Source organism: Musca domestica, unplaced genomic scaffold, assembly GCF_030504385.1.
Source record: "Musca domestica strain aabys unplaced genomic scaffold, Musca_domestica.polishedcontigs.V.1.1 121, whole genome shotgun sequence".
In the NCBI taxonomy this organism is placed as follows: domain Eukaryota; kingdom Metazoa; phylum Arthropoda; class Insecta; order Diptera; family Muscidae; genus Musca; species Musca domestica.
The window spans coordinates 514,139-586,227 of record NW_026712156.1 but is presented as its reverse complement, the minus strand read 5'-3'; the positions used below and the strand labels follow the sequence as shown (position 1 = coordinate 586,227).

Here is a 72,089-nt window from a genome sequence, read left to right as displayed (position 1 = left end):
GATTTTATGGACATTTTTCACCAGAATTGATTCAAATTTGATATTTGAAGTTCGTAATGGATACTACAGCCTATGACAGAAAATTGTGTGTGCAGGTCCACGTCCTCGTATAGCCCCCATATAACGATACCCCCCGATATTCGGTATTTTGATGATTTTAGCAAGATTATTTACCGGAATTATTACAAATTTGGTATTTGAAGTTCGTAATGAATACTACAGCGTATGCCAGAAAATTGTCTGTGCAGGTCCATGTCTTCGTACAGCCCCCATATAACGGTACCTCTCGTTATTAGGTATTTTGGTGATTTTAGCGACATTATTCACCGGAATTGTTTCAAATTTGGTATTTGAAATTCGTAACGGATACTACAGCCTATGACAGAAAATTGTGAGTGCAGGTCCACATCTTCGTACAGCTTCCATATAACGGTACCTCCCGATATTCGGTAATTTGATGATTTTAGCAAGATTATTTACCGGAATTATTAAAAATTTTGTATTTGAAGTTCGTAAGGTATGCTACAGCCTTTGACAGAAAATTGTCCGTACAGGTCCACGCCTTCGTATAGCCTCCATATAACGGGATCCTCCTGATATTCGGTATTTTGCTGATTTTAGCGATATTATTCATCGGAATTGTTTCAAATTTGATGTTTGAAGTTCGTAATGGTTACTACAGCCTATGACAGAAAATTGACGGTGCTGCTCCATGTTTTGGAATAGCCCCCATATGATTGTTCCTCCCTATATGCGGTCATCGATTGTTTTTCAAGTTTCGCATTTGAACATTGTAATGACTTATGACAAAACTTGCCTATGCAGGTCCACGTCGTCGTATCTCTCCAAAGACACTTAAAATATATTTTACAATATATTTCAAAATTTTTTCTAAACCCCAAAAAAGTTAAACAGCGTGATTTTCAAAGATATACCTCAAACGGACCTGACATAGGAGTTTAAAAAAAATGCTTACAGACTCCAAAAGGATCCCACAAAGTGGATTATATTTTTTCAAGACTCAAAACGGACCTAACGCCGTGGACGCTTCAAAGGGACGCTTTTATAGGATTTCACAAGTACATTTCTCAAGATTCTACAATTGATTTTTCAGTTATTTTCCTTTAAATAATCAAATATTTTTTTTTAGGTTTTTAAAATTTTGAAAGATTTCTGAAGAACCTTATGGGACGTCCTAAGATTTATTTTTCAAAAATCCTAAAAATCCCAAATTTCCTTAGTTTTCTTTAATTTTTCAAAAACCCTTCAAGGACCTTGCCAAAAAGGCTACAGCCTGATTTTTTATAGATTTTTCTCAAACCTGAAACAAGTTACAAAATGAATATTTGAAGAACTCCCAAGATCCCTACATAGCAGATTTTTTAAGCTCATTAAAAAAAATAAAATTCTATCGACCTCAACGTGGATTGTTTTTTAAGTTATACAAATATGATTTTTAAAAATGTGTTTAAGGACCATACAGAGTGGATGATTAAACATATTTTTCAGACTTTTTTACGTGGATTTTAATAGGTATTTCATAACTTTTTAAGGACTTTTTAAAATGGATTATTAAAGATATTTCCATGACGTTTCAAGGACTCTAAGCAGTGAACCATGGACATTTCAAGAACCCCTAAACGTAGACACTTAAATGTGGATTTTTTTAAAAAAAATTTCAGGACATTTCAAGGGCCTACAAAATATACATTTTTTAAAGATGTTTCTAAGATTTTCCAAGGATTCTATAACGAGAATATTTTAAGAATAGGAGTTTATTTTTAAAATAACTCATGGGGAGAATATCTCAAAAAAACAAGGGAATTGATGAGGATTGGTGGTTTTTTCCGAAACCTAGGTGTTCTCTTCCTCACCCCCTGGTAAACATTACCATCGTTCTCCACTAATAAACAAACGCTGTTTTTATAAAAAAACGTGGTTTTTTTAAAAATATTTTTTCATTCGCTATTAATGAACTTGAACATGGATTTTTTAAAAATATTTTTTCAAGGGCTATTAATGAACGTGGATTTTTTAAAAATATTTTTTTAAGGGATATTAATGAACATGGATTTTTTAAAAATATTTTTTCAAGGGCTATTAATGAACGTGGATTTTTTCAAAAATTTTTTTCAAGGGCAATTAATGAACGTGGATTTTTAAAAAATATTTTTCAAGGGCCATAATGAACGTGGATTTTTTTAAAATATTTTTTCAAAGGCTATTAATAAACGTGGATTTTTTAAAAATATTTTTTCAAGGGCTATTAATGAAAGTGGATTTTTTAAAAATATTTTTTCAAGGGCTATTAATGAAAGTGGATTTTTAAAAAATATTTTTTCAAGCGCTATTAATGAACGTGGATTTTTTAAAAATATTTTTTCAAGGGCTATTAATGAACGTGGCATTTTTTTAAAAATATTTTTTTCAAGCGCTATTAATGAACGTGGATTTTTTAAAAATATTTTTTCAAGGACTATTAATGAACATGGATTTTTTAAAAATATTTTTTCAAGGGCTATTAATGAACGTGGATTTTTTAAAAATATTTTTTCAAGGGCTATTAATGAACGTGGATTTTTTAAAAATATTTTTTCAAGTGCTATTAATGAACGTGGATTTTTTAAAAATATTTTTTCAAGGGCTATTAATGAACGTGGATTTTTTAAAAATATTTTTTCAAGTGCTATTAATGAACGTGGATTTGTTTAAAATTATTTAAGAATTTCGATTTAATTTTGAGTTGTTTAAGAAGCCATTCGTGTACCATTTGCAAGTTTGGAAAAAAACAAAAATATATTATTGTTAAAGTAACTGTGAAGACATAAACGAACCACTTTTAAGACACTCTAAGGTGCCTCTTCATGGACCCAGTTTTCAAGACTCTCCTAGAGTGGTAGGTTATTAATATTATTATTATTATTATTATTATTATTATTATTATTATTATTATTATTATTATTATTATTATTATTATTATTATTAGTATTATTATTATTATTATTATTATTTTATTATTAGTATATTATTATTATTATTATTATTATTATTATTATTATTATTATTATTATTATTATTATTATTATTATTATTATTATTATTATTATTATTATTATTATTATTATTATTATTATTATTATTATTATTATTATTATTATTATTATTATTATATTATTATTATTATTATTATTATTATTATTATTATTATTATTATTATTATTATTATTATTATATTATTATTATTATTATTATTATTATTATTATTATTATTATTATTATTATTATTATTATTATTATTATTATTATTATTATTATTATTATTATATTAGTATTATTATTATTATTATTATTATTATTATTATTATTATTATTATTATTATTATTATTATATTATTATTATTATTATTATTATTATTATTATTATTATTATTATTATATTATTATTATTATTATTATTATTATTATTATTATTAGTATTATTATTATTATTATTATTATTATTATTATTATTATTATTATTATTATTATTATTATTATTATTATTATTATTATTATTATTATTATTATTATTATTATTATTATTATTATTATTATTATTATTATTATTATTATTATATTATTATTATTATAATTATTATTAGTATTAGTATTATTATTATTATTATTATTATTATTATTATTATTATTATTATTATTATTATTATTATTATTATTATTATTATTATTATTATTATTATTATTATTATTATTATTATTATTATTATTATTATTATTATAATTATTATTAGTATTAGTATTATTATTATTATTATTATTATTATTATTATTATTATTATTATTATTATTATTATTATTATTATTATTATTATTATTATTTTCCTGAAAACTCTGAATTTTACAACTCTGATATTACAAGGTCCCTTTTCTCAAAATACGTAAATTCCTCACAACAGGATTTTTAACACTTTTCTCAAGAGTCCCAAACTCGTTTTAAACTCTTCTCAGGATTTCCTACTTCATTGTAGGAACATATTTTAAAAAGTTTTTCAATATTCGTCGAAATTTTATTTATTGAGATTGTGTTTCGACTTTAGACGTTATATTTTCCAAGGAATTGTTCAAGGATCCAAAAAGGACTTCGTGTTTAAAATGCTGTTTTTAATTCAAATCCAACTGACCCCGTTTCGATACGGGCTCATATGATGCATGTAATTTTCTGTTAAATCTTATTTCACTCATTCTGAATGTGAAGTCTGACGCAGGTCCTTATTGTTTTTCAACTGTTTAAAATCTATTGACTTTAAAGCGAACCGCTTCCACCCACAATAGTTTTTCCTAGGAATTTATTTGGGTTTTTTTTTTTTTTTTCAATTTTGCCCCCTCAAAATTACTTTTATATCCTCACAGCCAATTTCTCGTCCTTAAGGACAAAACGTTCTTAATGTTTCGTTTTACTAATTATCCGGCAATGGAAGGATTAGGCTATTACTATGGCTTGGGATTAGGAAAAAAGAAGTAACCTGTCTCTCTTTGGAACCACACCCACACCCCTACTATTTAATTATCCTTGGCACATGCTAAGAAAAGAAAGAATTCCTTTGGGAGACCACAATGGTTGGTGGTAAATGTTAGTTTCAATTAAAGTCCTTTTTCCTGCTACCATTTCTTTTTACAATTACAGAAATAGAGAAGAAGGAAAAAACAAGGACATAAGACACCTGAGTCTATTGGGTGGCAGGCACGTACTGCTCGAAAACCGAGCTCGCTGGCAAGGAAATGTGTTATGACATTTTTGACACCCTCAAAGGATACATTACACAAATGGTGCGTGTCAAAGGACCAACCACGCAATGGCATTAAAGATCCCCCAAAAATCTTAACACAAACAACAACAACGGCATTTTTGAGATTTATTTTTGTGGTAAAAAAATGCACACTCACAAACCTACTTAAGTTTCCAAAGAAACCCCACGTGTAGAGCACGAATCGGAGAGAAGCAACAACCCACCCTCCAAATTCTGGTAATGAATGCACTTTTCCCCAAAGGATAATGTAATGTACAAAAATTATGAATTAAAGACTTAAAAGTTAATCCTGGTTACAAATGGTTACAGCCCGGCAAATGGAGGGAGGATATATGTGTGTGTGTGACATGCTTGGCTGAGTATGGCTTACAGGGTTTCAGATTTCCCAACTCGTGCCAAATGGGGTAAAATCGCATTTTTTGTAATTTTTTTCACATTTATGGGATTTATGAATTTCTGTTCATTTTTTGTGAGCCTCTAAAAAATATGTTTGCCTGCCTGCATATGCTGCAAGTCCTCTAATCCTCTTTGATGCAGCAGAGGTCTTGCTCTTCATTCATTCGGTTTTTGTTTCGAATGGCCCTAAATCCATTTCACTTTCATTTTATTTCGTTTATTTTGTTGTTTGCGTTTTTGTTTTCGTTTGTTTGTTGTAGATTTCCATGAATATTTATCATTTATCTTTATTGCAGTTTATAGTGCAATTTTTCAAAAAACAACAAAAAAATATCAGATTCACATTTGCACAAAAAATGTGCTCTAAACGCCGTTTCTATTTCCTAAATGTTTTATTATTATTGATGACTTTATTGCCGCAAGCAACCCCCGGATCGCAGAACAGTGGGCTATTGAAGTTAGGAACAAGAAATATCATTTTTAAATCAAATCTCACGCAATTTAGCTCGAAAATCATAAAAAATATATATTCTTATTCCATCTAGGAGTTTTTGAAAAATTTTTTCGTAAAAATTTCATAATTTTTGAAAAATTCCATTGCTTGACTGCAATTCCTTGGAAAACTGTACTTTAAGGGTCCAACGACTTTTGATCAAAATTCGTCGAACAGTTATCCTCAAAAATTTATGTTTTTTTCTAATATTCTTAAAAATATATTTTTTCAGAATAGGAGTCAAGAAAATTCATCTTTAATAAGGATTCTCTGAAAATATTTTTTTTTCAAAAATTAATGGGTTTTCTCAACGATTCTTAAAAATCCACATTTTTGACAATACTTCATAAAAAAAAAAAAAAAAATATTCAAAAAGTGACGATATTTAAGCCCAGAATTCTTTGTAAATACAGGGTGAGATGAAAAAACTGCAACCAAATTCAGACTGCTGTCATTTCTAAGCCACTCGTCCGACAGCTGTTAAAATTAATCCATTATATTGTTTACAAGCGTACAAAAGCATTTTGGTGAGAATTTTCCAGAAAAAAAACTATTCGTGATGGAATTCGAGCGTGATAGTGTGATTTCTTTATATTTGGCTGGAAAGCCCCAAGTGGCTATCGTTAGAACACTCCAACATTAAAATGTGAATAAATCGTTTGTGTCTCGTACCATCGCTCGTTACCGATTACGTGATACTGGTAGCCCGACGTCAAGGAAATGGGCGGAAGAAAACAGCTACATCAGCAGAAAAGGTTCGAAAAGTAAAGAGCGACTTGATCGAAATCCGCGTTGCAGTGGCAATATTTGATTCGGCAAATATTGAAAAATGAGCTCAGGGTAAATCAGAGTAAATTCCGAATATTATCGCGAAAATATTCTGGAGGTTGTATTAAAGCCTTGGGCACGCAAATATTTTGGCCGCAGACCTTGGACATTTCAACAGGACTTAGCACCATCGCACTCAGCACGCGCCACCGAAGAATGGTTACAAAATGAGGTTCCTCGCTGCATTTCCAGGGCACAATGGCCACCAAAATCCCCGGATACCAATCCGTTGGACTATTGTGTCTGGAGTATTTTGGAAAGCAAAGTTGGTACTAAAAAATACCAAGGTCACTGCGATCACCTCAAACAAGCGCTTCGCCGGGAATGGGCCAAAATACCACAGAGCAACATTCGGGCAGCGTGTGACGGTATCATTGGCCGGCCCTTTGAAGGCCATAATTCGTGCCAATGGCGACTAAAAACTTATTCTAAAATTTGATGCTATTTCCGAATTTTTTTGCTTTCATTCAATGAAATAAAAAAAATTTAAAATTATGGCGTTTGACTTTGTTGGAGGTTTTGTTTATCTCACCCTGATTTTGCCTACAATCTCTGGGGACAAGGAAACTATTTCAATTCCTTGACACATATTTTTAAAAATCTTAATTCATTGAAGATCTATTCTTGAATAACAATTCTTCGAAATTCCACGATTTTTTGGCCAAGAAATCTTTGGAAAATGTTTTTTTCTTTAGAAATCTACGATCTTTAAAAATCCAATTGTTCTGACTAAGGTGTCCTTCACGATTAACGATTTTCGAAAAATATGCCTTCAAAAAATTATACGATTTTTTTTTAAAAAGGCAGGATTTTTTGGCCAACAAGTCCAAAAAAAACTAAATCCAGTTCTTTTGGTAAAGGGTCCATTGTTAAAAATTCTGAATCCTTGATTTCTTGAAAAAAATTACAACTCTTCGTCAAAGAAGGAGTCCTTAAAAAAACTTAAAATCTTAATAATTTTTAGACTTTAGAACCCTTGAAAAATACTATTGAATATTGACAGATATTTCAGCCAATGAGTCTGTAAACGTTTTTTTTTTTTTTTCAAAAATCCGCGATTTTCGACAAAAAATAGTAGTCTTACAAATATTCCGAAATATGTCCAAAAAATTAGAGGAAAACAATTTTTCGCTAAGGAGTAAAAAATCCGTTTTTTGGCCAATGAACCCTTGTTAAAGAGTCTATGATTTCTTAAAAAAAAAATTAAATTTCAGAAGGTGAACGAATTTTTGGTCAAGAGGTAATTGAAAAGATATTCTTTCGGGAAAAAATCTTAAAAATGTTCCTTAACAATCCCAGGGAGTCCTGAAAAAAATTCTTCAAATGTTTATATATCAAAAATAGTTCCATGCACAATATCTTGGCCAAGAAATCCTCTTAAAATATTTTCTACAATCATGAGTTTCTATTTTAGTCTTTATTTTCGTCGAAAGTATCCTAGAAAACATTGTTTCAAAAATTTAAAAAAAAAAAAAACTTTAAGAACATAGTTTTTTGGACAATAATTTCTTGAAAATATGGTCTCAAATTCATGATTTTTGGTCCTTGAAAAATTTGTTTAAAGATCGATCCTTTACCCAAGGATGCCTCCAACGTATATTGAACAAAAATTCACTTTTTCCGACCAAACAAATCATTGAAGTATTCCTAAAAAAATTCACGAATATTGACAGCGAAGTCTTATTCTTCAAAAATCCACAGTTCTCTGAATGTAAAATTTTTGAAAAAATGTATTTTAAGGGACCCATTTTTTTCCAATCAATCAGTCGTTAAATAATTGTCATCAAAACAAATTTAGGAATTTTTGCCCAATTTAAAAAAAATATATCGACGATATTTACCAGAAAATCTTAAAAGTATTATTTAAGGGAGCATGATTTTTGGCAATGAATTCCCTGAAAAATATACTTCCATAATTCTCGTGTTTGTACCAGAAAAATCTTAAAAATATTGTTCAATAATCAATAATTTCAGAACACAAAATCTGAAACACGAAGAGCTTAAAACATCTCTCACAAACACAAACCACAAAATCTCAAAATTATTTTTTAAAATCAAGGTCCAAAAAATTCTTGAGTTTCTATCCGCATTTTCCGATCAGCAGGTCCTTGAAATTTTTTTTATATAAAAACGACGATCTTCCAAGAGAATGTGATTGAAACAAATCCACTTTTCCGATCTGCAGGGCCTTAAACATATTTTAGAAATCCATGCTTTTATCAATTTTCCTTTAAAAAGAAAATACGAAACCAAGATTTTCAATATCAGGTCCTTGAAAAAATTCCTCAGAATATATAAATACGGCTAAAATCACCAAAATTCCTAATATTCGAAGTGCCGCCTATAGAAGACATGACCCATTACAAACTCTACATTCCGTATTTTAAACGATTCCTCCGGAAAAATGTGGCTAAAATCCTCAGATATCAAGAGACGCCGTTACATGGGGCTATGGGTGAAAGGACAGTGCTCTTTCACAGGAGGTGGAAACCGTTACAAACTATAAGTACAGATTTTTACACAATTCGGTTAGAAAATGTGGTCCCAATCGGGGACATGGGGGATACAGAAAAACGTTGAAAAAGGATATGGAAAGTTCAGAAGGTCTCTCTGAAATAAAATAACTTTTGATAGAAGATCTTCTGAAAATTTTCTATGTCCAAATGACCTTAAAATAATATTCTGTAAGTAAAAGACCACTCACGGGTGTTCAATATTAAAAAAAAGCTCCTCATCTGTATCCTACTTTGAATATCCCTCAGAGGACTTCTTTAGATGGGGAAAAGCTCATGTCTAAAATAAAGTATTCAATAGCCCTTATAGAGAACCAGACTATTGCAAAACTTCTGGATAAAAGGTCTTTCGTAGGTCATCTATGGCAACAAAATACCTATATCAGACCTTCAATTTATATGTGAGCTGTGACAGACTCTCTGTACATAGAGGAGACTTGTTATACATCTCATATGTGTAGAAAACACCATAGAAATATATCTATATTGAAACACGTATGAAGAGAATCCTGTCCATACAATAGTTACCAAATAATATTTCCTGTCCCACAGTACCCAATGGCCTTTTGGAAGGGCCAGCTTATGGCCGTATTCAAATGTTCCAAAAAAAAAAAAACAAAAAAAAACTGAGTGTTGCACATATGCACTTCTGCTTACTTAAATGTTTATCGCTTGATTTTTTTTTGTATTTGAGAGTTGTTTGCAAAAGCTTGTGTGTACTTTTTACATTTAAAAAAATATATACTGAAAATAAAAAATTAGAAAATATTTAGGAGCTCCTATAGTCGGTCGGAGTTCACCGACTAACATCTACTCTAATATTCTATGGAACTTCATCATCCTCGTTGGGCCCTTAAAAAATATTCTTTAAAAAATCCACGTTTATGGAAGGTCCTTAAAAAATATTCTATAAAAATCCTCGTTTATGGAAGGTCCTTAAAAAATATTCTTTAAAAAATCCACGTTTATGGAAGGTCCTTGAAAAAATATTCTTTAAAAAATCAACGTTTATGAAAGGCTCTTAAAATAATATTCTTTAAAAAATCCACGTTTATGGAAGGTCCTTGAAAAAATATTCTTTAAAAAATCCACGTTTATGGAAGGTCCTTAAAAAAATATTCTTTAAACAATCCATGTTTATGGAATGTCCTTAAAATATGTTGTTTAAAAAATCCTCGTTTATGGAAGCTCCTTAAAAAATATCTTTTAAAAAATCCACATTTAGTTGGTCCTTGATAAAATATTTCTTAAAAATCCACGTTTATTTGGTCCTTGAAAAAAAATCTTTAAAAAATCCACGTTTATGGAAGGTCCTTCTAAACAACATTAATTAAAAACTCCACGTTTATGAGTCCTAGAAAAAATATTCTTTAAAAAATCCACGTTTATGGAAGGACCTTGAAAAAATATTCTTTTAAGAATCCATGCCTCTGTTGATGCTGGAAAAACCATTCTTTTAAGAATCCCCGCCTCGGTTGATGTTTGAAAACATATTTTTAAAAAATCCACGCCTCTGTTGATGCTGTAAAACATATTTTTAAAAAGTCCACACCTCTGTTGATGCTGTAAAAAATATTTTTTAAAAAATCCACGCCTCTGTTAATGCTTGAAAAAATACCTTTTAAAAATCCCCGCCTCTGTTAATGCTTGAAAAAATACTTTTTAAAAATCCCCGCCACTGTTAATGTTTGAAAAAAAAAAATTTTAAAAATCCCTGCCACTGTTAATGTTTGAAAAAATATTTTTTAAAAATCCACGCCTCTGTTAAAGCTTGAAAAAATATTTTTTAAAAAATCCACGCCTCTGTTGATGCTGGAAAAAATATTTTTTAAAAAATCCACGCCTCTGTCAATGTTTAAGTAAATATTTGTTAAAAAATTCACGCCTCTGTTAATGTTTAAGAAAATATTTTTTAATAAATGCACGCCTCTATTGATGCTGGAAAAAATATTTTTTAAAAAATTCACGCCTCTGTTAATGTTTAAGAAAATATTTTTTAATAAATGCACGCCTCTGTTGATGCTGGAAAAAATATTTTTTAAAAAATTCACGCCTCTGTTAATGTTTAAGAACATATTTTTTTAATAAATGCACGCCTCTGTTGATGCTGGAAAAAATATTTTTTAAAAATCCACGCCTCTGTTGATGTTGGAAAAAATATTTTTTTAAAAATCCACGCCTCTGTTGATGTTGGAAAAAATATTTTTTAAAAAAACCCACGCCTCTGTTGATGCTGGAAAAGATAGTTTTTAAAAAATCCACGCCTCCGTTGATGATGGAAAAAATATTTTTTAAAAAATCCACACCTCAGTTGATGCTGGAAAAAATATTCTTTAAAAAAATCCACGCCCCTGTTGATGCTGGAGAAAATATTTTTTAAAAAGTCCACGCCTCTGTTGATGCTGGAAAAAATATTTTTTTAAAAATCCGCGCCCATGGACGAATTGCGTTGAATATCTTGCTAGCTACACACCTTGTGATAAGCTTAATATACTCCCCTGTTTGGTGAGGGGGGATATAAAAATAGCAATATTTTATTATTATTTGTTGCTACTTCAATATAAACAATGAGGCTGGTGGCATTGAGGCCAATGGCACTTTACCATTTAAGGGATATTCTAACTGCTGCTACAATTTGAAGTCCTTTACTCCATAAAAATAAAAAAAAAAACACCAACACACACACACAGACATATGTTTGTTGTATTTGTGTTTGTTTGTTTTCGAATCTATCCGAGAATCAGGTGCATTTCGAAAGTCATATGGTGCAATTTTGAGTTTTCAATTCGAAATTGTTTTCTATTGGCAAAATTGTTAAGGTGTGCGAAGAGGGGGATGGTTGGCTGCAATGCTTGTAAGGGATTGTGTGTTGTTATTATTGTTGTTTTTCTCTGCATCCATATCCTGCTCTGTGTTGCGGTGTCTGCCCGGTATCCTGTATTTCGTTTATGACTGCAATATGCATTTATTACCATCATTGCAGCATCATTGATTGGTTTGGTTTGGTATCGCCTGCAAATACATGAGATTGAGGATGGCCTGATGGTGTTGGCTGGCTGGTACCCAGCTTCGATGGTACCACATTCATTCCGGCTGACATGTGTTTTATAGTCTGCTGGAATTATGGGTATTAAAAAACAAAACAAAAAAAAAACGCAACAAAAACAACAACAGAGGGATCTATGGCTGTAGCCGAAGTACATATTGTCAATATATTTAGCTTTTATTTACATTACATTTAGTTTTGCAATATTTAAACGATTATTTCATGATGACAAATGTTTTTTCCCCTCGTTCCTCCTCCTCCCCTTCCCAGCCAACATTTGTGCATAAAAAAGTACCCATTATGTACAAAAGTACCCATAGGTAGCATCTGAAAATGGTGTCGCCCAGGGTAGGATGGCATTTAATAGACAATAGCTACAACAGCAAAAAAAAAACAACAACCGTACCCCAAATCGTTATTCAATTGGAAAATGATTAATGGATCGGAACCAGAGGTCTTATGTTTATCGGAAAATTGAAATTGTTAAAACATTTGCTATCAACTTGGGTTGCAAAAAAAAGCACTTCGTGTGGGTAAGGTTGTTGCCATTAATCCTCTTGGAAATTGAAATGCGTATTTGGTGACAAGAAAGTTCATCTCAGATAAAATGGGGTTTGATTTATAAAAAAGTTGTTTTAATAAAAAAAATACAATTCGAATTTAAAGGTTTCTATAAAGTGAGATAAGCACTGTAAAATATCTGAAGTCCCTTGAGACCTCAGGCAAAATGGTTTGATGAAAGAAGACAAGTTAAGGAAATTTTGAAAAGTTCGCCATTCGCAACAATTGAAAACGTAGAACAGGCCATTTACCAAAGGAAATCCTAAATTAGAGTGAAAACTGTGGTCGGAAAATCGCTGACATTTTTTTTGATGGCGGAAAAAATATTTTTTAAAAAATCCACGCCTGTGCTGATGGTGGAAAAAATATTTTTTAAAAAATCCACGCCTGTGCTGATGGTGGAAAAAATATTTTTTAAAAAATCCACGCCTGTGCTGATGGTGGAAAAAATATTTTTTAAAAAATCCACGCCTGCGCTGATGGTGGAAAAAATATTTTTTAAAAAATCCACGCCTGTGCTGATGGTGGAAAAAATATTTTTTAAAAAATCCACGCCTGTGCTGATGGTGGAAAAAATATTTTTTAAAAAATCCACGCCTGCGCTGATGGTGGAAAAAATATTTTTTAAAAAATCCACGCCTGTGCTGATGTTGGAAAAAATATTTTTAAAAAAATCCACGCCTGTGCTGATGTTGGAAAAAATATTTTCTAAAAAATCCACGCCTGTGCTGATGGTGGAAAAAATATTTTTAAAAAAATCCACGCCTGTGCTGATGGTGGAAAAAATATTTTTAAAAAAATCCACGCCTGTGCTGATGGTGGAAAAAATATTTTTTAAAAAATCCACGCCTGTGCTGATGGTGGAAAAAATATTTTTTAAAAAATCCACGCCTGTGCTGATGGTGGAAAAAATATTTTTTAAAAAATCCACGCCTGTGCTGATGGTGGAAAAAATATTTTTTAAAAAATCCACACCTGTGTTGATGGTGGAAAAACTATTTTTTAAAAAATCCACACCTGTGTTGATGGTGGAAAAACTATTTTTTAAAAAATCCACGCCTGTGTTGATGGTGGAAAAAATATTTTTTAAAAAATCCACGCGTGTGTTGATGGTGGAAAAACTATTTTTTAAAAAATCCACGCCTGTGTTGATGGTGGAAAAAATATTTTTTTAAAAAATTCACGCCTGTGTTGATGGTGGAAAAAATATTTTTTTAAAAAATTCACGCCTGTGTTGATGGTGAAAAAAAATATTTTTAAAGAAATCCACGCCTGTGTTGATGGTGAAAAAAAATATTTTTAAAGAAATCCACGCCTGTGTTGATGCTGGAAAAAATATTTTTTTAAAAAATCCACGCCTGTGTTGATGCTGGAAAAAATATTTTTTTAAAAAATCCACGCCTGTGTTGATGCTGGAAAAAATATTTTTTTAAAAAATCCACGCCTGTGTTGATGCTGGAAAAATTTTTTTTTTAAAAAATCCACGCCTGTGTTGATGCTGGAAAATTTTTTTTTTAAAAAATCCACGCCTGTGTTGATGCTGGAAAAAATATTTTTTTAAAAAATCCACGCCTGTGTTAATGCTGGAAATTTTTTTTTTTTAAAAATCCACGCCTGTGTTGATGCTGGAAATTTTTTTTTTTAAAAATCCACGCCTGTGTTGATGGTGGATAAAATATTTTTTAAAAAATCCACGCCTGTGTTGATGCTGGAAAAAATATTTTTAAAAAATTCCACGCCTGTGTTGATGTTTGAAAAAATATTTTTAAAAATTCCACGCCTGTGTTGATGTTTGAAAAAAAATTTTTTAAAAAAATCCACGCCTTGTTGATGGTGGAAAAAATATTTTTTAAAAAATCCACGCCTGTGTTGATGCTGGAAAAAATATTTTTTAAAAAATCCACGCCTGTGCTGATGGTGGAAAAAATATTTTTTAAAAAATCCACGACTGCGCTGATGCTGGAAAGAATATTTTTTTAAAAAATCCACGCCTGTGTTGATGGTGGAAAGAATATTTTTTAAAAAATCCACGCCTGTGTTGATGGTGGAAAAAATATTTTTTAAAAGATCCACGCCTCTGTTGGTTATTTATGAAAAAATATTTTTTTTAAAACCACGCCTCTATTGGTGATCCATGAAAAATAGTCTTCAACAAATCCACGCCTCTGTTGGTGATCCATGAAAAAATATTTTTTAAAAAATCCACGCCTCTATTGGTGATCCATGAAAAATAGTCTTTATTAAACAAGAATCCAGCTCCAGCACCTGAATAAAAACCTTTAAAACCCCTAAAATCGAACTGTTTATGTCACAACTAATTTTTGAAAGTCGAATTTTCTCTTTAATGTTGGGAAATATTCTACTTAGTCACCAGGAAGCCTTGAAATATCACTGACAAATTGCGCCTAAAATTGTATCTTGTCTGCAAATTCCATTAGCCTCTAATAATTTGTCTAAAATCTAAAAGACTTCATAAACGTAACATGGTTTTTTATATTAGGAAGTCTTTAAAAATAATGAAAGATTTATCCTCCTCTCTTTATCCAAAATAATGATTTCCCCCCATATGGTTAAAGTAATATTTACGAACATTACCAATTGCCAGCTATTTAAAGGACCTCCAACTCAATTTATTTTCGCATTCAAATTGTACCAACCGCCAAAACAAAAAAACATAAGCGAAAACCTGAACATATTTGTAGGACAGTAAAACCGCAAACACATTTCTGATTACATAAATTCGGTATTTTGTATTAATGGTTACAACAACATACTCACATGTATAAATATACGCAGTCTGCCATGTAGAGGAGGAAGAGGGGGTTACAGTGATTAAAAGTTCCACATTTATGGTACTGAGGATCTTTGGAAAAATCTATTGAAAACAATCTATATTTTGTGTTCTGATGTTTCTGTTGAGGGTGCTTGAAAAAATCGGTTAAAAAAATCCAAGTTTTTAGGTTTGATGACCCTTTATTAAATATATTGAAGAAACTCACGTTTTATGGTTTATTGGTCCTTAAAAATCATTGTTGGAAAAAATCCGCATTTTGAGGTCTGAGAGTCCTTGAATAAACCTGTCAAAAAGACGAAGTTTTGATGTCTAAGATCCGTTGAAAAACGTTTTAAAGTCATAAGTCACTGAAGTCTATGAGTCCTTGAAAAAATCCACGTTTCTTAAGTCTGAGAGTCCTTCAAAAAAATCACGTTTTTAGGATGGATGGTCTTTGAAAAATTCTGTTGAAAAATCCAAATTGTGAGAGGATAGTCCTTCAAAAAATCTACATTTAAGGTTTGATGATCTTTGAATAAATCTTTTGAAAAAACCCCACATTTTGAGGTTTGATCGTCCTAGAAAAAAATCTATTGAAGATATCCACGTTTTGAGGTTTGATAGTCCTTGAAAAAACTATTGAAAAACGCCAAATTTATTTAAAAAGGCCAAGTTTTGAAATCAGAGAGACTTTCAAAAAATCTAATTTTTTGTCATAGAGTCTTTGAAATCCATGTTGTGAAGTGTGAGAGTCCTTGAACAAAAACCACGTTTTGAGGTTTTATAAAAATCTGTGCAAAATTACATTTTGAATTTTGATGGTCCTTGAACGAATCTCTTGAAAAAATTACGTATTTTGAAGTATGAGAGTTCCTTAAAAATCAATTGAAAAAATTCAAATTTGAGGTTTGATAGTCCTTGAAGAAACCAGTTTTGAAGTCTGAGGGCTTTTGAATTAATCCAAGTAAGTCTGAGTGCTTTTACGTTTTAAAGTTTGAGAGCCCTTAAAAAAATCCACCTTTTAAAGTCTGAGAATTCTAGAAGAACTCCAAGTTTTGAGGTTTGATGGTCCTTGAAAAAATCTGTTAATTAAAACAAAGTTTTGAAGACAGAGGTTTAAAAAAAACATGTTTTGAATTGAAAATCTACTAGTCTTTGAAAATTCACATTTTAAATTCTGAGAGTCCTTGAACGAAAACCACGTTTTGAGGTTTTATAAAAATCCAGGCCCTTAAAAATCCGTTTTGAATTTTGAGAGCTTGTGAAAAAAAACCCACGTTTGCAGTCTTAGCGTCCTTAAAAAAGACTGAGAGTCCTAAGAAAAATAAATATTTTGAAATCTGAAAATCCTTGAAAAAAAAAAAAACAAATTTTGAGAAACAATGAAAATTCAAGTTTTAAGATCTGATTTAACAAACATTTTGTTCTGGAATGCCAAGAAAATAATCAACATTTCTTGTTGGGATGGTCCTTAAAAATATTTTTTTTTTAAATTAGCCCGACGGTCCTTGAAAAATTATTTTTTAAAAAAATCCAACGTTTATTAGTCCTTCCTTTGTTCCTAGAAAAATTATTTAACAGAATCAACGTTTATTCTATATTCTATAATAAAATCCACCGATCGTTGATGGTCGTTGAAAAAATATTCTTTAAAAAATCCACCGATCGTTGATGGTCGTTGAAAAAATATTCTTTAAAAAATCCACGCCTTGGATGGTCGTTGAAAAAATATTCTTTAAAAAATCCACGCCTTTGATGGTCGTTGAAAAAATATTCTTTAAAAAATCCACGCCTTGGATGGTCGTTGAAAAAATATTCTTTAAAAAATCCACGCCTTTGATGGTCGTTGAAAAAATATTCTTTAAAAAATCCACGCCTTGGATGGTCGTTGAAAAAATATTCTTTAAAAAATCCACGCCTTTGATGGTCGTTGAAAAAATATTCTTTAAAAAATCCACGCCTTGGATGGTCGTTGAAAAAATATTCTTTAAAAAAATCCACGCCTTGGATGGTCGTTGAAAAAATATTCTTTAAAAAAATCCACGCATTGGATGGTAGTTGAAAAAATATTCTTTAAAAAATCGACGCCTTGGATGTTCGTTGTTATTGGTCCTTTAAAAAATATTGTTTAAAAAAACCACTCCTCAGGTAGTCCCTGAAAAAATATTTTTTAAAAATACCACTCCTTTGGTATTTCTTGAAAAATATTTTTTAAAAAATCCACGCCTTAATTGGTCTTTGAAAAAATATTTTTTAAAAATTCACGTCTTGGATGGTCGTTGAAAAACTATTCTTTAAAAAATCCACGCCTTGGATGGTATTTGAAAAAATATTTTTTAAAAAATCAACGCCTTAATTGGTCTTTGAAAAAATATTTTTTAAAAAATCCACGCCATGGGTGGTCTTTGAAAAAATATTTTTTAAAAAATCAACGCCTTAATTGGTCTTTGAAAAAATATTTTTTAAAAAATCCACGCCATGGGTGGTCTTTGAAAAAATATTTTTTAAAAAATCCACGCCTTGGATAGTCGTTGAAAAAATATTTTTTAAAAAATCCACGCCATGGGTGGTCTTTGAAAAAATATTTTTTAAAAAATCCACGCCTTGGATAGTCGTTGAAAAAATATTCATTAAAAAATCCACGTTTATTGGTACTTGAAAAAATATTCTTTAAAAAATCCACGCCTTGGATAATTGTTGAAAAAATATTCTTTAAAAAATCCACGCCTTGGATAGTCGTTGAAAAAATATTCTTTGAGAAATTCACGCCTTAGATAGTCGTTGAAAAAATATTCTTTAAAAAATCCACGCCTCGGATGGTCATTGAAAAATATTCTTTGAAATATCCAGGTTTATTGGATTTTTAGGACTTTTTAATATTCCTAAGACACTGTAAAAACAACAAACAGTACCAAAGTAACTGTAGTAACAACAACATAAAACACAACCAATTTCAATTTAATTCATAACGATTTATTGTACAACATTTGCAACAACAAACAAACAAATAATAAATTAACAATAAGGATTAAATAACACAATGCTCCACGAGCATACACACACCCACCCATCTATAAACAGCTATAACTACGTTGAACACACACATTAGGTTATTGCATACAAGGATATAATTTTTCCATACAGCAGCGGCACTCACGCACGAAAATTCGTATTCGCAAAGAGCGGCCGGCACGCACGACGACACGCATTTCGAATGACATAAACGCACGCAAAGTAGTGTCCTGTCGTTAGCTGGTACTGCCACCACCACCAGTACCCACCATTGGAGGAAAGCTCTGCATCTTCCCAACAAATATTTGGACAGATGATATTCAGGCCTAAAAATACGTTCTTTGGGAATGAGACTGAGAAAAGTTAAACCTGCCACTACTCGTTCGTGTTATTCACAAAGGATACTCGTTTTTGTCGATTTTTTGGTAATTTTATACATATGGGCGTATTCTTTCCCGGGGAAGGTTTTTCTTACGTTGATTGAATTGGGGAGTAGTGTGATTGATGGTGTCTGATATTGTTTTGGGGGGAGGGTGTTTGTGTGTTCCTTAAGATTTACTAATTGTAAACCTATATGTGTTGTGTACGACAACGAATTAAGAAGAGCATATCAGCAGCGGCTCAGGTGTAGTTATACTGATGGAGATTAGTAGAAATTCAGGCTGCAGGGAGTTGCTAATAATTTGTCATTTTATGCCTTGAGATGCTGGAAGCTTCAGCAGGTTAGGGTGAAGGAAATTATATTCTTCAAATATAATTTTTGTAAAATCCACGTTTATTTTCGGTCCTTAAAATAATATTTTTAAAAAATCCACGTCTATTTTTGGTCCTTAAAATAATATTTTTAAAAAATCCACGTCTATTGTTGGTCCTTAAAATAACATTTTTAAAAAATCCACGTTCATGGATAGTCCTTGAAATAATATTTTTAAAAAATCCACGTTTATGGATAGTCCTTGAAATAATATTTTTAAAAAATCCACGTCTATTTTTGGTCCTTAAAATAATATTTTTAAAAAATCCACGTCTATTTTTGGTCCTTAAAATAATATTTTTAAAAAATCCACGTCTATTTTTGGTCCTTAAAATAATATTTTTAAAAAATCCACGTCTATTTTTGGTCCTTAAAATAATATTTTTAAAAAATCCACGTTTATTGTTGGTCCTTGAAAAAATATTTTTAAAAAGTCCACCTTTATTGTTGGTCAATGAAAAAATATTTTAAAAAAATCCACGTTTATTGTTGGTCCTTGAAAAAATATTTTTAAAAAATCCACGTTTATTGTTGGTCCTTGAAAAAATATTTTTAAAAAATCCACGTTTATTGTTGGTCCTTGAACAAATATTTTTAAAAAATCCACGTTTATTGTTGGTCCTTGAAAAAATATTTTTAAAAAATCCACGTTTATTGTTGGTCCTTGAAAAAATATTTTTAAAAAATCCACGTTTATTGTTGGTCCTTGAAAGAATATTTTTAAAAAATCCACGTTTATTGTTGGTCCTTGAAAAAATATTTTTAAAAAATCCACTTTTATTGTTGGTCCTTGAAAAAATATTTTTTAAAAATTCAAGTTTATTGATAGTCTTTGAAAAGAATATTTTTAAAAAATCCACGTGCATTGTTGGACCGTGAAAAAATATTTTTAAAAAATCCACGGTTATGATGGTCCATGAAAATATATTTTTTAAAAAATCCACGGTTATGATGGTCCATAAAAAAATATTTTTAAAAATCCACATTTAATGATAGTCCATGAAAAAATATTTTTAAAAAATCCGCGTTTATTGTTGGCCCTTGAAAAAATATTTTTAAAAAATCCGCGTTTATTGTTGGCCCTTGAAAAAATATTTTTAAAAAATCCACGTTTATGGATAGTCCTTTAAAAAATATTTTTAAAAAATCCAAGTTTATGAATAGTCCTTTAAAAAATATTTTTATAAAATCCACTTTTATGAATAGTCCTTTAAAAAATATTTTTAAAAAGTCCACGTTTATGGATAGTCCTTTAAAAAATATTTTTAAAAAGTCCACGTTTATGGATAGTCCTTTAAGAAATATTTTTAAAAAATCCACGTTTATGGATAGTCCTTAAAAAAATATTTTTAAAAAATCCACGTTTATTGTAGGTCCTTGAAAAAATATTTTTAAAAAATCCACGTTTTTGGATAGTCCTTGAAAAAAATATTTTTTTAATACCGAATTTGTGGATTGACCTTGAATAAATATTTATTTAAAATGCAGTTTCCAATATTTTCCCCGAATTCGTTTCAAGTGACACTGAAATTGTTTAACATTTATTTATTTTACCATTCAAAGCGAAGAGCAAAAGCATTGTTTGCTTTGCTCAGCGTGTAGTATCCTGTGAGAGAGCAGTTGTGTTTTTGTTGTTGTGATAATTATAATAATTAAATAAAGTAAATGGATATTTATATACGAGGCAAAACAAACGTGGCGAGAGGGCAAAAAAAGAATGAACAACAATATTTTTGTTTTAAAACTAAATGAAAGTAAAAGTTTCTTTTGTATCACAAAAAAGGAGGAAGAAATGAACGACAACGGCTACAAAAAGTTAAACAGAGACATCATCATCATCGTTGCTGTCATTGCACTTATACGACAAGTTGACAGACGGTAAGACAGACATCATACGACTTTAAGTCATGACAGGGGATTTCCTTCTGCTTTGTAGAAGTTTGCTTTTTTTTCCTCAACGCTCTCTTCCCCAACGAGGGGAATTCTTTTGCCAAGTGAGTGGATTGTGGAAGCTGAAGCAGCTGCCGAGGACGACTGACTTATTAAGAAAAACACAAACGTATCGACCAAGTGAATTAAAAGTGAAAATAAAACTGGGTTAACAAGGCAAATGGCAAAAACAAAGTCCACGAAACAGAAGACAAACACAACGGCATTGCTCGCAAAAAGGACGACAATTTGTGTTCGAGGACATCTCTCAAAGAAGGAAGTTTGTTTATGACAGTAACGTTTTATGCCTTTTTTTCTTAAAAATAGGACTTCAAGTGTCTAACAAGGTGTTAAGGGAAATTCAAAGGAATAATCCTTAAAAATTTTTCTTTAAAAAATTTTTACCTACTTGTCCCTTATAGAAATATATCCTTAAAAACCCCATGCATATTGCTTCTTATAAAAATATCCTTAAAAAGATTTAAAAAAAAAATCCCTAAAAATCCAAGACTACCCTTAAAAAATATCCTTACAAAAATCTACGCCCATTTACTTTAAGAAAAAGATATCCTTAAAAATTCCACACCTTTTTTTCAATAACACCTTATATCTACTTGATTTGAAAAGAATCCGTTAAGAACCCAAAAAAAAAATTTTTGTGCAAAATTTAAAAAAATCTTTTTTTTTTTTGGAAAATATCTTGAAAATCCTTCCATTTTTTTGGAAAACATTTTTAAAAAACCACTCCTTGTTGTAAAAATAATCCTAAAAATCATTTTATTTAAATATCCTTAAAAATCCACTCCTTTTTTGAAGAATGCCCCAAAAATACATTTTTTGAAGAATATCTTTAAAAATCCGCATCTATTAATCCTTGTAAAAATAATCCTTAAAAATCCAGTGCAATTTTTCAATTTTATTTTTTTTATTTTTTGAAAAATATTTTAAAAAATTCACACCTACTAATCCTTGATAAAATAATCCTTAAAAATTCAGTTATATTTTTCCTTCTAAAATATCCTTAAAAAACCTTTTTTTATATTCTTTCATTCCCTCAGCCATATGGCTAGAGAGGCTATATATCATTTGATACGGCCAAAACGTGCCTCATCGAAATGACACTTTCAGACCCTCGGTTTCTTTGGACCAAATCGGTTTCAGGACATTTGGAGTCGATCTAGCGATGTCCATCCGTCTGTCTTTCTGGCTGGTCCGCCTTGTTAGGACCTTAAAAAATATTCTTTAAAAAATCCACGCCTTGTTAGGTCCTTAAAAATATTCTTTAAAAAATCCACGCCTTGTTAGGTCCTTAAAAATATTCTTTAAAAAATCCACGCCTTGTTAAGTCCTTAAAAATATTCTTTAAAAAATCAGCGCCTTGTTAGGTCAAGGTCCTATTCTTTAAAAAATCAACGCCTTGCTAGGACCTTGAAAAATTATTCTTTAAAAAATCAACGCCTCGCTAGGACCTTGAAAAAATATTCTTTAAAAAATCAACGCCTTGTTAGGGCCTTGAAAAAATATTCTTTAAAAAATCAACGCCTTGTTAGGACCTTAAAAAAATATTCTTTAAAAAATCAACGCCTTGTTAGGACCTTGAAAAAATATTCTTTAAAAAATCAACGCCTTGTTAGTACCTTGAAAAAATATTCTTTAAAAACTCAACGCCTTGTTAGAACCTTGAAAAATATTCATTAAAAAATCAACGCCTTGTTAGGTCCTTAAAAAATATTCATTAAAAAATCCACGCCTAGATAGGTCCTTGAAAAAATATTCTTTAAAAAATCAACGCCTTGTTATGACCTTAAAAAATATTCTTTAAAATATCCACGCCTTGTTAGGTCCTTAAAAAATATTCATTAAAAAATCCACGCCTAGATAGGTCCTTGAAAAAATATTCTTTAAAAAATCAACGCCTTGTTATGACCTTAAAAAATATTCTTTAAAATATCCACGCCTTGTTAGGTCCTTAAAAAATATTCTTTAAAATATCCACGCCTTGTTAGGTCCTTGCAAAAATATTCTTTAAAAAAACAAAGCCTTGTTAGGACCTTAAAAAAATATTCTTTAAAAAATCCACGCCTTGTTAAGCCCTTAAAAAAAATATTCTTTAAAATATCCACGCCTTGTTAGGTCCTTGCAAAAATATTCTTTAAAAAAACAAAGCCTTGTTAGGACCTTAAAAAAATATTCTTTAAAAAATCAACGCCTTGTTAGGACCTTGAAAAAATTATTAAAAAAATCAACGCCTTGTTAGTTCCTTGAAAAAATATTCTTTAAAAAATCCACGCCTAGGTCCTTAGGTCTTTAAAAAATATTCTTTAAAAAATCCACGCCTAGGTCCTTAGGTCTTTAAAAAATATTCTTTAAAAAATCCACGCCTATGTCCTTAGGTCTTTAAAAAATCCACGCCTTGTTAGGTCCTTGCAAAAATATTCTTTAAAAATCCACGCCTTGTTAGGTCTTTGCAAAAATATTCTTTAAAAAATCCACGTCTTTGATCCTTGTAAAAATAACATTTAAAAATCCACTTATATTTGTCCTTCAAAAATATCCTTAAAATTCCACCACAATTACTCTGATTGTAAAAGGGAGTCCAAATACAAACATCCCCCATCCTGTTTCCATAAAATGGCCTCTAATGTCATTATTTCTTCGTCATGCAAAACACCACTTAACGATGCGAATGAAAACCAATACATTAATGAAATACAATAATAAAAATAAATTAAATACATAATCGTAGGCGAAGCCACTACGACGACGCCTTTGCCATTAAAGTATTATAATTCGTAGCTCTCTCTTGTATTTTTGAGATAGACCACTTAATATCCTAACATCCTTTTTATGTAAACATATACATAGCTACATGTACGCACACATATGAACTCATTAGATTTTCATTGTGTTGCATGGGCAGGATGCTGAAATTAATTGTTATTTCGCATGAGACGCTCAATAAGGGGTTTTATATACTTTTGGACTTGAGATGAGAATATAAATAAACTATATAATAAAATAAATAAAGATGAGAATATAAAGTCTTGGAAAAAATAAAAATAAATTATTTTGGATGAAACTTTTTTGAAGAAACAAATTAGTGAGTTTTTCATAAACAAATTAGTGAATTTTTTTGAAGATTTTTTCAGATTTTCACGTCCATGAACTTTGAGTTGCAAAAATATAAATAGAAAGGATCGCCTAAAAAAGTATTGTGGGTTCAAAAAAAATGAAGTATCTCCAATGGTAACAAAATAATAAAAAATATACCCTGACCATCAATAGTGGTAGAACAATGAAGAACATTTCTCAAGAATTTCCCAAAATAGAGATGATAGATTTTAGAACAGTGTGGCTTGTTTATTCGGGATACCATAGTATTTTGTTGTTGCAAAATGGTCTGGCTTTATCCCTTTATTGTTGTTTTTTTGGTTATGCTACTTCGTTCAGGCTGAACGAAAGCATAACAAGTGGAGAAAGATGTAAATGTTTATAAGTGCGGTTGTAAGATTTAGAAGACTTTCCAAGAGAATTTTAGTTTTATTTAATTCTTTGTTTCCTCTTCTATTGAGCTTACGATCTCGTCACTTGGGTAAAAAAAAAAAAAAATGTTTTTTGTCATAGAAGTTATTTTTTAAAATAACTTCTGGGGAGAATATCCCAGACAAAAACAAGGGAACTGATGAGGATTGGTGGCTCTTTCCGAAACCTAGGTATTCCCTGCCTTACCCCCTGGTAAACATTACCATCGTTCTCCACTAATAAACAAATGTTGTTTTTATAAAAACAACAATAAAGGGATAAAGCCAGACCATTTTGCAACAACGATGATAGATTTTTTTAAGAAATTATTTTCGAAGGCTCCCCTTTCAATATTGTGAATTATGTAAAGATCCCCCCCAAAGAAAAGAAAAAAAATGTGTGAAGGATCTCTTGACCTATAAAAAAATTTTAAAGGATTTATTAACAAGAAATTGTGGATTTTTCGAAAATGTTATTTTAAAGGATGTCAAGTCAAAAAAAATGTATTTATTTAGAAGCAAAAATTTCATAGATTTCTTGACGAAGTATTATCGATTTTTGGAAAAATTAGTATTTCCAAAAAAGGTCAGAAGCCATGGTTTTATTTTTTTTTTTCGTAGTGTCTTCTTATCAAGAATCGGCAAATTTTTTGAAGAATAATTTTTCAAAGAACTCTAAACATAATCAGATAACATTCTAATAAAATGTTTTATAAGGATTTTTCCAATTTTAATGACTACCAGATCATGAATAGTTTTTTTTTTTATTTACTTCCGGGCAATGACGTAAATTTACGGAATTCTTGGAATTTTCAAAGTAATGTTTAAACAAACGAAATTGTAGGAATTTTTTCATATTCCTAGAAGGGTGTGCTTACCAAGAATCGTGGATATTCATAAACAAAATTTTGGAGAAAACTCCTCATCCACTACCAAAGATTTCTGTAAAGACTTTTTGGCAAATTTTTAAAAAGATATTCTAACCAAGATACATGTATTATTTTAAGCATTTTTCATTCTCAAAGAATCGTAGATTTCTGGAAGAAAATTTTTTATAGAAAGGACGTTTTTGAAGTACCTGGTGAAAAATAAAAATTATTGAAGAACTTAAAATATTTAATTTTTCGGAAATTTTTCTTGGTTAAAAATCGAGATTTTGTAAGGACTTGCTGAAATAAATAAAGACCTCCTGTCAACAAAATTGAGACATTTCATTATATTTGTCGGTTTTATTGTTTGTTTTTAATTAAAAAAATTAAGCTTGTGATTTTATGATTAAAATTGTTTCCTCCTTGTGATTTTTATGATTTCTACCTTAAGACCTTTTTTTAAGAAAAATGTGTTGTTACGGATTTTTTTTTTGTTTATAACATCGTAAAGGTTATCTCTTCAGAAAATCAGGGATATTTTCAAGAATTTTTGCTGATAAAAGTGATTAGTTTTTAAAATTTATTTAATATACCTATCAAAATCCAAATATTTTTCAGTTACTTCTCGGATTAATAAATTGTAGATTTTTCGAAAATTAGAAGATCTTCAAGTTTTTCGGAGTTCTTACATCAAAAGTCGTGAATGCATCAACATGCCTTGAAAACTGTCCGACTGTGGAAATCACTCTAGCTTCCGAACGAAAGGAAGTAGGTTGATACAATTTTACTCAAATGTGTAATAGAAATTTTGGTGTTGAAAATGGGCCACGTAGGTTCACGTTTTGGTATAGCCCCAATAACGGTACCTCCCGATATGCGGTATTTTAAGCGAGCGACAATATTTATCGGAAATCTTTTAAATTTGGTATTTGATGTTCGTAATGGGTGCTACAGCCTATTACAGGAGATTGTCTGTACAGGTCCACGTCTTCGTATATCCCCCATATAACGGTACCTCCCGATATTCGGCGTTTTGTTGATTTCAGCGAAATGATTCACCTGAATTGCGTCAAATTTGGTGTTTGAAGTTCGTAATGGATACTACAGCCTATGACAGAAAATTGTGTGTGCAGATCCACGTCTTCGTAAAGATCCCATATAACGGTAGCTCCCGATATTTGGCATTTTGTTGATTTTAGCGACATTATTCACCGAAATGTTGAGGATTTTAGCTACATTATTCACCGATTTTCTTATTCAAGTTTCGTATTTGTCATATAGGCCCTAATATAACGGCTATATTCGGTATTTTTTTTTTTTTTTTGTTTAACGGATTTCTTTTTTTTTTGAAAATTTGCCAAAATCGTTCCAAATAGTGGAGGGTATTCAAAGATAGGCCCGGCCGATGCTTTTTTACTTATTTTTTCTTTTCTTTTTTCCTCGTAGGGGTTTTTACAGTTTTTAGGAATATTTCTAAAATTTATTTAAGAACTTCCCGAATAGATGTTTGTTTTAATGTTTTTATTGTTTAACGGATTTTATTATTTTTTTTTTTAATTTGCCAAAATCGTTCTAAATTGTGGAGGGTATTCAACGATTATTTTACTTATTTTTTCCTTTCCTTCTTTCCGTTTAAGGATATTTCTAGAATTTATGCAAGAACTTTCTGAATAGATGTTATGACTTTTTCAAATTTGTTTTAAAATCAAACCAAAAATCAGATATTTTTAACATTTTGTAAGATCTATCAAATTTTAAAAATTTTTAACCCAAGGTCTGTCATGGAGATGGACTATATCGGTCCAATACTTCTGGTACCTCACCCACACAATTTTGAATACCCATGAAGCTCCTAAAATACGAAATTAATGTCCGATTCCATTCTCACATCTCAATATGTCCATCAACTCAAGATCTGTTATAAAGATGGTAGAGATCGGACCATTTTTGGAAATTCTTGGATTTTTTATAAAAACAAAATTGTTTAAAGACTTGAAATCATTGGGTTTATCAGAAACTTATAAGATGTTTGTTTCATAATAATAATGGGTACTTCGAGATAATCTCGGTTATACAAATTATGAATTTGTTAAAGACTTTCGAACTAGAAAAGTATGCATTTTTTAAAGTACTTTTTTCAAAGACACCTTGATTAAATGGCAGATTTAAAAAAATATATATACATAAATTGTTTTCCTTTTATAAAGACTTTCCTTCCTTCCTTCCTTCCTTCCTTCTAAAACACCTTAACTTTTAAAGAGTCCTTTTTTCAAGAACTTCATTCTCAAAAAATGCCCGAACATTTATTTTCGGAGATCTTGATTATAAATTATACAATTTTTGAGATTTTTCACAGATATCATACAAATATATGTTTTGAGGATACCCTGGCAGGAATACTGAATGTTATTGAAAAAACTTTCTTGCCAAAAAATCTGATTTTTTAATTTAAAATATTTCTGAACAATTTCCTGTGTTTCTGTTTGAACTGTCTATGAAAGGATCTCCCCTACGTTTTTCTTAAAAGAACTTCAACGATAGGCGGAAGACTGAAGACTGTTTTGGAAGGGATCCTGATTTCATGATTCCCAACCATGATTTTGACCAAAACATTATTTCCTACAAGGACTCTCAAGGTACCTGAGGATAATTATCCATCTCCCTCCTCCTCTTCTCCAACTGTTGATGCATCACTAGTTGTAAAAGAAAACAAAAAAAAAGAAAATGCAAGAAAATCATTAATTTTAAATTGTAGTATTACTGCAACTATAAAACACTAAGGACATTTATAAAAAAAAAAACAACAACAACATTATTTTTACTCCAATTTTATGCTTTGCAATGACAAAGATGAGGACTACAGCTGTGACAAGTGGCCAACTAATGAGCGACTGAAGCTGGCGCGAATACTTCAACAAGTAATGGGACGGACAGCCCAGAGAATCATGGGCCCGCCACCATGTAAGGCAATGCCATGATGATATCTCATAGCAGAGTCATAGTCTCGGGCCATACTACAGATGACATACATACACACACACATACATACATACGCACTATTTTACACAACATACCAAGGAAATGTAGAAGTAATTATTGTTATATGTCGTCGTTGTCGTAGCCATGGCAGATAGGGATGTGGATGCGGCGGGGAAACGATGGATAGGTGAAGATTTCCGTTGCACAGAAAACGACGATGACGATGGAGAAGAAGACGCAGAAGCAGAACTTCAAGAGGAATAAATAGTTCTGGCGAGGGGGCAAGAAATTTTCATTCGCGCAATACTCCGCAATACAACAAACATTTGTGTAACATTGTTGTTCTTGTTGTTGTGTTGACATGATATTATTATGACTTGTTGTTGTTGTCGTTGTTGTCGTAACATGATGTTTCTGTTATTGTTGTTGTTGTAGATCATTATAAAGCAAATGACATGTTTTTAATTAAATGGTGGAAAATTTAACGCCAATGTCGTAGCGGCGAACTTGCTAAAGGAGAATGGAGCGTTTTGATGTCATTCGCCGAAAAACTAAGCAGACGGGGCATACACAGGAAATTTTGTGGAGTTCACATGAAAATGTTCGGATATGTTCCCTATAATAGACACAGATATTTTATTAGATGTTTGAAAACAAGTAAGAAAGTATTAATCGGTTTAGCCGACAGATGCCTCCCCTCAACCAATATTCGATTTTTTAAATATATTCTGAATTCTGTTATGTTGAAATAGGTTCCGAAATAATAGGATGTGTTATATATGAAGACGACCGGATGATTATTTCGGATTTATCTTCCTTTCGGTTATTCGAAACTTTAACCCTTTGTGGGGGAGGAACCATAAGGAATGATCCGATCTCTACCACTTTTATAACAGATCTAGTTTTGAGAGAAATATGAGATGTACCAAGTCTGAATGGAATCGAATGCTAATTTCTCGTTTTATGAGCTGCATGGTTATTGAAAATGTTCTCCCCTTTGTGGGGGAGGTACAGGAAGTAGTAAACAGATATAACCCATCTTCACACCAGACGTTGGATTAATAAAAAATATTGCGACGTGAATAATTTGAAGAGAAGCGGATGTTAGTTTCGGATTTTAAAATCGTTTTGGTTGTTCAAAATGTTGACCCTTGTGGGGAGGTGCCTTAAGGAATGATGCGATCTCTACCATCTTATAACAGATCTTTTGTTGATAGAAACATTAAGATATGCCAAGTCTGAATGGAATCGGATGTCAATTGCGATTTTTCTAAGTTTTATGGATATTCAAATCTTTGACCCCTTGTGGGGAGGGTCACCAGAAGGAGTGCACCGATACATTCCGTATTCACGTTAGACCTTGGGTTAATAAAAAATAAATAGAAAAAATTATTCAAAATTTTGACACTTTGTGAGGGAAGCACTTAATGAAGCAGACCGATATTGGTCCTTTTCGCACCTGATGCAGATATTAGGATTCGCAAAGTTGAAACAAAATCGGGTTATCCTCTTTCTCTTTCTGTGCAGCAAAATATATATACTTTTTTTTGAAAATTTCGACCTTTTGTGGTAGAGGTACCAAAGGGTCCACTCCCTATTCACACCAGATATTGTGTCAATAGAACTATTGGGATGTGTAAAATTTGAAGGGAATCCGAGGTTTACTACGCAATTCATTATTTATTCAAAAATTTGACCATTTGTAGGGGAGGTACTTGATGGAATTAGCCGATACTGTTCATTTTCATACCAGACGTAGATCTGATTCAAATATTTGGATTTGCAAAGTTGGAGCAAAATCGCATTATCCTCTCTGTGCTGTAAAATATTTTCTTTGAAAATTTCGACCTTTTGGGTGGAGGTACCAGTAGAAGTAGACCAATATCGCCCATCTTCGAATTCGATCTGATTTTGGTAATAATTTTGCGATTTTCCAAGTTTCGACCAAATCGAATACTCTCTTCGAAAGTTATCGTGCGCTCCAGACAGCCAGCCAGATCGACGGACGGACTTCGCTAGATCGACTTCAAATGCTCAGAAATGGATTTTGTCCAAAGAGACCTAGGGTCTAAAACCGTTATTTCAATAAAGCACGTTTCGGCCGTATCAAATGACCCTCTCCAGCCATATGGCTGAATGTATAATAATTTCAGTCCTTGAATATGAATTTGAATTCAATTGACTTAAATAGAATTTTTTTTGAATTTATTTCGAGAGACTCCGCCTAAGAACTCATCCCTGGAGATTTTAAAAGAAAAATACCATTGCCTACTGCACCCCATGTTGGTCGCTATATATCCAAATTTTCTCTCTGACCCCATCAGTGGCAATGCAACAAGCTGGAGAAAATAAGAACAACATTTTCCAACTCTGCATTTGTTTGTTTGGATGTTTTCTCCATGTTCGCCGCTCATTATAATTATTTAACATAACAGCCATATTTATAATTGTGGTGGCAATGGCAAGACATTATTCCAACAACAACTACAACAATGACATCACTTGCAACACAACACCAACAACCGCAATGACAGTATTTACCACCAAAGGACACAAAAATATGAACGAATCGTCGTCCGTCAGCCATACGAATGTTGAAGTTTTATTCGCGGTTGCCGATATAAATCCCAAAGAGTTGCAATAATATCGGGGAAACAACAAATGAGGCAAGAACCATACGAGGGCTATAAAAATGGAGTTGCCATTTTAAGTCGTAGATGAAATTGCCACTAGATGGCCGCCGAAAAAATATTCTTTAAAAAAAAAACCACGCCCATAATGAACCTTGAAAAATTATGCTTAGAAAAATCCACACCAAAAAAGAATCAGTAAAAAATATTCTTTAAAAATCAATGCCTTTTGATGCTTGAAAAAATATTTTTTAAAAAATTCACGCCTATACTGAAACTTATTTTTTTTAAAAACAATACGATTTTCGATTTTACTTAAAAACATTTTTTTTTTAAAAATTCACGTTTCAATTTTCCTTAAAAAATATTTTTTAAAAAATCCACGTTTCGACTTTCCTTAAAAAAATATATTTTAAAAAATCCACGTTTCGATTTTCCTTAAAAAAATATATTTTAAAAAATGCAATTTTCGATTTTCCTTAAAAAATATATTTAAAAAAGTCCACGTTTCGATTTTCCTTAAAAAATATATATTTTTAAAAAAGTCCACGTTTCGATTTTACCAAAAAATATATATTTTTAAAAAATCCACGTTTCGTGTTTCAATTTTTCTTGAAAAATATTTTTTAAAAAATCCAAGCCTCAGTTGATGCTTGAAAAACTATTTTTTGAAACATCCACGCCTCGGTTGATACTTGAAAATATATTCTCTAAATAATCCACGCCTCTGTTGATGCTTGAAAAACTATTTTTTGAAACATCCACGCCTCGGTTGATACTTGAAAATATATTCTCTAAATAATCCACGCCTCTGTTGATGCTTGAAAAAATAATCTCCAATAAATCCACGCCTCTGTTGATGCTTGAAAAATATTCTTTAAAAAATTCACGCCTCTGTTGATGCTTGAAAAATATTCTTTAAAAAATTCACGCCTCTGTTGATGCTTAAAAAATATTTTTTTAGGAAATCCACGCCTTTATAAATGTCGGAAAATATTTTTAAAAAAATCCACGCACCAATAAATGCTTGAAAAAATATTTTTTTAAAAAATCCACGCCTCTGTTTGTCCTTTAAAAAATACTCCTTAAGAAATCCATGCATCTATTAAAGCTTAAAAAAATATTTTTTTAAAAAATCCACGCTTCTGTTTGTCCTTTAAAAAAATACTCCTTAAGAAATCCATGCATCTATTAATGCTTAAAAAAATATTTTTTAAAAAATTCACGCATTGTAGGGTCCTTGAAAAAAATAATCTTTAAAAATCCACGCCTCTGTTGATACTTGAAAAAATAATCTTTAAAAAGCCACGCCTTGTAGGGTCCTTGAAAAAAATATTCTTTAAAAAATCAACGCCTTGTAGGTTCATTGAAAAAATATTCTTTAAAAAATCCACGCATTGTAGGGTCCTTGAAAAAATATTCTATAAAAAATCCACGCATTGTAGGATCCTTGAAAAAATATTCTTTAAAAAATTTACGAATTGTCGGGTCCTTGAAAAAAATATTCTTTAAAAAATCCACGCCATGTAGGGTCCTTGAAAAAATATTCTTTAACAAATCCACGCCTTGTAGGGTCCTTGAAAAATATAATCTTTAAAAATCCACGCCTTGTAGGGTCCTTGAAAAAATAATTTTTAAAAATCCACGCCTTGTAGGGTCCTTGAAAAAATAATTTTTAAAAATCCACGCCTTGTAGGGTCCTTGAAAAAATAATCTTTAAAAATCCACGCCTCTCTAGATGCTTAAAAAAATATTCTTTAAAAAATCCACGCCTCTGTTGATGCTTGAAAAAATATTCTCTTAAAAAATTCACGCCTCTGTTGATGCTTGAAAAAATATTTTTTTTTTAAATCCACGAATCTGTCGATGTTTGATGCTTGAAAAACTATTTTTTTAAAAAACGCCACTCTGTCGATGTTTGATGCTTGAAAAAATATTTTTGTAAAAAATCCACGACTCTGTCGATGTTTGATGCTTGAATAATATTTGTTTAAAAAATCCACGACTCTGTTGATACTTAAAAAATATTTTTTTTTTTGAAAATCCACGACTCTGTCGATGTTTGATGCTTGAAAAAATATTTTTTTAAAAAATCGACACTGTCGATGTTTAATGCTTGAAAAAATATTTTTTAAAAATCCACACTTTGTTAGGTTATTGACAAAATATTTTTTAAAATATCCACCTTTGTAAGATCATTGAAAAAATATTTTTTAAAAAATCCACGCCTTGTTAGGTTATTGACAAAATATTTTTTAAAAAATTCACGCTTTGTAAGATCCTTGAAAAAATATTTTTTAAAAAATCCACGCCCATAATGAACCTTGGAAAAATATATTTTAAAAAATCCATGCCTCCATTGATGTTTGAAAAAATATTCTTTAAAAAATCCATGCCTCCATTGAAGTTTGAAAAAATAGTTTTTAAAAAATCCATGCCTCCATTGAAGTTTGAAAAAATAGTTTTTAAAAAATCCATGCCTCCATTGAAGTTTGAAAGAATATTTTTTAAAAAATCCATGCCTCCATTGATGTTTGAAACAATAGTTTTTAAAAAATCCACGCCTCTATTAATGCTTGAAAAAAAAATTTCAAAAAATCCTCACCTCTGTTGATGCTTGAATTTTTTTTAAAAGTCCACGCTCCTGTTGATGCTTAAAAATATTCTTTAAAATATCCACCTTTTAAAACTTCTCTGGCAACCCTTTTGACCCGGTGGAAAATTGCCCCGCATCTATAATCATAAACTCCCAATATATAGATCTGTTTTTGCAGCTTCTTCTTCTTCTTCCACTTGCACTCTCCAGTGGAGTGCACAACCAACCATACATCTGGACTGATTAATTGTGTTGCCATAAATCTTCAATGCCATTCGACATGCAGCAGTTTGGTCTAGGAAAGTCGGTCGGGATGATGGCTGGATTGGAATATCTTATATGCATGGGAGTACATGTCGCACATACATAGATCTCATGTATGCCGCATATTTATGTGTAATTGTGTGTATGTATGAGTGTCTGTTTATCTTTGCATAATGTATTTGATCCATCACTTTCCCCCTTTTTTGGTGAAATCTGTGTTTCAAAATGGAAGAAGAAAAGCAGCAACATCGGAAAATGGAGGGCGTTTAAATGAGGTTAACGAAGGCAGTTTCAGAGCGTGGATTTATTGTCAATGCTTTTCTTTTTCATCTGCTCGGCCGATGATGTTGTTGTCGTTGTTGTTTTGTTGAATTGTTTAAACATTCATTTGGGAAAAATATCTCGTTTTCCATTTTCTATGAAATAAATTACACACGAATACATCAAAGCTGCTGCAAATATGAAAATAATTTTTTTAATCATCTGTCTTGTGGCGGCTCTTCCCGGTTGGGAAAGAGGCCAACCTACTTGCCCTATTCTTGTTTTCTGATTAATGTTATTAATAATTTTGTATACAGTGAAGTTGTTGTTGTCAATGGATTGTTTTTTTCTTCTTGTTGTTGTGGCTCATGTAATGAAACATTAAAATTAATTTATGATGGATTTTGCTGTGTGGTTAGTTTTTTTTTTTTTTTTGTTTTCTTATTTCCATTCCATATCCATTTGGAATAATTACCTAGGCCGTTGTGGTTGGCAATAAATCTTTTTGGGTGGTATTTTTAAGTGCTGGAGCGAAGTGTCTTGCAGTGAAATTGCATCAACTAGAATTTAATGGTCTTAAAAATTGCAGGGATTTGTTGAGAAAATGTATATGAAAGAATGCTGCCCCAAATGCCAAGGGTGATTGACCGAAGTTCTAAACCGACCCTCTCTCTCTCCCTCTTTTTCATTTATTTTCTATATTTGGCAAATTAAGGTCAGTGAAAAAAATATTTTTAAAAAAAATCCACGTCTAGGATGGTTGTTGAAAAAATATTCTTAAAAAAATTCACGTCGTGGATGGTCGTTGCAAAAATATTCTTTAAAAATTCCACGCCTTGGATGGTCGTTGAAAAAATATTCTTTTAAAAAATTCACGTCTAGGATGGTGTTGAATAAATATTCTTTAAAAAATCCACGCCATGGATGGTTGTTGAAAAAATATTGTTAAAAAAAATCCACGCCATGGATGGTTGTTGAAAAAATATTGTTAAAAAAAAATCCACGCAATGGATGGTCGTTGAAAAATATTCTTTAAAAAAATCCACGCCTTGGATGGTCGTTGAAAAATATTCTTTAAAAAAATCCACGCCTTAGATGGTCATTGAAAAAATATTCTTTAAAAAAATCCACGCCTTAGATGGTCATTGAAAAAATATTCTTTAAAAAATCCACGCCTTGGATGGTCGTTGAAAAAATATTCTTTAAAAAATCCACGCCTTGGGTGGTCGTTGAAAAAATATTCTTAAAAAAATCTACAACTTGGATGGTCGTTGAAAAAATATTCTTTAAAAAATCCACGCCTTGGATGGTCGTTGAAAAAATATTCTTTAAAAAATCCACGCCTTGGATGGTCGTTAAAAAAATATTCTTTAAAAAATCCTTTGGAAAAATATTCTTAAAAAAATCCAAATCTTGGATGGTCGTTAAAAAAATATTCTTTAAAAAATCCTTAAAAAAAATATTCTTTAAAAAATCCACGCCTTGTATGGTCCTTGAAAAAAAAAATTCAAAAAAATCCAAGCCTTGGATGGCCGTTGAAAAAATATTCTTAAAAAATCCATGTTTCGGTCTCCATCAATCCCCAAAATAGCCTCTCTCTTGTTTACATTTGTTGTCCAATTTTGGCGCCTTAGGAGAATTGAATTATCTCATCTTCATTTGTCCAATTTCTACCCCAGTTTTCCTAAATTTTGCTTTCAGTCTATACGAAAAAACCCCCAATAACAAAACACCCATTTATTCTAACGGCCTTTAGTTAATTAATAAAAATCATATTAAATATTATCATAACCCACTTAGTAAAGTGTAATTTAATAAAAACAAAGTTCCAGTTCCATAATGACTTCCAACCACCCCCTCCCCACTAACAAATGCACCAGATCTCTCCCCTTGCCCAGGCAAGAGTGTCTACCAAATTATGGCAAAATATTTGATTAACCCCCATACAAACGGCTTTTAGGGGGTAGGGGAGACAGCAAACTTTGTATACCAATCAACTGAACTCCAAAAAATCAATCGATGCCGTCAGCCACTTAGTCATCATCGTCATTATCGCAGTGGCTATTAAACACTTAGGAATTGAAACTAAACAAAATTGACGCCGTTTGGCATTCTGTTGGGCCAACAAATTGAATAAACACAAAGCCACATGTTCAAGTGAGTAATACCCAAGGATAATTAGGGGTGGGTGGAACACAAAATGAATATTTTTTGGTGGCGATCCCCATTCAAAAAGCCGCAGGTCTTCTCCCTACCGATGCTTTAAAAACTCCACGTTCATGTTGATGCTTGAAAAAATATTCTCTAAAAAATCTACAGCTCTGTTGATGCTTGAAAAAATATTTTTTAAAAAATCCACACCTCTGTTTATGCTTGAAAAATTATTCTCTAAAAAATTCACGTCTCTGTTGATGCTTGAAAAAATATTCTCTAAAAAATCCACTCCTCTGTTGATTCTTGAAAAATATTTTTTAAAAAATCCACGCCTCTGTTGATACTTGAAAAATATTTTTTAAAAAATCCACTCCTCTGTTGATTCTTCAAAAATATTTTTTAAAAAATCCACGCCTCTGTTGATACTTGAAAAATATTTTTTAAAAAATCCACGCCTTGTATGGATGCTTGAAAAAATATTCTTTGAAAAATCCAAGCCTCGGTTGATACTTGAAAAATATTTTTTAAAAAATCCTCGCCTCTGTTGCTACTTGAGAAAATATTTTTTAAAAAATCTACGCCTCTGTTGGTGATCATTGGAAAATATTTTTTAAAAAATCCACGCCTCTGTTGGTGATCCTTGAAAATTATTTTTTAAAAAATCCACGCCTCTGTTGGTGATCCTTGAAAATTATTTTTTAAAAAATCCACGCCTCTGTTGGTGATCCTTGAAAAAATATTCTTTAAAAAATCCACGCCACTGTTGATGCTTGGAAAAAATATTCTTTAAAAAATCCACGCCTCTGTTGATGCTTGAAAAAATATTTTTTAAAAAATCCACGCCTCTGTTGATGCTTGAAAAAATATTTTTTAAAAATCCACGCCTCTTTTGATGCTTGGAAAAAATATTCTTTAAAAATCCACGCCTCTGTTGATGCTTGAAAAATATTCCTTAAAAAATCCACGTTGATTTTTGTCATTGATTTTTTGTTAATCTCTCCGTGCTTATCCAGGAGAAACATGTTTTCTCCATCCCTTCCCCTCGTCCTCCGCACCATTTCCCCACTTAATTGATAACAAATCATTGGAATTTGTTGAAATGTAATTAGAAATTAAATTCATTGTTAGAACGGATTATTTTTCTGATGATGTTGGCTATTTTGCTGACTATCCTTGCGTTCAACATTCATTAACACAATCACACACACACACTCACATGTAAATACACTCATACACAGATAGCGTAACAATTACTGGTCACATTATACGCTGGACTCTCCGCCACCACCGCTCGCCGCTGCACCACAAAAACACAACAAAATAATTACTGCGAAATTAAAGGAATATTTGCATGTAAACTGAGACCAATTACATTGCTATTTGTTTGTTGGTGTTGTTGCTGTTGTGTTTATATTGCGTTTAAATAATTTTATTGCAAAAAACAAGAGCACAGAGAAAATGGAACAAAAATGGGAAAAAGGGAAATTCGAAAAAACCACAATTGATGATGTTAAATTCCGATTCCCAAACAGAGTCGTCCGAGTGTTGAATGCAAAATCAGTTCAAAGTGTGGATTTTGTTAATTAAATTATCCATAGCTAGGCAGTGTTGAGTGAAAATAGATAGTGCAGTGAGATTTCAATATAAAGGCTGAAAAGTTCGGGGCCAAAGATATTATATAGGAAAATATTCAGGGTGAGATAAAAAAAAACTACAACAAAGTCAAATGGCATAATTTTTACATTTATTTATTTATTTATTTATTTATTTATTTTATTTATTTATTTATTTTTTTTTTTTTTGAATGAAAGCAAAAAAGTATCGGAAATTGCATCAAATTTTAGAATAAGTTTAGATTCGCTGTTGGAGGAGTTTCTTAGAAATGTCAGCAGTCTGAAATTGGTGGCAGTTTTTTCATCTCATAATCTATTTGATGTCCCTATTGGAGTGTTTTTAATTCATTAATAAAATCCAAAAAAATATTAAAATTAATTTTATTTAATTTTCTTTTTTTTAATTTATAAATTAAAATTAAGAAAATTAGAAATTATTTAAATTTAAATAATTTTAATTTTTTGTGGTTTCTTTGACTTTTTTTTGTAATTTTTGAATTTTTCCAGGACTTTCCAGCCCTCCCCAGAGTAGGCTGCAATTTAGTCCTTCTTTTTTTTTTGCATAGCTCAGCAAAACTAGCCCAATAACCAACTGAAATTTAGTGAAAATTCCAAAATACCACAAAACTAAGGAATTTTGCGTTTTGTTTTTCCCTCTTTGCATTTAAATGTAGGCAAGTTTTATTTGAATTTATTTTATAATTGCTGTTGCTATTGTTGTTGTTCTTGTTGCTCTAGTTATTTCTATACAATTTATTTTAAATTATGTTTACAGCGGGAAAAAATGCTATTTGGTTTCAACAAATCACTGCATGTAATTTAGCAAATTAAACACAACAATTTTTATTGGAAAATCCAAAATCTGCACCGAACAAAAAAAAAACATAATTTTTTAGCGAATCAGCACTTTTTTTGCTAGGCGGAATATAATTCCGGTCTTTTATTGCATTATTTAATGAATATAAATTTAAAAGATTAATTTATTGATTAAAACATATGTACGGTATTACAGCTGGGGAAATGCTGGAAATGTTAGTGATGTGGAAAATATTTTTTTAAAAAATCCACGTTTGTATTAATCCATGAAAAAATATTTTTTAAAAATTCCACGTTTATTGATGGTCCATGAAAAAATATTTTTAAAAAAATCCACGTTTATTGAAGGTTTATGAAAAAATATGTTTTTAAAAATCCACGTTTATTGATTGTCCATGAAAATAATATTTTCTACAAATCCACTTTTATTGATGGTCGTTGAAAAAATATTTTTTTTTAAATCCACTTTTTTGATGGTCGCTGAAAAAATATTTTTAAAGAATCCACGTTTATTGATGACCAATGAAAAAATATTTTTAAAAAATCCACGTTTGTTGATGGTCGCTGAAAAAATATTTTTAAAGAATCCACGTTTATTGATGATCAATGAAAAAATATTTTTAAAAAATCCACGTTTGTTGATGGTCGTTGAAAAAATATTTTTAAAAAATCCACATTTATTGATGTTCCATGAAAATTTTTTTTTTTTTTAAATCCACGTTTATCAATGTTCCATAAAAAAATATTTTTATACCCTCCACCTTGGAAAGGAGGGTATATTAACTTTGTCATTCCGTTTGTAACATCCTTAAATATTTGTCGTAGACCCCATAAAGTATATATATTCATAATCAGCATAAAATTCTAAGTCGATTTAACGATGTCCGTCTGTCTGTCTGTCTGTCCGTCTGTCTGTCTGTCTGTCCGTCTGTCTGTCTGTTGAAATCACGATACAGCCCATATTATTTGACGTAGAGCGCCAAAATTTAGCAGAGCAATTGGTATTGTGTCTAGGATGGTTGGTATTGAAAATGAGATATATCGATGATTTATGCCACATTATTTAACGGATTTGTCTAAAAATTGGTATTTGTTGATCATAATGAGTTCCAGCTCCGGTGGCGAAACATTGCATGTATGGGTCCATGATTTGGTATAGCCCCCATATAACGGTACCTCCCGATATTCGGTATTTTGATGGTTTTTGCAACATTTTTTCACTGATTTGTGTAAAAATTGGTATTTGTGAGTCATAATGGTTCGTGTGGCGAAACATTGTATGTATAGGTCCACGTTTTGGTATAACCGCCATATAACGGTACCTCCCGATATTCGGTAATTTGATGATTTTTGCCCCTTTTTCACTTATTTGTCTGAAAATTGGTATTTGTAGGTCATAATGGATTCTAGCTCCGTTGGCGGAACCTTGCATGTGTAGGTCCACGATTTGGTAGAGCCCCCATATAACGGTACCTCCCGATATTCGGCATTTTAATGGTTTTTGCCACATTTCTTCTAATGTTTCCTTTACCCTACGGTCGAGGGTATTAAAAGTTTGGCCCGGCCGAACTTAATGTTTTTTACTTGTTTTTTAAATCCACGTTTATTGGTGGTCCATAAAAAAATATTTTTTTTAAATCCACGTTTATTGGTGGTCCATAAAAAAATATTTTTTTTTAAATCCACGTTTATCGATGTTCCATAAAAAAATATTTTTAAAAAATCCACGTTTATTGATGGCCCATAAAAAAAAATATTTAAAAAAATCCACATTTATTGATGGTCCATGAAAAATATTTAAAAAAAAATCCACGTTTATTGATGGTCCATGAAAAAATATTTTTAAAAAATCCACGTTTATTGATGGTCCATGAAAAAACATTTTTTAAAAAATCCACCATTGTTGATGGTCCATGAAAAAAGATATTTAAAAAATCCACGTTTAATGATGGTCTATGAAAAAATATTTTTAAAAATATTTATTGATGGTCCTCCAAAGGCGTTGATTTTTTAAACAATTTTTCTATACTTCTCCAAAGGCGTTGATTTGTTTCCAACAATTTTTGTAGACTCCTCCAAAGGCGTGGATTTTTTTTCAACAATTTTTCTAGACTCCTCTAAAGGCGTGGATTTTTGATGGTCTACGTTTGTTGATGATCTATGAAAAAATATTTTTAAAAAATCCACAATTGTTGATGGTCTATGAAAAAATATTTTTAAAAAATCCATGTTTATTGATGGTCCATGAAAAAAATATTTTTTTTAAAATCCACGTTTAAATTGGTCCTTGAAAAAATATTTTTTTTAAAAATCCACGTTTAAATTGGTCCTTGAAAAAATATTTTTTTAAAAAATCCACGTTTAAATTGGTTTTTGAAAAAATATTTTTTTTAAATATCCACGTTTATTGATGGTCCATGAAAAAATATTTTTAAAAAAATCCACGTTTTTTAATGGTCCATGAAAAAATATTTTTAAAAAAATCTGCGTTTATTGATGGACCATGAAAATTTTTTTTAAAAAATCATAATATCATACAATAAAAAATCCACGTTTATTAATGGTCCATGAAAAAAATGGTCGTTGAAAAAATATTTTTAAAAAATCCACGTTTGTTGATAGTCATTGAAAAAATATTTTTAAAACATCCACGTTTGTTGATAGTCATTGAAAAAATATTTTTAAAACATCCACGTTTGTTGATGGTCGTTGAAAAAATATTTTTAAAAAATCCACGTTTGTTGATGGTCGTTGAAAAAATATTTTTAAAACATCCACGTTTTTGGTGGTCGTTGAAAAAATATTTTTAAAAAATCCACGTTTATTGATGGTCCATGAAGAAATATTTTTAAAAAATTCGCGTTTATTGATGGTCGTTTTTCTAGACTCCTCTAAAGGCCCAAAGGCGTGGATTTTTTTCAACAATTTTTCTCGACTCCTCCAAAGTAGTGGATTTTTTAAACGATTTTTCTAGGCTCTTGCAAAGGCGTGGATTTTTTAAACAATTTTTCTAGATTCCTCCAAAGGCGTGGATATTTTCCAACAATTTTACTAGACTCCTCCAAAGTCAGGATTTTTTTTTTCAAAAATTTTTCTAGACTCCTTCATAGGCGTGGATTTTTTCAACATTTTTTCTAGACCCCCTCATTATTCCGACTTGCTACATTACTATCATGTTGTCTACAAACATATAGCTTTGCAACATTACCCAAAGCTCATTCAACTGTTTGTATTTCAAACATAATTATACCCTACAACACTATGTGTTGGGGGTATTATAAGTTTGATTGGGCCACAATTTATGTAACACCTCGAAATATTGGTTTCCCACATAGGAAAGTATATATGGATCTTCCTAGCTCGCCGAGCTGAGTCGATCTAGCTATGTATGTCCGTCCGTCCGTCTGTCCGTCTGTCCGTCTGTCCATGTTAATTTGTAATCACTCTACAGGTCGCAATTATGGCCCGATCTTCACGAAATTTAGAATGGAGGTGGGACTGGGGTCAGAATAGAACCCTATTTCTTTTTGAGATGATCGCCAAATGTTTAGTGGTTGAAATGGACCAAATACTGAAAAAATGTCGAATTTTGCAGTAGCTAAACAGGTCGCAATTATAGACCAATCGACGCGGAATTTCGTATGTAGCTAGAGTTTAGGGTGGGGAAGAAGCCTACCAATTTGGGTGGTCATCGGATTATATTTAGCGAGTAAAATAGACCATATCTTTTGTATTGAAAAAATTCGAAATTTTTCATTAAACCGCGAATATTTTAAATCCCGGCGAAATCACAAAGCCATGACAGGGTTACTTCTGATCTTTACACTGATGTTAACATCCAACAAATCGGATATATAGCAAAATATGTGCGACATATTTGTCTATCAAAGAAGATATGCTTGAAAGATCTCTTTTATGTCGAGAACGGCTGAACTGATTTCGACAGTTCTCATTAATTCAGAATGGCCTCTTGGCAGAAAAGAAAAAACGTCTAAAAAATCGCATAAAAATATCTCTCTAAAGATGAAAATATTGATTTTGTAAATTTTCTCATATTTTTTCAATTTTGTCATATTTTTTGGCATATTTTCATTTTGAATTAAACATTTGGTAATATTTTTACAGCTAACAAAACTAAGTAGTTAGGATATCAGGATATCATATACAGATCGCATTTATGGCCCGATCCTTACGAAATTTTGCATGGGGATAAGATGAGGGTCAGAATAGAAGCCTACTCTGTTTGGAGATGATCGCCATATATTTAGGGGTTGAAATGGACCAAAAAAACTGCAAAATTGTCAGCAGGTCGTAATTATCGCCCGATCCTCAGGTACATTTGTATGGGGTTATTGCAAAAGCCAAGCAGTTTTGGATGGCCATCCAAAAATATTTAATGTGTGAAATAGTTTGCCAACTTTTGTAGACAAAATACGAAAATGTCCATTCCAGTGACTTTTTGGAGAATTCACAGATACAGGAAAGACGCACTTCTGACTATTTCGTTAACGCTGATTTAGTTGAAGAATATAGTCAAATGGGTGTATCTCATATAGATGCGTTTCAGTCAAAAACAATAATAAATGTTAATCTTTTGCCACTTCTGAGAGATTATGGGTCTTTGGGAAATATTGGTTCCAGATCTAGGAAGACCATTTACGTGAAACATCTACCAATAAATGCAATTCTTTCAAGTATCTCGCCTATATAAACTGTATCGTTTATTATAGTGTTGTAGGGTATTCAACGGTCGGCCCCGCTCGACTGTAGCCTTTGCTTACTTGTTAATTTTTCCAAATTAGCAGAAACGACAGAAAAAAATTCAACCCAAAATGCATTTCAAACAAAAGTGAAATAAATTTATATGACTGCGGGGATTAGTTTGCAAACAAATTATGAGCATTTGTTATATTGCCGGCACATACACAAACAAACATATATTTGTATCTGTGTGTGTGTGTGTGTCTATGTGTTGTAGGCTAAAATTTGCATTTGCAATTTTAGAAATTGTGAAAAATCAATGAAGCGTCCCTTTAATTGGTTCGCATTACAAACTAATGGTCGATTTAAAATAAAATATTAATGTTAAATATCCCATTGAGTTTTATGTTTGTAATTTTAGAGAAGTTTTAAAGTTTTGAGTGGGTTGGGGATAATAGCAAAGGTGTGAATGTAAGGAATTTTGAGAAATTGACAGGAAAAAACTGCAACCAACTTCAGACTGTTGTCATTTCTAAGGCACTCGTCCGACAGCTGTTAAAATTATTCCAGTGACAGCTCATTATATTGTTTACAAGCGTACAAAAGCATTTTGGCGAGAATTTTCCAGAAAAAAGTTATTCCGGATGAAATAGTGTTATTTCTTTATATTTGGCCGGAAAAAACACAAGTGACTATCGTTAGAGAACTACAGCATTTAAATGTGAATAAATCTTTTGAGTCTCATACCATCGCTCGTTACCGTGATACTGGTAGCGTAGCCCGACGTCAAAGAAGTGGAAGGAAGAAAACAGCAACATCAGCAGAAATTGTTCGAAAAGTAAAGAAGCGACTTGATCGAAATCCGCGTCGCAGTGGCCGAAAAAATGTCTCGTGAGCTGAGCATATCGCATTATTCCATTCGGCAAATATTGAAAAATGAGCTCAGGGAAAAGCCATTGAAATTCAAAAAAAAAAAAAAAATATATATACAAGAACTCACACCGCAACGGAAAAAAGGTTCAAAAGTGCTAAAGAGTTGCTTCTTTTGGCCGAAAGTTGTGAACTGCCGAATTTGATTTCTTCGTTCTCCGATGAGAAAAAATTCGTTGTCCAGCAGTTTGCAAACAAACAAAGGGATCGTGTTTATTACCAAAGGGGTCAGCTGAAAATGTGCACCTTCGGTTGTCCACCAGAACTCAAACGGCGGCCATGATGATGGCCTGGGCCGCCATAACAGCCGATGGTGGCTCTCCGCTCGTATTAATCGACCGTGGCATCAGAATAAATGCCGAATATTATCGCGAAAATACATATTCTGGAGGGTGTATTAAAGCCTTGGGCACGCAAACATTTTGGCCGCAGACCTTGGACATTTCAACAGGACTCAGCACCATCGCACTCAGCACGCGCCACCCAAGAATGCTTACAAAATAAGGTTCCTCACTTCATTTCCAGCGCACAATGTCCACTAATATCTCCGGATACCAATCCGTTGGACTACTGTGTCTGGAGAAAATCCATTGTTAACCAGGTCTTTCGAATTTTTTGTTCTTGAAGACGATTAACCCAAACGATGTTGATACTATCCCATCGGATTTTTTTTTTTTTTTTTTATCAAATTTAATAGCAATTTTTCTCATTTTTGTACACTTTTCATAGATATCTGTTGGAGAAGTTGTATTTTTTTAACTCTTTTTTAGTATTTTTTAAAATCAGTTTTCCTTTTTCTTATTTCAGAAACTATGGTCTTCCAATGGTTATTTTCCCGGTAAGTCACCATTTCTAACAAAAGAAACATTTATTATTTATTATCTTAAAATTCCTTTTGAAAAACTGTTTTTCAAAAAATCTACATAAGTCTGGGTCTGGTTTGGGTCCTTGAAAAAATATTTTTTTTTAAATCCACGTTTATTGATGGTCCATGAAAAAATATTTTTTTTAAATCCACGTTTATTGATGGTCCATGAAAAAATATTTTTTGTAAATCCACGTTTATTGATGGCCTATGCAAAAATATTTTTAAAAAATCCACATTTTTTGATAGGCTTTGAAAAATATTTTTAAAAAATCCACATTTGTTGATAGGCGTTGAAAAATATTTTTGAAGACATCCACGTTTATTGATAGTCCATGAAAAAATATTTTTAAAAAATCCATGAAAAATATGGTCCATGAAAAAATATTTTTAAAAAATCCATGAAAAATATGGTCCATGAAAAAATATTTTTAAAAAATCCACGCTTCTTAGAGGTCCATAAAAAATATTTTTAAAAAATCCACCAAGAAGTGGTCCATGAAAAAATATTTTTAAAAAATCCACGTTTCTTAGTGGCCCATGAAAAAATATTTTTAAAAAATTCACGTTTCTTGGTGGTTCATAAAAAATTATTTTTTTTAAAAATCCACGTTTCTTGGTGGTCCATAAAAAAGTATTTTTAAAAAATCCACGTTTCTTGGTGGTCCATGAAAAAATAATTTTTAAAAAATGCACGTTGATTGATAGTCCATGAAAAATTATTTTTGAAAAACATGAAAGTTTATTGATGGTCCATGAAAACATATTTTTTAAAAATTCCGATTTTGTCTTGGTCCATAAAAAAATATTTTTTTTAAAAAATCCAGGTTTGTCGTTCATGAAAAAATACTTTTTTTAAAAAATACACGTTTATTGATGGTCCATCAAAATTTTTTTTTTTAAAAATCCACGTTTGTCCATGAAAAAATATTTTTTTTTTAAAAATCCACGTTTGTCCATGAAAAAATATTTTTTTAAAAATCCAGGTTTTTCCATGAAAAAATATTTTTTTAAAAATCCACGTTTGTCCATGAAAAAATATTTTTTTAAAAATCCAGGTTTTTCCATGAAAAAATATTTTTTTAAAAATCCACGTTTGTCCATGAAAAAATATTTTTTTTAAAAATCCACGTTTGTCCATGAAAAAATATTTTTTTAAAAATCCACGTTTGTCCATGAAAAAATATTTTTTTAAAAATCCACGTTTGTCCATGAAAAAATATTTTTTTAAAAATCCACGTTTGTCCATGAAAAAATATTTTTTTAAAAATCCACGTTTGTCCATGAAAAAATATTTTTTTAAAAATCCACGTTTGTCCATGAAAAAATATTTTTTTAAAAATCCACGTTTGTCCATGAAAAAATATTTTTTTTAAAAATCCACGTTTGTCCATGAAAAAAATATTTTTAAAAAAATCCACGTTTATTGATGAGTCATAAAAAATATTTTTAAAAAAATCCACGTTTATTGATGAGTCATAAAAAATATTTTTAAAAATCCACGTTTATTGTTGGTCCATGAAAAAATATTTTTTAAAAAATCCACGTTAATTGGTGGGTCATGAAAAAATATTTTCAAAAACTCCACGTTTATCGATGGTCCATGAAAAAATATGTTTTTTAAAAATCCACGTTTACTGATGGTCCAAGAAAAAATATATTTTTTAAAAATCCACGTTTATATGGTGGATGAAAAAAATATTTTTTAAAAAATCCACGTTTATTGATGGTTGATGAAAAAAATATTTTTTAAAAAATCCACGTTTATTGATGGTCAATGAAAAAATATTTTTTAAAAAATCCACGTTTATTGATGGTGGGTGAAAAAAATATTTTTTAAAAAATCCACGTTTATTGATGGTCAATGAAAAAATATTTTTTAAAAAATCCACGTTTATTGATGGTGGATGAAAAAAATATTTTTTAAAAAATCCACGTTTATTGATGGTCAATGAAAAAATATTTTTTTAAACAATCCACGTTTATTGATGGTCCATGAAAAAAAATTTAAAAATCCACGTTTATTGATGGTCCATGAAAAAATATTTTAAAAAATCCAGTTTTATTGAAGGTGGATGAGAAAAATATTTTTTAAAAAATCCACGTTTATTGATGGTCAATGACAAAATATTTTTTAAAAAATCCACGTTTATTGATGGTCAATGACAAAATATTTTTTAAAAAATCCACGTTTATTGATGGTGGATGAAAAAAATATTTTTTAAAAAATCCACGTTTATTGATGGTCAATGAAAAAATATTTTTTAAAAAATCCACGTTTATTGATGGTCAATGAAAAAATATTTTTTAAAAAATCCACGTTTATTGATGGTCAATGAAAAAATATTTTTTAAAAAATCCACGTTTATTGATGGTCAATGAAAAAATATTTTTTAAAAAATCCACGTTTATTGATGGTCAATGAAAAAATATTTTTTAAAAAATCCACGTTTATTGATGGTCAATGAAAAATTATTTTTTCAAAAAAATCTACGTTTATTGATGGTCAATGAAAAAATATTTTTAAAAAATCCACGTTTATTGATGATCCATGAAAAAATATTTTTAAAAAATCCACTTTTATTGATGGTCTTGGAAAAAATATTTTTTAATAAATCTACGTTTGTCTTGGTCTTGGAAAAAATATTTTTTTAAAAAATCCACGTTTGTCTTGGTTTTGGAAAAAATATTTTTTTAAAAAATCCACGTTTATTGATGGTCCATGAAAAAATATTTTTTTTTTAAAATCCACGTTTATTTTTAAAAAATCCACGTTTATAGATGGCTCAATAATTTTTTTTTTTTTTAAATCCACGATTGCTTTGGTGTTGGATAAATATTATTTTAAAAAATCCACGATTGTTTTGGTGTTGGAAAAATAGTTTTTAAAAAACTCCACGTTAGTGTTAGTGTTGGAAAAATATTTATTTAAAAAATCCACGTTCGTTTTAGTCTTGGAAGAAATATATTTTAAAAAATTCACGTTTGTATTGGTCTTGGAAAAAATATTTTTTAAAAAAATCTTCGTCATTATTGGTCCAAAGAAAAATATTTTTAAAAAATCCTCATTTATTGATGGTCCATGAACAAATATTTTTAAAAAATCCACGTTTATTGGTGGTCCATGAAAAAATATTTTAAAAAAATCCACGTTTATTGGTGGTCCATGAAAAAATATTTTTAAAAAATCCACGTTTATTGGTGGTCCATGAAAAAATATTTTAAAAAAATCCACGTTTGTCTTGGTCTTAGAAAAAATATATTTTAAAAACCCACGTTTATCTTGGTCTTGGAAAAAATATTTTTAAAAAACCCACGTTTATCTTGGTCTTAGAAAAAATTTTTTTTAAAAATCCACGTATGTCTTGGTTCTTGAAAAAATATATTTTTTTTAAAATCCACGTTTGTCTAGGTCCATGAAAAATATTTTTTTTTTTAAAATCCACGTTTATTGATGGTCCATGAATAATTTTTTTAAAAGAAATTCACGTTTATTGGTGTCCATGAAAAAAAATTCCACGTTAATGGGTGGTCCACGAAAAAATATTTTTAAAAAATCCACATTTGCCTTGGTCTTAGAAAAATATTACAAAAAAAAACCATTTTGTCTTGGTTTCAAAAAAAAATTTTTTTTTTGAATTAAACTGTATTTTCAATATTTATTTTTCATTGTCGCAATAAAGGGCCTTTCGGCCTTTGGGCATTCAAATCGATCAAAGGGTGGCTTTAACTCCACATCCCCCCGGCGATTCTCCTGCAGCATATTATTCCACAGTAAATTTGCCATCGCTGCATGACCAAATTGACTGAAGTGGACACAATCCTTGCCAAAGTAACGCAGATCGGTTCCGCCATGCAGCAACTTGGGTATTGTCATATTGGCCATAAACGAATGATAGAGCACCGCGAAGTCATCCGTCTGAAATTCTGCCAATGATGCCACCTGCTCATCAATAGCTTGCCAGTGTGTGATCAGCTCCGAAGCCTTCTGCAAATATTCAGGGCTATAAAAACGATTCACCAGACACGAACAGGTGAAGCCGAGAGGTATTTTGCAAAATCCAGGAACATTTTCCATTTGCTGTTGGAGATATACCATATTGGGAGCTGGTATCAAATTCACCACCAAATGTGGGACATTATTGCGCAGCACTGTCAGGGCCTTGTAGAGATCTTCTTCATGGTTCTTGAGAAACAGCAACATATTGTCATGGTGACACATATCCGTGCAAAAATCATTGCTACCCACAAAAATGGTCACCAACTTCCAATGATTTTTCATATCGATGCGGGAATCCCTTCGCATTCTTTGTATCAAAACCTGCACCTGAAAGACTAGATCTCGCGACAGCGTCATGGGTTCGGCCACATTCAAATAAGCCCCCTTATCCCGGGCCAAAACATTCTCTGTGGCATAACCATAGAGGCTGGGATTGAAGACCTTTAAAATATTCGGCAAGGTCAACATGGTGGACCAATTTTCCATGCCACCACCGCTAAATGACATGCCACGAAATTCGGTGTAGGCTCCCAAAGCTGTGGCTGACATTGCTCCATTCCCTGCCGTCAAGGAATCCCCAATGGCTGCCACAACATCAATATCACCTGGGCGCAATTGATGTACCGTCACTGGCCTTACTGGCGACCGGGTATCGTTGAGGGAACAGGGAAACTGATCCAACCTTTGGGAATCCTGTACCTTACCCTCTTTCCAATTCATGTGATGCAAAATTGGTTGGAATTTGTTGGTGATTTTCAGTAACATTTTACGCCATAAGACAAAGAGGTCCCTTTTGTCATCCAAATTCGTAATGTGATAGTTGCCATTTTTGGCCTCGTTCAGGTGGAAATCGGTCTTTTGAAGTCCGGTTTTCTCTAGGAAATAATTGATTTTCTCTGGTTCAATTGCTTTGTTCGGAATGACGAAAAAAGTGAGAATGGTCAGCAGAGGAAGGAGATATTTTAAATTCATTTTTGACGATCTGAAAGAAAGAAAAAAAATCAAGTGTAAATGTTTAGCAAATATCAAGGATTTTTGAAAGGTAGTTTCGAGTGGTAGAAATTCCTTGAAACATTTAATTAATAACATCTAAGATATTTACCAGGTAGTCCCTGAAAATTTTGAAAATTTATTTTTGAAATTTTAAAAATAGGTTTCATAAATTTTATATTACCCCACACCCCTCCCCCCACAAAAAAAATTATAACTTCTTTATAGGAAGTCCTTAAAAAATATCTTAAAAACTTAATTTTTTTGTTTAAGATGTCCTTTGAAAAAAAAAATTTCATTTTTTGTCAGAATAACCTTAAAATATTTCTTAAAACCTCCACGTGTTGTTATCCTTTCATTTTTTAGAAATAAAAATTCTCGGAGAGAGCTTTTTTGATTTTTTGATCATATAAAAAATATCAATATTTAATGGAGGCTTCTTCAAAATAAATTTCCTAAAATTCCAAAGGGTCTTAAATAATCAACGATTTTTTTTAGGGTTTCGGACAAAATTTACAATAAAAAAAAAAATTGTTGATGGTCGAGATATCCTTAAAAAAAAATAATTTTTAGAGAAGTTCCTGAAAACTTGATTTTCTGGATGTCCTTAAAGACATCCTAGGAAAACGTTAGATTTTTTTCAGGATAACAGTAATCAAAATGTTTTCAAAGATGAAAGAACTTTTACTTAACAGGTCAGTAGGGTTTTGAATAATCCACGATTTTTTGTCTAGGGTTTCGGAAAAAACTAATAAAAAAACATAGTTGAAAAAAAAATAATTTTTAACAGAAGGTCCTGAAAATTTGATTTTCTGCATGTCCTTAAAGACATCCTAGGAAAACGTTAGATTTTTTTCAGGATAACAGTAATCAAAATGTTTTCAAAGATGAAAGAATTTTTACCAGGAAGTCCGTAAAGAAATGTTCTTTACACCAACAGGTCAGTAGGGTTTTGAATAATCCACAATTTTTTGTCTAGGGATTCGGAAAAAAATCTAATAAAAAACATAGTTAATGGTCGAGATATCCTTGAAAAAGAAAAAAAAATAATTTTTAACAGAAGGTCCTGAAAATCTGATTTTCTGCGTGTCCTTAAAAGTATTCTTGGAAAACGTTTGATTTTTTTTTTTCAAGATAACAGTAATCAAAATTTTGTTCAAATATGAAAGAATCTTTACCAGGAATTCCGTAAAGAAATGTTGTTCACACCAACAGGTTTTAAATAATCTACAATTCTTGATCGAGGTGTTCGAAATAAAAACTATGCTTAGTCAGAGGATCCCTGAAAAAATCTTAAAGGCAAATCTTTAAAAAAAAAATCTTAAAAATTCCACGAAACTTAGTCCTTAAAACAAATTGAAATTGTTGGCCAGTGGTTCTTAAAAAAAATCAAAATTGTTTATCAGTAGACATATGAATCTGAAAAATCTAAAAAAAAATTGAACGAATTCTAAAAAAAATATATATTTTTATTAAAGTTGTTCTTGAAGAAAAATTCCTAAATAATCCACCAGTATGAAACGCACAATTCCTATTACGAATATCATTTGAAGTATTCGATCAGGAAATCCTTGAAAACATTTCTTAAAAATTAAACATTAATTTCCGAAATTATATGATCCTCGAAAAAAGTTTATCAAAAGAAAAAGTCACTAGGTTGGCACAACCGTTCCTTGAACAAATTTTACCTAAAAATTCAACGACCTTGAAAATGATTTTTTTAAGATTTTAAAGTTATAGGAAAGACTTTTCTTAAAACATTCAAGAATTTTGGGAAAAACGTTCTTGAAAAAATTTTAATAAATAATCCATGACTTCTGATCAGGAAGTCCTTGAAAATATTTTCCTAAAATATACATTGCATTCAATCAGGAGGTCCTTTGACAAAAATCTTAAAAAATTCCTTGATATTAGATCAGAAGTTCATTGATCAATTTTTTTTTTAAATCCAGATTTTTGTGAGATTTTTGCGTTTAAAGAAAAAAAAAATCCATTTGCAGGTTATTTAAGCAGGCGGCCCTTCTTAAAAAATGAAATTTTTTGATGGAAGTTGTTGAAACCATTTTCTTTGATATCCAAAGTTTCGAGTCCATTCATATTTTTTTTAATTCATGATTTTTTGTCAAACGATCAGAAAGTCTTTAAACGAATTCTATTTAAAACTAATATTTTTCAGATCGGAGGTCCTTAATTAATTTAATTTTCACAGTTTACAGTAAAAAGAGGTTTTGGGACAAAATTTCATGGAAAAATCACGATTTTTGATGGATGTGAATTTGCTTTAGTATCATCAGATCCTAGTCTAGAGGTCCTTAATAATGTTTCTTAACAAACCCATTATTTTTTGTCAGGATGTATTTTGATGGAGAGGTCCTTGAAAACATTTTTTTAAAAATAAGAAAAAAGCTCAGGATGTTATTTCGATATTATTTTTTAATCTACAGTCTTTTGTCAGGCATTTTTTAAAAACAATGCAATAAAGATTCCAAGATTTTTGACAAAATCCATGAAATCACATTCCTTAATATCCCTAGTTTTTGATCAGAAAATACTTCAAATTTCTTTTAAAGAACCGAAAAATTAAGCAATTTCATAAAATAATTTATAATTGTTGATCAGAAACAAACTTTTTTAAAAAATCATAATTTTTCAGTTCGGAGCCGCTTAAAAAATTTAAAATTCACAGTTTATAATCAGGAGGTCCTCAGGATGTATTTCGATAAGAAAGTCCTTGAGCATTTTCTTAAAAATCATTATGGCTCAGGAGGCTATTCAAATTTTATTTTTTTTTTATTTTATATAATTATATTTTTTTATTTTATTTTCTTTATCTACAGTCGTTGCTCCAAAGGTTCTAAAAAAATCTATAAAAAATTTCAATATTTTTGAGAAAGTCCATGAAGCCACATTCCTTAATATCCCCAGTATTTGATGAAGAAATCCTTCAAAAATTTTTCTTCCGCCTAAAAATTCAAGGACTGCTGATCATTAGGTCCTACAGATTTTTTTTTAAATCATTTTTGCTGGAAAAGACTTCCACAAAAAAATATGGGCAGATCAATATCAGAAGGTCCTTTAAATTTTATTGTTGGGAATCTACGATTTTTACGGAAGTCCTTGGAAATCCACCGTTAACAATCAATACGTCAGGGCAGCCATATGGCTAGAGCTACGGACAACGTGCCTCATTGAAATAACGATTTTAGACCCTAGATCTCTTTTGTCCAAATCCGTTTTAGAACATTTGAAGTCGATTTAGCGATGTCCATCCATCCGTCTGTATGTCTGACTGGTTGGTGCGCACGATAACTCAAACTTGGTATGTCGTAATGTTATTATCAAATGTAGATTGAGTACGGAGATGGAAAATATTGGTCCATTCCTTCTGGTATCTACCCCATAAAAGGTTGAAAAAATATTTTACTGCACAGAAAGAGATAGGATAATCCGATTTTACTCCAACTTTGTAAATCTTAATAGTTGCATTAATGCTAGGCTAGGTGCGAAAATGGACAATATTAGTCCACTCCATCAAGTACCTCCAACACAAAGGCTCAAAATTTTGAATATCCATGAAGCTCGAAATTAATTCCGATTCCATTCAAACCTGGCACATCTCAATATTTTTATCCACACAGAATCTGTTATAAAAATGGTATAAATCGGACTATACCTTCTGGTACCTCCGCCCCAAAGGGTGCATGTTTTGGAATAACCAGAACGATTTTTAAATCCGAAATAAGCATCCGGATCTCTTTATATTTCGCACATCCCAATATTTCTACTAACACATGATCTGGCGTGAAGATGGGATATATCGACCAACTTCTTCTGGTACCTCCCCCACAAAGGATCAAAATTTTATTTAATTATATCATTTATAAAATGTGATGTAGGAGGCCGATTGTTTTAAAATTAGACAAATCACAATATTTTTGTTAACCCAAGGTCTGGTGTAAAGTTGGAATATATCGGTCCATTCCTTCTGGTAACTCTCCCATAAAGGATCAAAGTTTTGAATATCTATGAGCTCATAAGACTTGAAATTAACATCCGATTCCATTAAGACTTGGCACATCTCAATATTTCTACCAACACAAGATCTGCGATAAAGATGGTAGGGATCGGACAATTCCTTCTGATACCTCCCCTACAAAGGGTCAAAGTTTTGAATAATTATATCTCTTATAAAATGTGATGTAAGAGTCCGATGGTCTTAAAATTACGCAAATCGCAATATTTTCATTATCCCTATATCTGATGTGAAGCTGGAATATATCGGTCCACTCTTTCTGGTACCTCACCCACAAAGACTCACAATTTTCAATTATTTTACCTGTCATATCTTGGGAAACAAGTCAGCGATTCTACATTCTACGATTCTGCATCTACATCTAAATATTTCCCTCAAGCTGAAACCTGAGATGAATATGGAATTTATGGTTCCGCATAAAATTGGATATACATTTTCGATTCCTTTTAATTTTGCCCAATGTATTTGATAAGGTATGAAGATGGAATACTTCGGTCGACTAGATCTGGTTCCCCACGCACATGTTGACATTTTCTAAAAATTATCACATGTCTGATAAGAATTGAAGGAAGTAACCAATAAAGTCCGATCCTGACACGTCACAATATGCATATCATATTTACTTAGGTCCGATACAAAATGGACAATATTGGCCCAGTCCTTCGGAACCTATTCCGGTTGGAATAATCTTATTCGAAGTCCCAATATCTATAAATAATCGAACATTGCCTGAGGGTATACATCTGCCGAAACAACCGCTTGAATCTTTTTAACTTTTTTATTTTTATTTTTTTTTTTTCATTTTTTAATTTTCAAAATATTTTTCCACATCTATCTCAGAGCAATCATTTTTTTTTTTATTTCCACAAAACAAACAAAGCACATCCATGTGCTACTGCAATTTATTTCCTCTTTTGCAGTTACTCAGTCATCAATTCAATCACCCAATTTTTTTCGCACTTTCTTCAATAAATTTCGAAAAAAACACACACACTTAATTATTCTAATCTCCAATTATTTCATCTTAATTTCAATCCACAAATACGTACATTACTTTTCACTGGCTGCTAATCGACTACGAAAATAATTCTCAGCACTTCTGGCTATTATTCGAAAACTGTTTTGAAGTTTTCTTTTGTTGTTGATTTAAATTTAAGCAGATCTATTCTAAAGATGGCCAAAATATGTTGTTATGGGAGTGTGTGTGTGTGTGTGTGTGTGTGTGTACGTATGTGTCTGTGTGGTTAAAACAATTAACACCACTCAACAATTAATTTTAATTGCCCACATTCAAAGAACAGTTACATAAACATTAACATGATTAGAGCGGATAATTAGATGGGTAGGCTTTTGAAATCGGAACAAAAATTAGAAACCAAAAAAAAATATATATGAATTCAGGAGAATCGATGAAAGGATGGAGATTTTAATAGACTAGGGTATCAATGGATGAGTGATGTAATGCAACCTCTATAGACGAACTGTATCTAAGCATCTAAAAATATCTGAAAATAAAAAAGAGTTAAAAAGTATCAGTCCCTCAGTACCCTCAACCAATGTTCGAGTATTTAAATATATTCTGACTTCTGTTATGATTATTCAAATTGTTGACCCTCTATGGGGTAGGATCCGAAGCAATAGGCCAATGTTGCCCGTTTCGTATGGGACTTTATCGACTACTTCCTTCACTTTGAAAGTGATAATTTTTATAAAATGATAAAATGGGCGTGAGGTACCAGATATAGTCGACGGTACACAGGTAAAAATAATGGCATGGCAAAATTAAATAAAAATAGAAAACTTATATCCAATTTTATCCGAAATCAGAAGTTCCATATTCAGATTTTATAATCGTTTTGGATATTCAAAACTTTGAACTTTTTGTGGGGGAGGTACCAGAAGAAATGGTCCGATCTCTACCACCTTCATCACAGATCTTGTGTTGATGGAAATATTGAGATGTACCAAGTCTGAATGGAATCGGATATTAATATGGTGTTTTATGAACTTCATGAATAATCAAAATTTTGACCCTTTGAGGGGAGGTACCGGAAGGAGTGGACCGATGTACTCCATCTTCACACCAGACCTCGGGTTAATAAAAATATTGGGATGTGTGAAATTTGAAGACTATCGGACTCTTACATCTATAAGAGTTATAATTATTCAACGTTTTAACCCTTTGTGGGTGAGGTACTTGATGGAGTGGACCGATATGGTCCATTTTCGCACCTGATCTAGCACTGATGCAAATATTAGGATTTGCAAAATTCGAGCAGAAGCGGATTATCTTTTTGTGCAGTAAAATATATGCTATTTTATACCCTCCACCATACTATCTCTGTCATTCCGTTTGTAACTCCTCGAAATACCCATGTTAGACCCAACAAGGTATAAGTATTCTTGATCAGCGTAAAATTCTATGTCGATTTAGCGATGTCCGTCTGTCTGTTGAAATCACGCTATCTTTCGAACGAATCGAGATAAAACGCTAACATTTTGCAGACATGTTTGTTTTGCAAGTAGACAGGTTAAGTTCGTAAATGGGCGATGTAGGTCCACATCTTCGTATAGCCCTCCCAATATTCGGTATTTTGAAGATTTAAGCGACATTATTCATCGGAATTGTTTCAAATTTGGTATTTGAAATTTCAAAGGGATACTACAGCCTAAGACAGAAAATTGTCTGTGCAGGTCCACGTCTTCGTATAGCCGCCATATAACTGTACCTTCCGATATTCGGTATTTTGATGATTTTAGAGATAGTATTCACCGGAATTGTTTCATATTTAGTACTTGAAGTTCGTAATGGATACTACAGCCTATGACAGAAAGTTGTCCATGCAGGTCCAGGTCTTCGTATAGGCCCCATATATCAGTACCTCCCTATATTCGGTATTTTGCTGATTTTAGATACAATACTCACCGAAATTGTTTGAGATGTAATGACTACTACCCACGCCTTCGTATAGCTCCGATGTAACGGTACCTCCCAATGTACGGTATTTTGATGATTTTAGTTACATTATTCACCGTTTATTTAAAGTTTCGAATTTGAATATGGTAACGGCTTATGACAACAATGCCTATGTAGGTCCACGTCGTATAGACCACAATATAACGGCTATATTCGGTATTTTTAAGATTTTTACAGAATTTTATTTTTTGAAAATTTCCAAATTTGTTCAATTGGTTTAGGGTACTTAAAGTTCGACTCGGCCGAACTTACTGCTTTTAACTTGTTTTTTTTTTTTTTTTTTTTTTTTTTTTGAAAATTTCGACCTTTTGTAGGGGAGGTACCAGAAAGAGTTGACCAATATTGTCCATCTCCGAACTCGATCTAGGTTTGATAATAATATTACCATGTACCAAGTTTGGACCAAATCCAATACTCCCTTTGAGAGTTATAGCCAGCTAGAGAGATAGACATGAACACGTTCACTTTAAGCGGGCGAAAAGTACTAAATAGTACTATATTTAGTACAATTTGGTATTGGGTGAGTAGATAGTGCTTAAAATATTAAATTTGGTATTAGGCCCGCTGTTCATGCGTAGCCAGGACATATGAAGGTGATTTTGGAAATGTGTACCTTACTTGAACGAAATGTACTAAGTGAGACTAAATTTAGTATAGGCTGAAGGTATAGATATTAAATTCTGAATTTTAATATTTAGATTACTAATGGTGTCTGTGTTTGAGATTTGATGGTGTTTTGGAAATGTTACCAATACTTGTACGAAATGTACTAAATGGTACTAAATTTGGCAGTAGATGAAAGGATGGGGCTGAAATCCTCAAAGTTGATATTGAGGTCTCTGTTGGTATCTGGAATTGAGATGTGGAGGTGTTTTTGCAATTTGTACTATAATTGTACGATAATTGCTAAAAAGTACCACATTTGATATTAGGTTAAGGGATAAAGCAGAATTCCTCAAACCTGTTGGCGTCTATAGTTGAGAGAAGAAGGTTGTTTTGGAAATGATTATAATATAATTATTCAGAATGTACCAAATGATACTAAATTTGGTATTGGGCGAATTTATAGAGCTGGAATCCAGATATTTTATATTGCTATCAGGTTTTGAGATCTGCTGGTTGTTTGGGAATTTTTCAAAAATTACAAAATAGTACCACATTTGATATTGAGTGAAGGGATAAAGCAGAATTCCATGCATTTTTGATACGTATGTCACTGTTGGTTCTACAGTTGAGAGATGGAAGTGTATTTGGAAATGCGTACGAAAAGTGCAATGCCCCAATGCCACAAAAAGGGCCGTCGAATGTACGGATAGAGATGAATTTCTATAATGTGGTATCGAACTCACTGTTGGTTTTTAGGGTGGAGAATAGGAGGAGGTTTTGAGAATGCTAAATGTACTAAATTTGGTATTATGTGAATGTATAGAGCTCGAGTCCCGATATTTCATACTGAGGTATTGTATCCGGTTTTGAGATCTGCAGGTGGTCTTGGAAATGAGTACTGTACAGGGTGAGATAAAAAAAACTGCAATCAACTTCAGACTGCTATCGTTTCTAAGCCACTCGTCCGAAAGCTGTTAAAATTACAGCGACATCAGCAGAAATGGTTCGAAAAGTTAGGAAGCGACTTGATCGAAACCCTCGTTGCCGTGGCCGAAGAATGGTTCGTGAGCTGAACATATCGCAACATTCCATTCGGCAAATATTGAAAAATGAGCTCGGGGTGAAGCAATTGAAATTCAAAAAAGTGAAAGAACTTACACCTCCACAGAAAGAAAATAGGCTCAAAGGAGCTAAAGAATTGCTTCGCTTGGCCGAAAGTGGTGAATTGCCGAATTTGGTTTTCTCTCTCTTTCCGATGAGAAAACATTCGTTGTCCAGCAGTTTGCAAACAAACAAAATGATCGTGTTTACTTGCCATAGAGGTCAGCTGAAAATGTGCTCCTTCGGTCGGCCACCAGATGCTGATGGTCGCTCTCCACTCGTATTTATCGACCGTGGCATCAGAATAAATGTTGAATATTATCGCGCAAATATTCTGGAGGGTGTATTAAAGCTTTGGACACACAAACATTTTGGCCGCAGACTTTGGACATTCCAACAGGACTCAGCACCATCGCACAGCTGCAAATGTGCACCCTCGGGTGGGCACCAGAACTCAAGCGCCGGCCATGGTGATGATGTGGATCGCCATAACAGCTGATGGTCGCTCTCTGCTCGTATTAATCGACCGTGGCATCAGAATAAATGCCGTATATTATCGCTAAAATATTCTGGAGGGTGTATTAAAGCCTTGGGCATACAAACATTTTGGCAGCAGACCTTGAACATTCCAACAGGACTCAGCATCACTCGCATTCAGCACGCGAGTTAACTTCCGTACCGCCGAAAAATCAGAAAACAAGAATTATTCTGTTTTAGATGCCAAATACTACTGATGCTTTATTCAAAAAATTCTTATATTTAAGTGATTTTACAATTATTGATTTTTCTTAGAGTTAACAAAGAACAAAGAAACATAAAATCTAGAGCTATCAAGAAAAATACTTAAGCTAAAAATTTGTATTGGGTACAGTAAAAGTAAACATTTCTTTTTGGGTTATTTCCGTCGTAGTTTTATTACTAGTGTTGTTATTGTGATGTTGAAGTGGAGAATTATTGCTGACGAAATAATGTCAACAATATTGGTGTTAGCTCTTTGGTGCTTATGACAATGTTGTAACTAATAATGATGTTAATAATAATGATATTAATAATAATGATGTTAATAATAATGATGTTAATAATAATGGTGTTAATAATAATGATGTTATTAATAAATGAGGTTGTGGTTGAAAATAATGAACTTAATAATAATGTTGTTTATTGGTGGCTGTAGGTAACTCCTCCCTCTCCAGAATGAAGTGAGGGCCAAAGGGGCTTCGGATCATTTGTAGCCAGAACTTCATTGTTGTTGTGGGTTATGGAGTAGATTAATTTTATAGGCTTTCTTATTACTAATATTATTGATAATATTATGATTATAGAACTAATTATACCAAATGCGGAATAAGAAATTGTTTTGTAATTGTCAGAGTCTGTTTGAAGAAATTCGATATTTGCTTTATTTTGGAATCTGTATTGATCTAATTTGGGTAATGTTAGTTCGTCTCTTATGGAGAGTGTTGTAATATTGTTTGAGAAGCTAGTTTGGAAGGTTATTGTGCTAATGTTTTCTTGGTGAATATTCGGTTTATCTGTATACCAGACATTATTAAATAAGATTTTGCATTCATTAAAATTAATAACAGAGGAAGACTTGATTGGTAGACTCTTAGTTACGTTGTTACATACTGTGGTTATGTTTCCTATTGGAGGGTTTATAAGCACTAGGTAATTTGGTTCTGGATATATTATGTCCGTAGTTAATCCTATGTCTCTAAGGTGACATGCCACCGTTTCTTCTCTAAGCAAAATTGATTTTAGGCAATCTCTATTTCTTTCGTATTGAGTTTCATAGTTGCAGTAAAATTTTTGTTCTATTTGTTTGCATCGGTTGTCGAAAAGATAAAGGTTATCATTGTTTATTAAAGCGTATTCACCGGTTATTATTTCTAAGGTGTTATTTATGGGGGTTTTGATTATGTGTAATAATTTAAATAGTTCATTAGAAATTATAGGAATTTGTATGTCAAATATTATGTTTGTGTCGTTATAATATGCTGTCAGTTGTAGTAATTCATATATATGTTCTGGTGATATAATGTCCGTTGCATTGTTAAGTATGTTGTGTATTTCATTCAGTTCGTCAGTAGTTAATATTAATTTTGGGACGGTGTTAAGCCTTGCTAATACTACTGATTCTGCGATATCATTAAGATGGTCGGTAAGTATATCTATGTTAAAACTGATTTGAAGTAAATTTTGCATTTGGATTATTGCATTAACCGAGGGGTTTATGGCATTTCTTGTCTGGTTTTGAATCATCATTATAGAACGTTCTATTAGGTTTTGTTCTTCATTTATGTGATTGGTAATGTTTTCGAATCTTGTTATCATTTTGTTATTTAACATTAGTTGGTTTTTAAGCGTTGTTTTTATTTGGGTATTTCCTCTAGTTAAATTGTCAATGTTTTTATTTAGTTCTTCTGCATCTTTGTAGTCCATATTTCCCGTTATGAATTTGATTGCTGATCCTAAGGCATTTACAAGTCCCCGTTTTTTCCTATAATTTGGGGTTAATATATCCAATTTGGCTGAGAGATTATTCAGTTTCAGTTTCGTAGTTCTAAGTTGTGATGCTGTAAATCTTGTCTCCTCTATTCGATCCAAAGTTTGCTTTATAGTGTTAATATTGTCGTTATATGTTTTAAGGTTAATAACATGGATTAGATGTTGAAAGTCTGTGATTAATTTAGCATCGCCTAGTTGTAGTGGTATAAGTCCCTGAGTCTGCGTTATGTTTGTTATTGTGACGTCGGATTGTACAGGTACGAACCTAAAAGACAAATAGAAGTCAGTTTATGTAAGACGTTTTCTTTTAATTTTGGCTTTATGTAGTTTTTGGTTATTTGACGTTATCAGCGTCACTTTCTTGTTTTCCTTGACTACCCTCTTTGAGAAGCGAGGGGTCATTTTGTTCCTCCCTGATTCCCTTCTGTATATTGTCTGGTTTTCAGTTAAATCTTCTGGTTCTTCCCTATTTGCGTTTAGTTTTTTTATACGTTTGTCAGTGTCCATGGATAATTTATCTTTAATAATTTTGTGTAAGTCATTTTGAAATTCTTGTAGTCTATTTAAGTAGTCATGTTCAGAGTTATAGCTTAATGTCTTTTCGAAGTTATAAGTCCTACCATAGAAGAGTTCAAATGGGGTTAATTTTGTAGCACTATGGATTGCGTTGTTATAGGTAAAAATGACTTCTGATAGTATTTCGTCGTGATTTAGTGGTATTTCTGATGACTTATACTTTTCGTAAACTATTCTGTAGGTCTCGGTAATGGTTGAATGTAATCTTTCTACGGGAGAGTTTCCTGTACTTTGATGAAATGATGTATAATGTAAGGTTATCTGATGCATTTTACAAAAATCTTTTATAATGGATGCATTAAATTCAGCGCCCTGATCACAAACAATTTTCTTGGGTATGCCGTGTAGGCTTATGAAATGTTTGAAACTTTTCAGAATTGATAGGCTATTCCTAGAGTCTAAAGAGTAAGCGGCTGCAAATTTAGAAAATTTGTCTATGATGGTAAGTATATTACGCTTGTTTATACAATAGATATCTGTGTGGATAATATCCAGTGGTTTTTCGGGAATTTCAGGTTTTTGAAATTTGGGTTTTGGTGGTTTCCTGTCATATTTTAAAGTTTGGCATGTATGACAATGATTAATACAATTTTGTATTTTGTTTTTCATGAAAGGGAAGTAGTACTCTCGTTTTAAGTGTGCATATGTCTCTTGAATACCTCTATGGTTATGGTTCATATGGTATTCATTAATTATTTTGTCTTGCTCATCAATGGTTCTTATGTCTTGTAGAATGTCCATGCATCGTACTAACTTAAATAGTTTGCTGTTTGCAAAGTATTTTGAGTAGGTGCTTTGAATTAATTTAAATGTATCGTCATCTGCCATAAGCGCAGAGACTTTATTTGGTGCTATATAATTTTGGAAAATGTTAGTCAATGTTTGTTCGTCGTACTTTTCTCTACGTATAGTCTTGCGTATTTTATTTTTAAATATTGTTTCTAAGGTTATTGGTGAGCCACCGATTTGAGTTTGAAATATAATTTGAATATTAAATTCGTTAATTGGTCTTTCTGATATCGGTATTCCATCGTCAACATTTTCGTCGGAGGAATGGATTGTTGTTCCTTGTGTACCATGGTTTGAGATGTTATCAACTGAATTAGTGTTTATATCGACATGTTCATTTACAGATAGATTGTCTAATTTAATACGACTTAGTGCGTCTGCGTTAGTATTTAATTTTCCTTTTTTGTAGATAATTTCATAGTCATATTCTTCTAGTTTTAATCTCCAGCGGATTAATTTTGAATTTGGTTCTTTTAGACTCATGATCCATGTAAGGGGCCTATGGTCGGTAATTATTTTAAATTTCCTTCCAAAAAGGTATGGCCTGAAATATTTTGTCGCCCATACGATAGCAAGTAATTCTTTTTCTATCGTCGAGTAATTTATTTCGCTATTCGATAATGTACGACTTGCGTAACATATAGGCTTGTCACTACCTATTGGTCCTTGGGAAAGTATTGCTCCTAAAGCAAAGTCGCTAGCGTCGGTGGTTAAATTAAATGGTTTTGAAAAGTCAGGATATTGGAGCAGTGGGTCGTTCATTAAAAGATTTTTGCAAGTAGCAAATGTGTTCAAATATCTCTCGTTTAATATTATTTTTCTCCCTTTCTTAAGACATTCTGTGAGGGGTTTCGTTAATTTCGAGAAATCTTGAATAAATTTCCTGTAATAACCGAGTAGTCCTAAAAATGATTTTATTTGTTTTTGTGTTTTTGGTACGGGGAAAGCTTTTATGGCATGAATTTTATCAGGGTTGGGTTTAATACCATCAGTGGAAATAACATGTCCGAGAAAAGAACATTCTTTCTTTAGGAATTCTGATTTGTCCAGTTGTATCTTAAGATTGGCTGTACGTAATTTACCGAGTACTTTTTTCAAGTGTTGTATGTGCTCCTCTAAGGAAGTTGAATATATAACTATGTCATCTAAATATACAAGGCAGACTGTCCCGATCAAGTCACTTAATACATTGTCCATTACCCTTTGGAAAGTGGATGGAGCATTTTTTAATCCAAAAGGCATCCTTACGAATTCATAGTGACCTCTATCGACAGAAAATGCTGTTTTACCAATATCTTTTGGGTGCATTTCGATCTGGTGAAAACCGCTAGCTAAATCTAAAGTTGTGAAGTAGAGACTTCTCCCCAATTTATCTAATATGTCAGTTATGTTGGGTATGGGATATTTATCAGAAACAGTTTTCTCGTTTAATTTGCGATAATCTATAACAAGTCTCCATTTTTGTATATTGCTCGAGTCTAATTTTTTTGGTACGATCCATATAGGAGCACTCCATGGTGAAAAACTTCTTCTAATTACACCTTGTTGCAACATTTTATCGATTTGTTTGCGTATTTCCTCTTTGTGTATGTAAGGGTACCTGTATGATTTTGTAAAAATGGGTTTGTCGTCAGTTGTCCTTATTTGGTGTTTGATTTGATTCGAGAATGTCAATTGTTCTCCCTCCTTGAAAAACACATCTTCAAAGCATTTGCAAACCTTCAGCAAAGCTTGTTTTTCCTCTTTATTAAGATGACCGGTCCTTATCGAATCTAAAATGTCATGATTATCATTCATACAGTTGTGTTCTAAACTGAAGTTATTAACTTCGATGTAATTCTGGTCGTTGTATGGTGTCGTCTTTATTGGTTGTTCAATGTATGCAATTTTATCATGTCCAGAAGTATTAACTATTTCCACAAGGCTGTACCACTTTTTAGAATGATACAGTCCCTCTGAAATAAAGAGGTCGGAACCCAAAAAAGTCCTTGGGAGAAAAAAGCTACCATTTTGTGTGTCTACCGGTACATTAATAACAACTCTGGAAGAGCTTGGAATAATGAATTTCTCAGAAGTAAAATTGGGTTTGAGATGAATAGGTATGATGGCTTGACTTGTTACTAGAGTTTTGTTACCTAGGTCTATTTTAGCTTTGAGAAAATCTAATATGTCCAATCCTATTAGTCCATCGAAATAGTTGTGAAATTTGAAGACAAAAAATTCTGTATCTCCTTTTTGTTTGAATTCCGTAAATAAGGGTAGTTTAATTTTTTTGTCCAGTGAGTGTTTAGTTAAAATTGTTGTGATTGTAATTGGTTTGCAAGTCATACACTCTTCGTCATTTACAAATTCTGGGTTTATGAATGATGACGATGCTCCAGTATCTATTAAAAATTTCAGGGGTCTACCAAATGGGGAGGATATGTTAATATAGGGTAATGTGTGTCCATGTTTGTTAATATCTAAGTATCCCGTTGGTGTGGGTAGGCATTCATATGAAAATTTTCATTATCAACTATTACATTTTCGTATTCCGTTCTAATACCATTATTTTGTTGGTCTTTTAGATCGTTCATGTCATTATCATCATTTTGATGATAAGTGTAGTTTTGTTCGAAGTCATTGTCATGTGTTTGTCCGTGGTAATATCCGTCTAGATCATTATGGTAAGCTTGAGACACATTGACGTTGTTTAGGTACGATGTCTGTCTCGTTTGTGTAGTCATAGGTTTTCTTAAATGACTATAACCAGAACTAACATCCATTGGTTCTGGTGGTGGTAAGGGTTTGGTCGTAAGCTGTTGCTGCCTGAAGTTGCTGAATTTGCTCTGTCCGGACCCATTGTGAGAAAAGGTATTTCCATTAGGTGCTTGAGGTCCCTTTTGTGAAAATGCATTAGTTATTGGATTATATTGATTTCTTCCCTGAGTATTAACCGTGTTTTGGAATCTATTTATATTGTTTTGTGCGTAATGGTGAATTTGTCCGTGTGTAAATCTATGTGTGTTATTCATATTTGGTTGGTAATTACGAGCAGGGGCATAATTCCGTGTATTCTGTCTATACCTTGGTTGGTAGAATGGTTGGTTGTAAGTTAGTCTTCTTGAATATTGTATATTTTGTTCCTGAATGCAGAATGTTAATGCTTCATCTAATGAATCGGGTCTCATAGACCTAATCATTGAGCCAAGGGGTTCTCGGAGGCCTATTAAGAATGCATCTAAGCACATTTTAGCGTTAAATTCGCGCCTCGAGTTTATGACATGTTTGTTAGTTTCATGAATTGATATATTATTATTTATTGCTGCCTGTAGCTCTATAACTGAACCATAAAATTCTTGCACAGTCTGATTAGTTTGTCGTAAATTGTGGAGTTCACGCACAAGGGAGGTTTCACTCCTTTTATCCGAATATTTAAGTATTAGATTCGCTTTAATTACCTCCCAAACTAACGGAGTACCGGATGAATTAAGTACTTCATTAGCTTCTCCCACTATTTTGTTTCTGATGGCTCTAAGCACTACTGTTGCTTGGTTAGAACCATCGATATTCGCTAATATTCTTAAAATCTCTTCAACGTTTTCTAAAAAATCATTTAGTTGCCTTGGATTTCCATTAAATGTTGGTAAATCTTTTACGGCATCTGGAATTTTTAATGTTTCGTATGCTTGAGAGGATTGTGACGGTTGTTGAGATTGTAGCGCCTGAGGGGCACTAATGTCATTAACGGTAGTCATTTCTTGTTGTTCCGGTATTGCAGTTAAGTATCGAATAGAATATGGTCTTGGTCTTAGTCTTCGCATTTAATATAATTACCCTTTTTATTGATTTGAGATATTTTGATTAGCCTTTTTCTTTATAATTGAAATATTTCTTTGCTTATTTCTGTTTTATATTTTATAAAGTAATATAATAGTGATAAATATTATAATTTTCTTAAAATAATTACCCTAGTATTATCATTATAAATAATTTCATTGTAGATTTCCAAGGTTTTTTATCTGCTTCTTTCCTCCGATGTGACCTGTATAAGTTCCTTGTAGATATGGACTGCTTCAGGACTATTTCTTGTTCTTCACTTGTAGTTGTTGTTTGTTGTTTTAATTGTTGCTTGTTTTTGTTTTTTTTTTTTTTTTTTTTTTTTTTTTTTTTTTTTTTTTTTTTTTTTTTTTTTTGTCGTTTTTGTTACGGTTGTTGTTATTGTTATATGTTATTAACTTTTTAATTGTTATTTTTAGTTGATTTTCCTTTTTTTTTTTTTGATCTTCACTGTATTGTTATTTGTTTTTGTTAGTTGGTTTTTTTTCTTGTTTTATCTGATCTGATCCACTATGACCGTATTATTTGTTGATATTCCTTCAACGATTTTCATTAAATATTTATTCCAACCAAAAAGATATTCATTCTCTCTGGATGGTAATATTTGTTGATATTCCTTCAACAAAATATTATTTATGAATTTATATATATTTTTTATTTAAGATATAATTTGTTGATATTCCTTCAACAATTTTTATTAAATATTTATTCCAACCAAAAAGATATTAATTCTCTCTGGATGGTTATATTTGTTGATATTCCGTCAACAAAATATTATTTTTGATTTTAAATATATATTTTTATTTAAGAGATATTCCTTCTCCTCTTATAGTAAATTGTTGATATTCATTCAACAAAATACTATATTGTATTGGCACTTGACTTTCTCGGTTGTACGGACGTAGGTTCTTTTTTTTTCCGATTGTTGGCGCACGATTTTTCTCCTTAAGGATTACTTGATATACCGTCAAGCCTAATTAATTTAATATATTTTTTCTTCACCAAATTTTTCTTAAAAAAAATTTTATGTCCTTTAAAGGATAGTTCACTGTTTTTTCCACAATTAACTTGTCACTGTTTTTTTTTTTGGTTTTTTTTTTTCTGTTTTAAGGATACATTTATTTAATTATATTTTTTTTTTTTACTTGAGAAAGACCGCACCAACAATGGCCGTACGACTGCGCCAGTTAACTTCCGTACCGCCGAAAAATCAGAAAACAAGAATTATTCTGTTTTAGATGCCAAATACTACTGATGCTTTATTCAAAAAATTCTTATATTTAAGTGATTTTACAATTATTGATTTTTCTTAGAGTTAACAAAGAACAAAGAAACATAAAATCTAGAGCTATCAAGAAAAATACTTAAGCTAAAAATTTGTATTGGGTACAGTAAAAGTAAACATTTCTTTTTGGGTTATTTCCGTCGTAGTTTTATTACTAGTGTTGTTATTGTGATGTTGAAGTGGAGAATTATTGCTGACGAAATAATGTCAACAATATTGGTGTTAGCTCTTTGGTGCTTATGACAATGTTGTAACTAATAATGATGTTAATAATAATGATATTAATAATAATGATGTTAATAATAATGATGTTAATAATAATGGTGTTAATAATAATGATGTTATTAATAAATGAGGTTGTGGTTGAAAATAATGAACTTAATAATAATGTTGTTTATTGGTGGCTGTAGGTAACTCGCGCCACCCAAGAAAGGTTACAAAATGAGGTTCCTCGCTTCTTTTCCAGCGCACAATGGCCACCAAAATCTCCGGATACCAATCCGTTGGACTATTGTATCTGGAGTATTTTGGAAAGTAAGGTTGACACTAAAAAATACCAAAGTGTCGATCACCTCAAGCAAGCGCTTCCCCGGAAATGGGACAAAATACTGCAGAGCAACATTCGGGCAGCGTGTAATGGCTTCATTGGCCATTTGAAGGCCATAATTGGTGCCAAAGGTGACCAATTGGAACAAATCTAAACTTATTCTAAAATTTGATGTTATTTCCGACATTTTTTGCTTTCATTCAATAAAATTTAAAAACAAGTAAAAAAACATTAAGTTCGGCCGGGCCAAACTTTTAATACCCTCCACCCTAGGGTAAAAGAACATTAGAAGAAATGTTTCAAAAAACATTAAAATGCCGAATATCGGGAGGTACCGTTATATAGGGGCTTCACCAACACGTGCACCTATAATTACAATGTTTCGCCACACGAACTAGGACCCATTATGACCCACAAATACCAACTTTTACACAAATCAGTGAAAAAATGTGGCATAAATCATCAAAATACCGAATATCGGGAGGTACCGTTATATGGGGACTATACCAGAACGTGGACCTATACATGCAATGTTTTGCCACACGCTCAGGGACCCGTTGTGACCTACAAATACCAATTTTCAGACAAATCCGTGAAAAAATGTGGCATAAATCATCAAAATACCGAATATCGGGAGGTATCGTTATATGGGCGCTATACCAAAAGTGGACCTATACATGCAATGTTTTGCCACACGCTCAGGGACCCGTCATGACCTACAAATACCAATTTTCAGATAAATCCGTGAAAAAATGTGGCATAAATCATCAAAATACGGAATATCGGGAGGTACCGTTATATGGGGACTATACCAGAACGTGGACTGATATATCTCATTTTCAATACCAACCATCCTAGAGACAATACACACACTTGTGCCAAATTTCAAAGGTCTACGTCAAATAATGTGGGCTCTATCGTGATTTCAACAGACAGACAGACGGACAGACAGACAGACAGACGGACAGACAGACAGACAGACGGACATCGCTAAATCGTCTTAGAATTTTATGCTGATTATGAATATATATACTTTATGGGGTCTACGACGAATATTTAGAGGTGTTACAAACGGAATGACAAAGTTAATATACCCTCCTACCCATGGTGGAGGGTATAAAAATGTAAAAATTTTGGCGTTTAACTTTGTTGCAGTTTTTTTGATCTCACCCTGTATAGAGCTTGAATCCCAATATTTCATACCGATGTCTGTATTGGTATCTGGCTTTGAGATCTGCTGGTGGTTTTGGAAATGCGTAATATAATTGTTCGAAAAGTCTAAATGGTACGTATTTTGGATCACTGTTAAAATCAGCATCAATGTGAAGCTCAGATATGCCATTTTAAGTGCCATTGATTTTGTCGGAAACTGACTTTCAGCAATAGACATTATTGCGGTTTAATGGAAATTTTCGAATGTTTCAATATCCCTTACAACCGCTAAATATGAAACCGATAACTATACAAAATGAAGGGCTCCTGTCCTTAATTCTAACCTCATGCAAAATTTCTCATCAATTGGTCGATAATTCTGACTTGTAGGGCGACTGTAAAATTAGCAGATAAATCAATGTTTGGGCCACTTCAACTCCTAAATATCGTGCGAATATCTCCAGGCTTCTATTCGGATTGGTCCATAACTGCGACCTGTATCGTGTTTACAAATTTTTGCGAGCTGACACAAAGACACGGCAAGATCGACTCATCTCGGCGAGATAGGAAGATAGATTCATAACTTCGTGGGCCTGGGATCAATATTTCGAGGTGAAACAAACCTTTTGGCCCAAACAGACATATCATTCCCCCAATACTTAATGCTGTAGGATATAAAAATACTCGTTTGTTATTCCTTGAAAAAAATATTCGAGTTCCTATAACTCCTACATTTTATCTCCCACATCCCACACAAAATATTTCGGTCCATAACCTATTCAATTTATTTTGATTCTTCTCTCATTTGATTCGATTGTATTTCCCAATTGACTGGCCTTGTCATTTCGATTAACATCTGTTTCGTTTATTTTACACACGAACCTATTTAATGTCACAAATGACAACTCAATTATCCAAAATATGAGTTTATGAGCATTTAACATTTGTGCGCCAATAAACATGAACTAGCCGAAAACCCCAAAATCTAATTAAATTTCTGAGGTTAATAAGAAAAAGAAAAAACAAAAAACAACGAGACAAAAGAAGAGGGATTTTATGACAACTATTGCGGGTTATTATTGCAGGCCGTTGAACTGGTCGTAAGTTGGAGTGGCAAAAAAAAAAAATGGTTAAAAAGTTCCAAGAATTATGATTTTTGATATGTTACTTTTACAATTTGGGAGTATTAAATTGTTTTACGATTTCATAAGAAAGGAAATGACTTATTTTACACACGAAGTAAATTAGATGGTGAGTTAAGTTACATTGTGCTGTAAAGGCTTACATTCACCAACATGTAACAAGAACGACGTTCTAGATAAGGTTGTGGTCAGTCTTGTAATACTTACCTTGGCAGTAACATAGCACTCGTTTCTAAGGCAGCGTTTAAAGAAGACGTAGTTTAAGAAAAAAAATTTTTTTTTTAATTAAAATTTTTTTTAAATTCTTTAAAATATATTTTTTTAAATAATTAAAATATATATTTTTTTTAATTTTAAATATTTTTTTTAAATATTATAACTGTTTTTTTTACTTTTTACATTAAATTTTTTCCCTTAAATTTCAAATTTTCTTCCTTAAATTTCGATTTTAAATAAATTATTTGAGATGTTGTCTCAAATTTTATAAAAAAAAATCAAGTTTCAAAAAAACATTTTTTTTAAAATTAATTTTTTTTAATTTAATTTTTTTTTAAATGTAAGTTTTTTTTTAATTTATTTTTTTTTGAGAGTTTTAACTTTTTTAATTGCGCTTTCAAAAAAAATAATAATAATAAAATTTTTTTAATTTAAATATTTTTTTTAAATATTTTAAGTTGATCTTTTTTAAAAATAAAAATTTATTTTTTTAATTTTTTTGTATATTTTTTCTTTAATGTTTATATGTTTAGTGTTTTTTTTAATTTAATTTTTTTTAGAGTTTTAACTTTTTTAATGCGCTTTCAAAAATAATAATATTTTTTTAAATATTTTAAATTGATCTTTTTTTAAAAATAAAGATTCTTTTTTTAATTTTTTGTATATATTTTTTTCTTTAATGTTTATACCCTCCACGATTGTATAGATGGTATATTAAGTTTGTCATTCTGTCTTTTAAATATATACATATATTTTAATTTTTGTTTTAATTTATATTTCAAAAAAAAAAATAATTTAAATATATTTTTTTAATTTTTAAACTTTAATTATATTTTTAAATATTATAACAAATTTTTTATATAAATTTAATGCTTTTTTTATTTTTTTTTTCTAAAATTTCGATTTTAAATAAATTATTTGAGATGTTGTTTCAAAATTTTATAAAAAAATCAAATTTTCAATTTTTTTTTTAAATTTAAGTTTTTTTTTTAAATTTAGTTTTTTTGCGAGTTTTAACTTTTTTAATTGCGCTTTCAAA

The 72,089-nt window shown here is 31.4% G+C and overlaps 1 protein-coding gene across 1 annotated transcript; it reads right to left on the bottom strand.

Annotated features, from left to right (window-relative positions):
* Positions 1-48,961: 48,961 nt before the first annotated feature.
* Positions 48,962-50,257, bottom strand: LOC101901383 (phospholipase B1, membrane-associated-like). Its single transcript, XM_005190279.2, has one exon. The coding sequence runs from the start codon at positions 50,072-50,074 to the stop codon at positions 48,962-48,964; it is 1,113 nt and encodes a 370-aa protein (XP_005190336.2). The 5' UTR covers positions 50,075-50,257.
* Positions 50,258-72,089: the final 21,832 nt, after the last annotated feature.

Bases quoted from the DNA above. Each gene is read 5' to 3' on its own strand.
- LOC101901383 (XM_005190279.2), bottom strand. From the start codon at position 50,074: ATGTTACTGAAAATCACCAACAAATTCCAACCAATTTTGCATCACATG.